The sequence below is a fragment of the Strix aluco genome, chromosome 3 (assembly GCF_031877795.1).
Source record: "Strix aluco isolate bStrAlu1 chromosome 3, bStrAlu1.hap1, whole genome shotgun sequence".
In the NCBI taxonomy this organism is placed as follows: domain Eukaryota; kingdom Metazoa; phylum Chordata; class Aves; order Strigiformes; family Strigidae; genus Strix; species Strix aluco.
The window spans coordinates 78,794,369-78,866,457 of NC_133933.1; the positions used below are offsets into that span (position 1 = coordinate 78,794,369).

The following is a 72,089-nucleotide window of genomic DNA, read 5'->3' on the forward strand; positions in this document are numbered from 1 at the left end:
ACTTTGAGCAGTTGTAAAAGTCTAGTCTTCTTCCTCCTGGAAAATTGTGGCTGTTTCCCTTCAGTTTGGAGCACAAAGATAAGATCGTCTCAACAGCTGGGATGAAATACTTCAAGATTTAATTACCTTCTCTGTCTCTGACCAAATGGCTACTTAAAAAACAGCTGCAATGAAGGCAGTCCTGTGATAGTACACTGCTTTGAGGAGTCTTCAGGTCAAGCAAGATTGTGTAAACTAATAAAGAGAAAACTGTTAACAAGCTGGGAGATCAGAAAATAGGAATATATGGTCCTTTTTCTACTTTTCTCTGAGCTCCTCGTTTGGAACCTGTAGTGGAGCTACAGTACTTTCAGAAAGACCTAGAGAGTTTGTTTAGGCAGAATTTAAGATGTCTAGTTTACTATTTGGGATTTACAAATATTTGTGTCCAGTTTTCCTGAACAGATCACAGCTATGAAGAGCAGTGTTCCTGACACACAGGATTCAGAAAGGTAACGTGTGGGGTGTCTCTGTGGACTGAAGTCCCAGTGTTTGTGCTATATGGAGAAAATATGTGTGGTTTTGTATGCAGAATTCTGGCTAAAAATGCAGGGGTGCCTACCCAACAGGGAGAATGTGCCTGGGTTATTCTAATTCTCCTTTCTGGATGTTGGCAGCCAGGGCAGATGGCGATGCTATTGGCATCTTTTGTTACTTTATGTGCTTGAAGGAAGGAACAGGAGGGAGCCAAATGATTGGGAGAACTGGGCCCTTCTCTCCATCCAACCTCGCCATGCAAGTCCTTGATAGTTCTGCAAAGAAGGAGGGAAGATAAATCTTCAGGGACGAAAGATGAGCTTGATCCCATGGGACTTTGGAGGAGGCCAAAGAGCAGTGGGGACTTTGTATGTGATGCATATGGTGAGGCAGGAAGAACGACCCTACAGGAATGTCTTTTCATTAGGAAAATAAAGATTATAGAGCTCTAGCATGGTCATTAAGAAGAGGTCAAGCTTAAAGCCTGTTGTGTTATTAATGTAACAGGTAGGCTAAACATTAAAAGGAGAGAGCCTTGGAAGGAAGGAGAGGACTCTGTGTGTCCCACAAACTGCACATGTACACTACTAACAAGATACTACTATGAACCAAAATGTTTCCAGTTGTTACACTTCAGCCCCCATTTCTAAAAGCCATTTTCCCTTACAAGGAAAACAGTCTGAGAGAGGATTTTTTGACTGCCTGATGAATTTTCTACAGTGTTTTGGAGAACAAAAAAAATAATCTGCAAGTCAATTATTTGTATGGAGAAAAACTTTTAGCATTGAAAACTCTCAGAGTCTTCTTCTGTTGAAAACCACTGGAGATTTTTTTTCCTGTAGGCTGAACTGGAAGGGACCCACTAATGTGACTTGGACAAAATGGGGCAGTTAAGGAAGAAAGGTAAAACGGATGTCTTTAGGCTCTCCCTTGTTTTGGGACACTAGAGCCAAGTTCTGAGTGATGTTGGCTGCTTTGAAGTGGCTGGCTGCAGCTCCCGTCCGCCTTCGCCACGCTGCCTGCGTGAGGGTGTGGTGTGGAAGGAGCAAGAGGAACCCTCCCTGACCCGAAGATGTGTCTGCTGAGGGCCAAGACAGCTTGACGCTGGGCAGTGACAGAAATCTTCTATAATGCACCCTAACATCTGGACCATGTCATCTTTTTCTGGTTCAGCTGATGCCTTTTATCATGTGAAAATACTAAAAACAGATCCAAAGCCACCATGCATAATTGAGGCTGTAGCTGTTGTTTCTTTTTTTTTATTATTTGAGAAAACCTTTATAGCTCCCTTTAGATTTTGCTGTTCATGAATTATAAGTCTGCTCTTCAACGTAGAGGAATGCAGCTTTCTGGCTCTGGGAGCTGTCACATCTGTAGGAAGGTAGACAGTTTGACTGCTCCAAGCTGTATAATTGCAAGAGCCAATGAAAGGATTCCTTTCTTTTTCCTTTCTAGGGCACACAATATGAAGAGACGGACAAGCTATTGTTATACTGTCCCTCAAAAATATATTTCCACACTGTCCTTTCTAGCTAGTCCCATTTCTGTTGAATGAACAGACCAAAGGTAGGAGCAGCGCAGACCTTGCCTTGTTCGCTTTCTTTCCCGCAGAGCACTTCACATGTTGCCTCCAGGAAATCCAGGTTCTTGTAGATGTTACATGGGTCTACAATCACTTTCTCCAGACCACTTGGAAGGACAGAAAAAGTGAGAATTGTGTGACCTTGGTCTCTAGCAATCACAGGGAGCAAGAAGAGGGGTGATAACAGTGGTATTTTGAGGGTAGAGCACCATAGCTTTGCTATGAGGAGGGATTATCCCACTGGAGCCTCCCAGCATGTCCCCTCTGTAGCTGGCAGGCGGCTGCAGTGGTGGGACTGCCCGTAGCTCTGCAGGCACTGGTGGGAGAGGCTGCAACTTCCTGAACGCTGGCAGTGTGCAACCCTGCCCAGAGGATGGTGAATCAGTAGCCGTAGGGAGCAAAGGAGCTCATGGGTATGGAGGTCAGAAGAAGGGTGTTAGAGGATCACTGCGGGATGTAAAGTTCTCTTCCTGGGCTTCTTGGTTTTGGCTGCTTTCATCTCTAGGGGCAGAGTGCCCTGTCTATGTTTTCATAGCCTGTAATAACAGATGCTTTTTAATGAGTTCGCGGACAGACAGCCTATTGTCTGGGTTTGTGCCTCAGAACTGCATGGTGGGAAGGGCTATTGGCACTTGCTTTTGTTTACTCTGTTTCTAAGGATGTGTGGTCCTTAGAAGGATGGGAGCCTTTCTGTCTTTCAGGTGTTTTTATGGGCCAGGCCAGAACATAGCCTGTTTGTGTTAATGCTTGTTTTTCTCAGAATAACCAACTCATGCCACCGCCGGAGAAGGACCTATACATACATTTAATCTTCACGAACTCTGAGGGTATCCAGATAGCCCCAATAAACAAGGGTGGCCTATCTGAAAATATTTTCTGGTTGTGAACGTTACAATGTAGGCTGAGCCTAGTTAGAAAGCCTGGATTGGTGTACATATTTTCTCTTCTTTTAGTGTCCCAGCGGGGCAGAGAGTCCCTGGAAGGCTATCAAGCATGGACTGGCTTTCAGAGCTTACTCCTTGCCAGCAGCCTCTCTGTGTGAGGCCAATAAAATTTGTTTGCACTTGACAACAATAGAGTATTTTTGCGCTTCACAGTGTGTTTCCTCAGGACTAACTGCTGTTTGGGAAGGCCCTTAGGTCTATCTTTCCCCTTTATCCCATGCAGGATGAAGACAGCACCCTTTCATGACCTGTGTCTAGAAGATGGTGACTGCTACGAACACTGGGATGGGCTTACAGACTGTCTGGAGAGGAATTGCTTCCAAGAACAGACCTAGGAGGGGTCAAAGGAGGAGTAAAAGCTGGGGAAGTGAAACTTGGCTCTGAAGTCAAATAACTCATGGGTGAAGGGTGTTCTTTGAAGAGGCATTGAGATGTGGTAGGAGTGTGGGGCAGCTAGATGTTCTCCCTGTGGAGCTAGAGTCAGATCATTTGATGTAATCCCCTCTTGTTTACCCTTTTTCTCACCCAGGCTCTGTCACCCACACCGAGGCTGATCACTTATGGGGGAGGAAGGGCATAGGGGAAGTTCCAAGAGAATGTGAAGGCCAACTCAAAAGTACAGTTACTTGTTCCACGCATCCTGCTAAATGATGCTTGGGAACCTGTTTTTTTGAGTGGTGGGGTGGGAAGATGACATGTGCCCCTGCAGCATGAGTCTTCTCTTCTACTCCCTTCCCTGCTAGAGATTTTAAATAGAAAGACAAGCAGAGGGCAAGTGCTTTTAGTTTAGCCAGTGTCTCTCTTTGAAACACACTGGTGTGGGACATAAGCATATGACGAACCTGCATCACAGCATGGGGATGGTCCATGGTGATCAGAGAGGCATTTGAACACACCATGCAGCCTTGCTGAGTCAGAAAGTAATGACCTGCAGGGTCAGAGAGGACTCCTGCAGGGCTGGAGCTCACTTTGGCACTGGGCCACGCAGAGACTTTTTTTCTAGAATTGTCAACCCCAGGTTGATCACCTCACATCTGGAGGGCAGTGTGGTCCCAGGAGCAGTGCGAACAGCCATGCCCAGCAGGCTGCGTGGCCTCATGCTCCAGGAGCTTTGCCCTGTTCTTAGTACAGCCAAGGGTGTTTTACCAGTCTAGTGTAACACTGAGAGGGGTCAGGCACTAAGCATTGCACAAGTTTCTCCTCTCCCTCTCTGTGGCCATCAGGGAAGCTTTTGGATCCTTCTTCTTTCTTCCTAGACTTATGAGACAACTGTGGATGCTAAAAGAATCAGGATAGATTGAAAAGGAGGTCATGGGGTCGTGCATAGGACTGATAGCATACAGCAAATGTAAAGGGCAGAGCCTTCCTAAAGGGTGCTGTAATGAGCTATGAGACAGATGTTTTGTCTGGGACAACACAAGTTCTATGCAGCTTGTGGCAGTCTAAGGTGCCCTATGAATTTGTGAGAAAAGCTCCTTCACCGAGATGTGACACCCTTGCTGGCATAGCAATCCACGGAGCAGCTATTCAGACCCCACAGTGAGGGAGAGACTAGCGTTATGCTCCCGAGATTGCTAACCTGATATTTTGCTGACCATAGCTCTTCTCTTGCTCACAGCGTCTTCAAAACCTCATACAGACGCCTTTTGTTGTGCTGTGCGCATTGGTTCTAAAACCCTTATAAAATAAAATACTCTTCCTGAGAAGGATAATTATTACAGGTCTTGCGATCCAAAAAAGTTTTCTAATAAACCAGATCTAAATTGCCTAAATTATGTTGTAATGCTAAGAAATTGACAGCATCTCTATTTCAAAAATGGTCAGAGAGGGTTATATTTAATACAGTTGTCTAAAATACTACATAGTATATTTTACTACCATGCAATAAAAAAAAAAAATAAATAATGTGAATAGCTATATCTTCGTCAAGTTTAGCAGCTGGATCTTTTTTTAAAATTTTAAGAGCTTGATTTGTCCAGTTCTTGTAAGGGACAATTAAACTTAATGATCTACACTTCAAAAAATGACCTGTCATTATGATATTTTTAATTTAATGGTTTCCCTACTTGAAATACGTCAGAAGTGCTTTGTTGTTCAAACTGATAGTGTTTGGTGGTTCTTGAAAAGTGAAATGGAAACATCTCAAGGAGACGGAGTCAGCTTTTCCCATATAAAGGGCTGACATACCATATTACGGTAAAGCTAGTCTTACAGATGCCTTTGCCTTTTGATTTGAATACATATAACTAATTGCAAAAGGTGCTTCATTGAGTTTTTAAACAAGAGAACATTAATTTTGGATTAGAAATAAGTATTTTAGTTAAAATGGAACTAAAAATTAGTTTCTGATGACACTTCCTAATTTTTACAATAGCATGACACAACATTTCCATTGTAGCTACTTCACTTCCATACTAGATAATTTCTATAGTTAAAGCTTTAATGACATTTTATGGATCATTTATAATCTGTTTTTTTTTAAGATTTAAAATTGCTGACAACATAGAAAACCTGAAGGGGTAAAGGAGAAAAAGCAGTAGAAACCATCTTGTGACTCGTGTTTTTCATTGCACAGACACATTTCTTTCAGGAAGTAGTTCATACACTTACCTAGTTTTGGAAAGGATTATTTGTTTGAAAGGGATACAGAACAGCTTTGGCTGCCTGTTACTGATAAATCAACTTTTCTGGACGTTGACTGACTCCTTCAGAGCTTTGAAATGTGTTTGCTTAGCTGAACAAGATAATAAAAAGCAACCAGTCTTGCCATTAATTATATCATTAGTTGTACTTAAGTCAGTATTTACCACACCACAGTGCTGTACATGAGAATTAGCTCTTGGTCCTGTCACATGCAGGGGCTCTGTACACTGGCACTTAGTCATTTAGAAGTCAGTTAGATGGTTCCCATGAAGCAAGCATGCAGAATTCGGTTTTTGACAGGGGACAAAACTGAAGTCTTGCTGTTTATTTCAGGCCATCATAGCAAAAGCTGAATAAAGCACAGAAAGATAAAATCAGTTAGCAGTTGAAGCCTGCACACAAAATATTTTTATGCTAGGGATTCAGTGCAATGCTCTCTGTATAAATATCATGATTCATTCCATTCTTTAATACAGTTAAACAATGAGTGTTCCTTAACAAGGGACATCCTTATACACACTATTTTATGCATCTTGGTAAGTACAGGCAGCATTCACTCTTGACAGCTATAGATCAAATTACAAGCAAGCCACAGAGAAGTATGTTTCTGCAGAGAGAACCCTTGGTCCCCCGCTGGGCTCCTGTGAAAGAGGTGGCTAAAAGCCAGCTAACTTTGCTCCCCAACTGCAAGGAGCCAGGCTCCATTACACTGCTGGCAGCACTCAGCATCCCCGAGGAGGTTTTTCTGAGCAGAGTCCAATCGCAGCCACCACCCAGGGCTGCACGGTCTGGTCTGCAGCTGGGGGAAGCTCGCACTGCAACTCGTGGCCAGGGCGGTGGCCAGCAGAAGACCTAGCCAGGGCAGCTGGAGCCTCATCTCTTCCAGCCACCAACGTTTCTCCTGCAGGACATGTCGGTGTGGGTGCCACCACATCTGTGACTGTCTGCTTGCCATTGTCCCCACAGGCTGGGGGAACAGTTCATGCAGGCACTAACTACAGCGTTGTCCTCACGGTTACACTACGTGAGCGGCACCGGCCTGCTTAGAGTGCAAGACTCCAGGCACTTGCTTCCCCGTTCGCCCCTGCCTGAAAGCATTTGGACTGATGAAAGAGCGCATCCCCATCTCATGTTCTTCCATAGAGAGGAGAGTTACACTGCAAAAACTTTGCTTTACACAGGTATAGCCGTTGCTCTCACTGTGGATTGTATAACACATTTAATAAAATCAGCAACCCAGCAATACTGTATACAGAGCAAATTTATAAATAAAACCTTTATTGTGTACAAATGACAAAGAGATTGTAGTATTATATAAGGCCATGACTTAAATGGGGGTGGTGGGGGGGATGCCTTTACCAATTTCTATTCTGACAGTTACCGTTTACAATTACCATTTCCATTGTTCACCAAAATGTTTGCAGCTATGCTTAATATCGGTTTTCAAAGTTGCAGCTGATGTTCATTTGTGCTCTTTGCCAATACTCATCTCCTGCAAGACATATGGGGTTTTTATATATATACTGTAAAAGTGGTATTTCTTTAAAGGCCTGATGGAACATCTCAAACGCTAGTAACGAGCTTGGCAAGGCTGCCCTTTAAAAGATTCATGAGTGACCTGGGAGGATTTTTGTGTTTTAGGGTTTTTTTTCTTAACAAAGTACCCAAGATGGCTGCAGCTCTATTAAAAAAAATCCATCCTAATGACTGTTTAGGTAGACTTCAGTGCCAACTTTCATTTTAGCTTCAACTTACCACCTCTCATTAATTTCTTACATCCTTCTGGGACTGAGGATTTCCATATTTGGTTTTACTCTTGGATTATGTCAGAAAAGTTTGAACAAAATTGTTTCAACTAAATGAATGTGAAAAAAAAATATCTTCCATATGTTGTTATCGAAATCTTCTGCATCTGTTTAAGTCAAAAATGGCAAGCCAGAAATCTTTATGTTGGCTTACGATATAGCCTCTTCAAGAAAACATTCTCGGGTTGAAGAAAATTGGTTAAGTAGTTTTAAATCAACTTGTCATTTTTCTGCATACTATGTAGACCTCTTTCATTTTTCCCCTCTCCCCTTTTCTTAATTTAGTTTTAAACCCTTGTTTAAAATGAGTTTGCCAGGGATTAATTTGCTAAGAATATCTTTAATGACATCTCAGTTATGGATACATTTGTCAAGAACCCCAGCTGTTAAGGCCAATCGATTTGAAAAAGCCAGAGTGGATGCCATTGCTTCAGTATATGAGGGATGAAAAGGTTTAGAGTGCAATGTCAGCTGCTTTTCCCAGTTCATACCAGTTTAAGTGTCAGACCTGATGACCTTACTTAAGTCAGTACAATGACATAATTTTGCATGTGCACAGTCAGACTGTTTCTTGCCCTTTGTATCTAAAACTGAGAAATAACATACACAAATCAAGCTAAATAGGAAAGTTGACAAATACCCACTTAAAAGTCAGAAAATCACAAAGGCCGAGGTTGCTACAACAGTGCTAAGACTTCACACCCTCTTTATATTCTTATAAAGATTACAACTGCTTTGACAAAAGCCCATGTTTAGAAAAAGAATAAGCCTTTAAACTCAAGTACTTAAATCCAGGAAAAAGTAAGACTTAAGGTAGCTCATTCTCTGGTCCACTAAGTATCTAATAGTTTAGAGCCCAATGGGATGGACTCAAGGAGGGAGATATTAAACCCTCCCTTCCCTATTCCTTCTCTCCTTCAAGAGTGAATACATTTGGGAGAGCAAGGGGGGAGGGGGAGGACTTAACTGTGAGATGGGTATTCAAATCTCTTCAGCCAGGCATGTAAACTTGCCAGCAGTTCCCAAGAGCACTCTAACTCTCAGCTATTGTAAAAATAAGTACATAAAAATATATGTAGAATGTCCCCACATCCTTCCTTTCCTCTCTTTGCTGTGTTTCCTGCTGGCTAAAAAGCCAGGTGGGAGCATGGCATTGGAAATGTCTTTCCTAGGTAGCTAACTTTCTCCAGACATTATAAAGGGAGCCTAGCCATCAAATCCATGTGTGAAGTCAAGGAGCTATGTTATTCCCCTTTATATGGGGAGAACTACAGTGCAGAACAATTAAAACCAAAATTTCTAAACGATCCACTACTTCTGCATTCCTTATTCTCATATAGAAAACCTTGAATACCAAAGGATGAACTGTTCCCATTTTGTTAGGCTAGACTGGTAAATATTCAGACAATCTGACACCCCCACCCCCCCACCCCCCCAAGTAATTCTAAAATGGACTAATCGTTTGCCCAAGGTTGTACAGCAAACCAGCGGCAGAGACAGTGGCAGAGCACATTTCCCTGGGACTCCAGTTCAGTGCTTTGAGCACAAAACAGTCCTTTCTCTTCTTCATTCCTACTTTGCTACCTGAATTATAGGGATGTAAGATGCAAGAGATGTCAACCTCATTCTGTTTCATTCTGTTCTGTTTTGAGGAACACAGCATTACTGTTTTATCTGCTGACCTACTGCATAAATTAACACATCTCAGATGGTTACAGGCATGTGAGGGATAGGTACTACTGAAACCTATGTGCTGGCTGAGGCAGGCACATTACAAAAAATCCTTCATGTTTAGGATGACATTACTAAAGTTTCCATGAAAACTGTGTTTGCTGAAAGAAGCCAAATTAAGTTTTCACGTGTAACTTTATTTTTGACAGCTTCTCAACCTTGGCTTTGTACTTTGTTTGCATTTCCTTGTTTTAAGAGGAAACTGGGCTCGTAACAGATATCTGAAAGTCACATTCCTGCATGTTGTTTTAGTGGAAAAATAAGAAATTTTGATACTTTAAAAAGGAAGGGGAAAAAAATGTTTGTTCTGAAGTGCTGAGACTGACAGCACTCTCAGATCAGGGAACCTCAGTGTCCACCTTGATCAGACTGTGGTCATTACGGCTCATGGAGCGATGGAAAACCACCACACTCCCTGTTGGCACTTGGGTGATTAATGAAATGACATGCACAGGAGCAGGTGGCTGAATTTCCCTTGAAATAAGACCAGTTCCACTCATAGGAGAGTGTTAAAATGTATACACTAGGAAAAAACATCAAATGGAGTAGTGTGTATACTGGGTAGATATCATATGTAATAAATGAAATTGTGATGGAGCACCTAACACAACATTCGCTGAAACCCACAACCTGTGCAAATGTGTTTAGTATAGTGAGGTAAGGAAGATTTTCACTGCTGCTGTTTGTAGACTTTCTCTATATGTAGGTATATGTGAATATATATATACATACACTATATTATATAGTGTGTATATATAAAAGAGGTCATAGAGTATGAAAAGGTGGATCTGTTTTTAGCAGCTGCAGATCAATCCAAAAGGGAGAACTCAGTGAGGAATGATGAGCATCTCTCTTTCTCTTTGTCTAAAAATGTTATTTTCTGATTAATCTCTGCTATTGTTCAGCATGTTATGGACGTGCTTGCCATTGTGTACAGTTGCACTCTGCAACACTATTTAGGTATACAACACATTTGCTGCAGGTCTATCATAGATTAGAATATATAGTTATACTTGTAGATATGTAAATTGCTACATTTAGAAGACGGTCCCTGTTCCTTTGGTCACCACAGACAATTCAAGTGGTTTAATTCCAGATGCTAAAGGACTGGGACACTCCTACTGAAAAACAATTTCCTCCTCATGAAACCAGAATGGCAATACTTCAGTGCTGTTTTGCTTGTAACTCTTTTTCTATACAGGCTATAGATTTTAATGGGGGTATATTTTTTGCTGTGAGTGTAAAATACCTAACTCAATAGAGTCCACCTCTTAGACCGAATAGTTAACATGTAATGGAATATTACATTATTATTATTTTATAAAATAAATGTTTAAAACAAATGATATATTTCCAAAATCTGCTTCTGTTTAGAGACCTTACTGATAACTGCATTAAGAATAATATGTGGCTTTGTGTATTTTTATTTAGTTGGATGTTTATACATATGTATCTCATGAGGTAAATTCTGGACAACTGTTATCGTACCCTCCCTTTCCTGTAAACCAGCTTAACTTCTACTGAAACACAAGACGAAGTTTTCCCTGGTCTCTCAAGACCTTTTGGAAATGACTACATTGAATTAAAATTCTAAAGCAAAGATATATAGACAGGGAAGGGATCTTGATCTATAGTTTTGATCACCACTGGCATTAAAGTAGGATAAAGACAGACTGTCCCTTTCAGATTATCTGTTCTAACCTCAAACCTCCACAGGAAAGAAGATTTTCCACAACTTTCCTGTTGTGTAATCTGTTAGACCATTGAATTATGCTTGTAGTTAGAAATCCTTTCCTAAAACTTAAGCAATATCCTCTTTCTTACAAACTATACTAGTTATTTTTGGTCCTGCCTTCAGCTGACACAGAAAACAACTGAATTAACTTTATTATAACCTTTCACGTGTTGAAAGACCAAACTCTTAGCCCTCCAAACTTCTCCTTACCTGGAGTAGACAAAACCAACTCTTTTCCTCATAAAGCCTGTGTGTTGCCTTCCTGTGCAATTTCCATATTGCCTAAGATTGTTCTTAAAGTGCATCTTTCTTAAAACGACCCTGTTGAGCCCTTGTCACTGCACTCAGAAGAGGACTAATGCTTCACTGATACTGCCTGCGAGTCACCTCAACCCCAGGCTCCTTTGCTGTTGCCTGGGTAGTCCCCATTTTCTGTTTCTGAACTGAATTTCTTCTCTTTCCTGAAGCATAGCCCTTTGCTGAACTTCGGCTTAATTTTTGGATCATGTCTCCACTTTATTACCATATGAAGTCCAATAGTATTCGGAATTCCCTTTTATGTGCATTTCCAGTCCTCCCAGTACAGCAGCAAACCATTGACTGTTATACCTTGAGGCTATTTTTCTCAGCTGACTTTTCTCAGCTCCTATTTTCCTAGTTCTTATTTCCCTGGCTTTGCTTATGTGAGAATGTTGCACAAGGTAGCATCAAAAATACATAGCAAAGTCAAGATCCATTTCAGCCCCTGACTTCCACTGAGCTACTAGGCTGGATACACTGTTAGAAAAAATTACATTGACTGGACATGTTTTATTCTTGTGAAGCTGATCTTGACTATTTCTTACTATTTAATTCCCCTATAAATCCATTTGCTCTAGTACATTTTCAGTTATCTTAGTTGGCTGCTTTGTCTCTAATTTTCCTAGTCCTTGCTTCATAGTGTGGTGGTTCCACATAACACCCATGTCTCTTTGTCTTTCTGCCAGTCCCTCTCTTTTCTTTTTTTTACTCCCCAGCCACTTCTCACTCACCTATCTTTTTTCCCAGTTCTTTTGTGAATCCATACCTAAAATAGTTATTGTATTGTCTTTCTCCAGTTCTCCAGACTATCCCATTTCTTTTTTGTTGTCAAAAGCTCTCACTAATGGCCCAGAAATTGTTTGGTTAATTTCCTAATCCTGTGTGGAATCCTTTGACTACTAGTTTTTTTAATTATTTTTTTAACTTATTCTTTCCCCCTCTTGCCATGTTGTAGATAGTTTTCCAAGTTTAACACTCTTGGTAGCAACAAGTGCTAGATGTCTCAGTGGTTACATTGGCTATAACAATTTTAGGGAAATTCCCTCCCATAGTTCTCCCATGCTGCTAGCAATACAGAGACTATAAATTTAGCCAAACCACAAGCATTTTTACCACTTCAGTTGATTTATGCAACATGATGGTGAAAATGTCATCAGGCAATCCCTGCACTACCATTCCTGTCTACATTAGAGGAAAAGTTGGAAAAGCTTTTAAACTTGTGATTTGCGGTTAAGTGCCTCTGATAAATTTGGCACAGTGTGTTAGAAATGATAGTGAATACAATCAATTTTACAAACCAGTGAGGCCACTTTCTTTCAATGCCATGTGAAAATCAATATGAAAAAATTCTAAAAACGTGCTTTTTCTTCAATTTAATGCACAGTATACACATGCATTTCAGCTCATCTGGCTGCTGATTCATGAGGACTCACAGCACTTCAGATGATGGGTCTGAACCAGTTTCCCTGTAGTTCCATTCTCTTGTTTTTCTACAGTAAGCCAGCTGGAATACATACATTTTCTTCGGATATCTGTAGTTTTAAAATACAATTTGGACTGAGCAAAGTTCTTATTAATACTCTTAGGAATCACAAATAATAACTGGAAAATTCAGGGTGCTAAGGCACTTTCTTAATAGAACAGAAAATCCATGAAGAATCTTCATTTCTGTACTTTAATATGCCAATATTTAATAAAGGTGAGGATATATTTTGATAAAGAATGAACAGTCCACAAAGAAAAATCATGTCTCCATGCAAATATTCTCCCTAAACTAAGCACTTTCCTTCCCTCCTTCCCGACAAGCCACACTACTCCCAGGGTGAGAATTGCTGTCAGTGCACAAAACAGACACCCAAAGGAGTGAAAAGTATTTTAGTTTCAGTACATGAAAATGGCCTCAAAGTGTCACTAGAGAGCTATCGATGATCTGTTTCTAGCTACATTTTAAGGTTTTGGGGCTTCGTGATCCTTTCACTCAAGAGCCACTTCTAACTTTATCCTTCTTACTGCTTAAAATGACCATTGCTATGTATGGCGATGAAAATGCCCTGGCCACTTGTACATGGATGGCAAGTCTTTTGACATCACAGTTTGACTTATGAAGACAAAAGAGCATGAAGTGAGAAAAGAAACTTGCAAATAACATAATCTTTTTTTTCTTTTGAAAAAAGGAAGTTGGCAATTTATTCCCTCCCCCTTCATAATCTTGACCAAGACAAATAGAAATGTGATTTTAACAATGGAAGGAAGTGAAACAGTCTAACCTTTCTGCATTTAGCCTGGAAGCCTTTTTCAGAGCAGAGTCTGTCTCTCATACATGTTTACACAGTGCCCGGCCCAAGCAAGGCTCATATTTAATCTGGGCCTTTTCAGCCCGTATCACAATATAAATATTTCCTAATAGTAGTTCTTATAGGAATGAACCTTTGTTTGCACTGCTGTTCAGAAGTGGTCCCTGGCCGTCCTCTTCCTTCAGGATTCCTTCCCAGCTGGCCACGTCACTGTCATCTGCTGTTTGATTGCCTTTAATGCAACAGATTAATGTGAAAGGAAGTCTGCAGCAAGATCATGGAACATTTTAAAATGTCCAGTTTCACTGGCAAATGGTGCATTTCTTATATGTATGTTGCTTCACTCAAGTGCTACTGGGAACATCTTGTGTTCAGCTCCCTTTTACAGTGTCGTTTGAACTTTTGTGGCTTTCCTGAAGAGTTATGCTATGCGTGTTCCTCATTTTATCTGTCACAAAAGATAGTGTGTTATTTCTTCTAAAATCCTCAGAAACAATTTAGCACTTCTGTCTTCTGCATCTCTACATGACAGAGCCGTGAAGAATGTTCCCAAGGATTGCTTCTTGCAGTTACACCTGGTATGCCTACCATGAAGCATTTAGGAAAAAAACTTCAGAAGTTCTATTTTGTTTCTACTTCTATGTATTCACAGATTATTAAACTAATGACTTTCATAACATGTATGCAATAAGAAGATACAAGTCAAAGCACTAAAACCAGATTAGATTAGATTAGATTAGATTAGATTAGATTAGATTTGCACTGGGATTTAAATACAGAATAGTTGGCTTTGAATCTCTCTTCTCTGTTTATTAAAGTGGATGGTCCTATTCTAACATCACTGGAAAGATATTTTCCCCTTCTTTCTCCCCTTTGGCCCAATTCATAATAACATCAGAAGCTTCATGATCTTGAAATGACAACTTTCCATGTAGGCAACACAAAGACAAAAAATTCACCAGATAACACAGCATTCAGTGGATATCAATGATCACCAAAAATTATCATTTTTACATTGAAAATAGCAAACTTTTCTGATGATTTATCCACATGAGCTTTTAAATACATTTCTGCCTCATCACTTCAATGTAGAGTCTTGTCAAGTATTAGACAGACTCCACGTGGCGGTGGTAGGGAAAAAGCTGGGCCTGACGAACCTCCAGAGTGTAAACTCTCACATATATAATAATGAGGATAAGTTTCCAGCAGCATTTCGTTTCTGTCATTTGTGACAGCAACATCTGAAAGTGCCCCTGTCCCTTTTGACAGTGCAGTCCCGTGTGTCTTCAGTCTCTTAATTCATGCAAACACAGTCACTTTCTTGTCCTTTTATTGCACAGACTCCATTTCGGGTGGATTGCAGGTGGATGCTGGGTGGAAGAATCACATGTGTTTCTCTCATCCTTAGCAACATTTGTGGTGCAATTTTAGAAGTGCATCGTATTGCTTAACTTCCCTTTCATGGATCTTAGTGACAGAAGAATGAGGCCAAAATGAGTCCTTCACAAAATTTGTTATCTAATTTAGTGTATATATATGACATTGTTTCTCCATGTGAGCATTAACCCATAAAGTTAGGTGTTAAAACAGCAGAATAAAATATTAAAACAGAATTCAAATATACCTCTATAAAAACATCTACGGAAATGGATTCTGAGAAATTTTGGAATTATTCTCTCTCCTGTTTTAAGTTTTCTTTGTGGATATTTACTAGAAACCAAATACATATGTAGCATATATAAAAATAGAACGGGGGGGGGGGGGGGGGAAACATGTTCCTTCATGTATTCTGAGCATCAGTCCATGATTTCTGCCATTTTGTTTATTACTGAGATGGAAAATATTTCCTGCCCAGTCTCCTCAGAGGTGCTGTGTCTGGTAAACTTGCTTTAACAGGCTCCTGAACCGTGATGTAGGGCTTGTGATGGTCTAATGATTCATTCCTGAAAAGTGTTACCTTCATCAATTTTGGACTTGGTTTCCTCAGTGGTTTTTCAAAGGGGCGTGGCTTTGCACTCTGGTGGAAACAGTGTCTCTCATAATCAAATTACATTTTTTAAAGACAGAAGGGGGATACTTTACACCTATGACAGCCTTGCTCCAGAGAGCTAGAAAAAAAGCTGTTTCTTCTTTTAGTTCCTAAAGTTTGGTGTGGTTTTTTTTTTCTTCTCTCTGTCCTTTTGTAAAGGCATATGCAGGTCTTCACTTACTGGTCCAGAACTGTTCTTTTCCAGCGAGAAGCCTATTAGCAACAGCTCCACAATGGGTTTTTGTTTCCTTTGAACAGCAGGTCACCCTTGTAAGCATGGCTTTTGTGTTATCAAATTAATTTAAAATATTCAGGTGGGTCTACATGCCAAGTTTCAGAGACGTAACTACTCCAGCATAGGCTAGCAAGTCACTTCTTGCAGCTGTTAGAGCTACTCAGCAAGTACGACCTCCCTAACCAATAGATTCATAAGTATTTTATTTTCTCTCTCGCTTTTAGAAACGAAGCTGTGAACTTCAGAAGACAGAGTCTAGTTTGGACTGAACCTAAAAATAAATCTCTAGTCACAGTGGTCTCCATAAGAGCAATTATCAAATACTTTATTGCCAATGGTATCAGCTGTAGTGCTTGAAAGCACCTCAGAAGGTAGTGTTGCTTGGCTCAAAACAATTCCTCTCCAGTGCTCTTCTAGCGCAGGTTATCACCTACATGGCCACAGGAATTAACCTAAGAATCCTAAGTCCTGGCACATTTACCTGTTATCACCTACTTGGTGATAACAACGCATACACCACCAGCAACATTTCCCTGTTTCCCGTACTTGTTCTGAAATCAGAATTGTATTAGGAACCAAAAAAAAATGAACACCCCCCCCCTTTTAATTGAATAATGGCTTTGCCACATTATCTAAATTCATCATAGCTTTGAGATCTAATATTCCACGTACCTTGTTTGGGTCTTTCTAACTGCAAGTATTAACGTCCTGTTTCACCTAGTATCGTGGTAGTCCTGTTCTGGACAAACATGTCTTCCTATAAGAAAGACTGAGGGCAAAGATGTACAAATAATATTTGTAACCCTCCTGAAGACTTCAAAACATTCTGAAAGCATTAACTGAAATGTTATGTCACCTCTATCAGATAACATTATCCATATCCTAAAATAGGGGCATTCTGAAGCCAAGTCTCTTGCTTTTGTATAGAAAGTGTACTCAGTAATACAGTCCAAATATACATATTCCTAACTCTGCACTTTATTCACCGGGCAACACTTTGGTCACTCATCTGTTTAGCCATAATCATTTTGATCCCATTGCCAGCATTCCTCTGATCCTCCCAGTAGGCAATGTTCCCACTTCAGAGCAATCTCACCAGTCCTCCCAGTAAATACATCACAAAACACGCTGCTACAGCTTCCTTTTCTAAATCCTCTAACAAGCAACAGGCCTTAAAAGCTCACCACCACACTGGCTCTCCCCAGGGTAAGCTAATACAGAGACTTTCAGTAACCTTGTACCTCACCATAGCACCACCTCTTACGTTCCTTTATTAAAGTGACACGAGGCTGCCTGGCCTGCATGCCTCTGCGCTGATGGACTCAGTTGCAATCCCAATAGTTTCCATTCATTGTCAATTAGCTGAGGTACCCAGAATTGTAGAGGACAAATTAACCCCACTGTCTACAGTATGTTATAAACACAATATACTATTTTCAGTTGCTTCAGGAAGAAAAGTACCTGCTTTATTCTATCCCAGTGACCTAAGTGTGGTAGAAAAATTTGCCATAACCCAGAAACAGGATACTTTCAACTAAGCTACATCATTATGGAAAACACATTTTACCTCAGTCTCTTAAAACCTAACAAACGAACACTGAAGTGAGTCCAGTATCACCAATGGTGACCTTTTACTACTCTTTTACTATACAGATAGTATAAAGACTGAACTCACAGGACTGATTTTGCAGGAAACCATTAACTGGTATTACAGGTTCAGACTAGAATGTGTATTATTCCAGATTTTTTTTTAAAAAAAGCAATATAAAAGGACTCACAACTTAGGAAAACTCAGTCAAAGCAGATGAAAACCGTTGACTTTATCTAATCATCTGCAAGTGAAGTTCAAGAGTTAGCTGTTTCAAACAGTATTAGACAACGAAAAAATTCTTAAAACACAATGTCCTCCCTCATAATAAATGAGTAAAATACTTGTATATACAATGTTTGCATCAAATAAAACCAACAGGAGTTTTTAGATTATGTCATAAGTTTATACATGAACACTTGATTTGTATATAGTGGTTGCGTATGCAAGCAGGAAGGTGAACGCACTCCAGCAGAAGCCAAAGTCTGGGCTCCATTTCCCTCACCCAGCTTGCCTTTCCCTTTTCTTTCCTTGCTCCCTTGCCTGAAGGCAAAGTCTCTACAATTTCACATTAATAACTATCAGGACCAGATACAGAACTTGGGTACTTGAGGTCAGACATTGTGATTTGGAGAGTCTGAAATTAAGTTTAGATTTTACCAAAACAGGCATGAAATTTGAAAGGACTTTTGTACAACCAAGTTTTGACCTTGAACAAGGAAGACTGTTGCCTCAGTCTAAGTAAATAAACATAAAAGAAGTAGAATTCTACAGCCCCCAGTCAAGCAAAATTAGATTCCAGTGTAAGTTTTATCTAAAAATATGACACTGTTTCAGCACAACAGAAGTTACCTTGATCGTAGCAACAGTAACAATCTGCTTAAAAAGAACCACAGCAACCCACAAGGCAGGAAAATCAGCTTCAAATCACACATTTTAAAGTCACATGCATTCTAATTCTGAGATAATTTGTTGCAATTACAATACTTATCATGATTAGCACTTTCACTGAGGCAACCGATGCAATATAAAAAAGGTATAAAGGTTTCTCATTGACAAGATTAGCCATCTCTCCAGTCACTAACACCCAGACCCTTCATTTTCTTTGTACACAAATAAGCATTTTCTACAAACGCACAGGAGTGATCACTCAGTCCCTCGGGGACCGAGGGAGGAGGGATGCTCTTGCACAATTCTTTGGCAGGAGAAAGCAGCTCAAAACTCCTCCATTTCCGTTAGTTCAAGCCCCTTCTGATTCCCGTCTTCTTAAACTGCATAGTGAAAAACTGGTATCATTGACTCTCACCTGACTGCTGGGACCAGAAGAGTAGAACATGCAACTGGTCCTCAGATGTATTTTTGAAACATCACTAATGTTAAGACTTGGAAAGAGATTTCAAGTCAAACCAAACCATGGAATGACAAAGCCCCAGGCCCGACTGCTGGGACAGGAGCGATTCTGCACCCCCAGGAACTGGAAGCACGTCAGAAAACACCACCAGCTGAGCGAGGAAAGAACATGAACGTTTGAGGAGAGTAGGTTGGGAAAAATCTGAAAAAGAACTTTACTAGCAATTATTTTCTTCATATGTACACATACAGTTTGACAAAGGAAAAAAAAAAGAAGAAATTCAGACTTCTCTTTAAGAATTCTTGGATTTAAATATATATATATTTATTAAAAAGAGACATTGACTCTATGGCCAAGACATCATGCGTCTCAGAACAGGTTTTTACAGCCATGTTATAAAAACCCCTTAGCAAAGCAGTTATGCACTAGACTTCAAACACATGTACTCCAAGAATGACACTGGTGTGGAGGATCTTGTTTTACATCCATTTATTTTTGTCCCTCAGCAATTATAGCATAGTTTCAATACATTTCTAAAGCTATAGAGAAATACCAGGGCAACTAGAGTACATACAAGCCAAAGTTAAAATGGTAGACAGCTGAATTAAAAAAAAAGGAAAAAAACAAAAAAAAGTACGCATTCAGCAGGAAATCTACTATACTTCATTCAGTTTAGGCTTTGTTCTTTAGGGAACAAGGTGCTAACGTGCCATTTTCTCATAAAATGAATCATAATTGCTTCCAAAGAGTTTCTGCTGAAAATTTAGGTGGAAGCAAATAAGTGTAACACTAAACTTTCTCCTATAAACTTAGAAGCAACACTTTCTTGAATCAATTTCCACCCTACAAATACCACTGCTGCTTTTCTTGCATGAACCCACTGTTTTATTAAGGCATAATATGCCCTGAGCAATATGCTGGAAATTAGCCAAAAAGCCTAACAATTAAAGGCAAGCACCAAGTGATTATTTTTATAGACAAATTTTGAAATCTGTTTTGTAACTCACCTGTACTTGGGAGTAGCACTTGAGGAAAAAAAGAAAATATTGCTTTTAATTACTTTGAGCAGAATGGCAGTGTTAATTCCCCCTTTCTCCCTCCAGGCTAAAGTTTTCAAGCTAATCGTCTAGGTACCTAAGTAGGACCAGCATACCAAGACGTTAAGACGTTCAAGAGTTGAATTTTTAAGCGACTGGGCATAAAAATTTCAGTGCCCCACCCTAAGCAATTCGAATTAAATCTTATTTTCCTCAAGAGGCAAGACTCTCATACACTGGATACCTCTGGTCTTAAAAGCAAGATGGAGCCTGGACAGGAGAATTGTACACTGTACATGCTCAGACTGCCTTCTAGTTTTCTTTTTAAAACCAGAAAAGCCTATAAATCACCTGCTGCACTGCCCAATTTCTCTAAAAGATGCACAGTATTACAGAGTCCAGGATCTAGGAAGGTAGTTTTCAAAGCTAGTGCTAACAGCACACATAACTTTATAGAAATTTAGGCAATACTGGCTAGTCCCTTTAAGCTACCAGAGTATCCATAAAAGAAAGACAACCAAATTATACATTTTATTCACATTTATTTTTCGCTTTTAGTGTGCTCACAGAAAATTAGAACACCTTAAGCAGGAGTTTAATAGCAATTTTTGTAAGCAAAGTTACATTCCATCTCTAAGTCAAATTGGTCAAAGCTTCTCCAGTATTTACAAAAACATGATAGACAAGATGCTACACAAAAAAAACCATTGCATCTGAAGAGTTTTCCTTTATTTTCAAAGACAACTGGAAAAGAAAGCATTGTCTGCTGTAATCAAAAACATACCACAGTATAAACAGTAACCATTCCACTTATCACAGCTTGGTTGAGTTTAAAATTTGTGTTTAAAAGGTCCAAGATGACTGCAGTTTTACAAAAATGGGCAGGGTGGAAAGAGTTGCAAACTTCATGTGCTTCTGGATATCAAGATTTGTTTTTTTATACAATAGTCACAGTTAAAAACACCCTGCTGGTAATACATAATTACACTTTATTAAGGTCATAAACCAGCAATAAACAATAAAGCCTATACAACTTGTATTTCTACTTAATCACTGACTGATACAGCTAACATGAGATAAGTGAAAAGTTCCTATGGTTTAAATGAATTCCTAAGACTATGATCTCTTTATCTGGGTATTGATTTTTATTTTTATTTTTTTTTCCTTTTTCCTTTCCTTCTTAATCAAGACTTGTAGTGTTGTAAACCTTATAGAACATCTGCCTCACAAAATACATCGTAATAACTTTCTTTTAAAAAAAAGACTAACCCCTTACATCATTTCTGGCGGGGCGCACTCCCGGCAAGGGCTGCACGCCCCAGGTTCCCCACTGCGGCCCCTGTCACTTCATTTGATATCCCTTATTGACCCACCCATCTCCTTCATATATGGGCATGTCCATAGACCGATCGGGAAGAGTTTTATAATATGAAGAGAGTTGCAAAAAAAAAAAAAAAAAAAAAAAAAAAGTTGTTAAAAAAATAAAACAAAAACAAAACAAAAAAACCCGAACCAACCAAAACAAAACATTAATACTGATGAAAAAAAAAACCAAAAAAACCCCAAAATATAGAGGGTGGGAGAGGAGGGCGGAGGAGGGCCCCCCTCCGCCCGTTGGAATGGCGGCAACACACAACGATTTGAGATGGGAGCTGCGGGGGGAGAGAAAAAAAAGAAACGAGACATCTTTTAAATCAATCCCTGGTTGTAGACAAGTTCTCCGAGACCAGTACCTGGCACCACTCCAACAAACAAACAGGGGGGAAGAAAAGTCCGTCGGCGAGGGGCGGCGGCGGCGCTTACTCCGCCGACTCGGCGGCGGGTCCCTCCGGACTGCTCTCGGAGGGGGGCTCCTGCCGCGCCGGCGCCGGCTCCTCCGCGGGGGCCGACTCCTGATCGCCGCTGCCCGCCTCGCTCGTGGCGGCGCCGGCGCCCGCCGCCTCCTCCGCCGCCGCCTTCGCCTTCCCCTCCGCCTGCTGCTGCTGCGGCGGCGGCTGCTGCTCCTCGGCCGCCGCCGCCGGGGCCTCTTCTCCCGCCGCCTTCTCGGGGGCGGCCTCGTCCGATTTGGCCTCCTGCGAGTCCCCCGCCTCCTCCTTCGCCGCCTCGGCGCTGCCGGCGGCGGCCGCACAGGCCTCCTCGGCGGCGGCCTTGCCCTCCTCGCTGCCCGCCGCCTCGGGGGCCGCCGCCTCCTCCTTCCCGCCCTCCGCCGCGGCGGCGGCGGCGCCGCCCTCGCTCTCGGCCCCCTCGCCGGCCTCCTTCTTGTTCTTCTTGAAGGAGAAGCCGCTGAGCTTAAAGGACTTCTTGAAGGAAAAGCGCTTCTTTTTTTTTTTCGGGGTCTCGCTGCTGGACGAGGGGGTCGCGCCCTCCTCAGTCTTGGGGGAGGACTCGCCCTCCGCCGGGGAGGCCGGCTCGGTGCTCTCCGCCTCGGCCGCGTCCTTCTCGGAGGCGGGCTCCGACGAGGCCGCCTCCTCCTTGCCCGTCTCCTCGGCGGGCGCGCTGCCGTTGGCCTGCACCTCCTCCTTGCCCGCCTCCGCCGCCGCGGGGGAGGCGTCGCCGTTCACCTTCACGTGGCCGTTCTCCTGCAAGACAGCGACGGGCATTACCGGCGGTGCCGAGAGCGATGGCGGTGATGGTGGAAGGGGGGGACCACGGGCCGCCGCCGCCGCTGCTGCCGCCGCCGCCCTCCCCACCCCGCGGCCTTTCCTCGCCCGCTTCTCTGCTGCCGCGGTTTAAACCCTCGGGCCCTTCGCGGGCCGGACCGGGCCGCGGCGGGCGCCCCCAGCGGCGGGCGGGACGGGCGGCAGCCGCCAGAGGGCGCCGTGGCTCCACGCAGCGGCGGCGGCGGCGCCGCGCACCCCCCGCCCCCGGCGCGCCCCGTCCAGCCGCGGCGGCGGCGCGGGGCGGGGAAGGGAAGGGAAGGCTAACAAAGATCGCCCGGCCCCCGGCCCCCGCCCGCCCGCTGCTGCCCCGCTCCGCCCGGGCGGTGCGGCGAGGCGCCCCCCGCCCCCCCCCCCCCCCCCCGCGCCGCATTTGGATCTCTCAGGCTGGCTGCCCCCGGGGGCGGCGGGGGGTGCCCGCCCGCAACGGCGGGGCAGCGGGGGCACGGCCAGCCCGGCCGCCGGCTCACGCGTGGGGTGGGGGGTGTCACAGAAAGCCGTACCCCGCGGCTGCCGCCCCCCCCGGCGGAGGTGCCGGGGAGGGGGCGGGCGGCGCAGCCCCTGCCCCGCGCTCCCGCCCGAGGGGGCTGCCCGCCGCCGCCGCGCTCCCGCCGAGCCCCCAGCCCGGCGGATCCGGCCCCCGCTGCTCGGCGGCCGTCCTGCTGCCGCGGGGGGCGGTCCGCGCTAGTCACCGGGCGTCTTCGGGAGAAGGAGGTTAAGCGGACAGAAAAGCCGAGCGGTGTAAGATCCTTCCGTTTACGAGCCACTGGGACACTTCACCATAATACACGAGGGGTTAGCAAAAAATTTTTTAAAAAAAAGGAGAAAAAGATGTGCCCCCCCACCACCACCACCACCACCGCAGGAAAGATAAAGGAACGAACCATTCAAAGCCGAGCCCGTTTAAAAAAAATAAAAGAAATGATTCCTTTGCCTCGAGTTGCAAAGATAAAAGGATCGACCGTATTCTCCATTGAATGTGCCACTGGGGCATCAAAGGAAGAAGAATTAAACAGGATGCGAAAGAGAGTCCGTCGAAGTTGGCTTAAAAAAAGGAGTAGGTTTAATTTTTTTTTTAATTTTTTTTTTTTTTTTACCTGTCCATTCGCCTTGGATGGAGATGCAGCCACTGCTTCCCCAGGTTTCTCGGCGGAGGCTTCGCCCTTTGCAGCGGTCTTGGAGAACTGGGCACCCATGCTGTCTTATTCAACAAAGAAACTCAACAGATCCAAAAGGAGGGGAAACAAAGAGCGTTGGGTTGGTATAAATACTGGGCGACCAGCAGCAGCAGCAACACACACACACACCAGAGGGGAAAAAAAAAAAGAGAAGAGAGAACAGAACCGATTATAATGCACTCCTTTTAAAAAATTTAAAGTTGAAGAGATCAAAAAGCAGCAGCACAGGAGGGAGGGGAAAAAAAGGGAGGAAAAAGTCGAGCAAAAAAAAAAAAAAAAGGAGCCCAAGTTTAGTAAAAAGAAGTAATAAAAAATCCCAGATTTGTAGCCGTACTGTAGACAAGGAGAAAATGGAGAAATCTCCCTGGTTGCTAATAAGATGCGGAGTCCAACGCCCAAGTGCACAGATGAATGGGCTTCCCGAGCGGTGACGGCAGCCCTCCGCCCGGCGCCGGCCAATCGCCGCCGCGCCACACAAAGGGGGGCGGGGCCTGGCCGCCCGGCGAACAATGGAGCCGCGATGGCAGCGGTTTGAAATCAGCCCCCGGCCGATAATGAATGTGCCGCTCCGGCGCGGCGCGGGCGGGCGCGCGGAGCCCCGCGCCGGGGAGCGAACAAAACACCCCGATAAAGCGGGGCGGGCGGGCAGGAACAATGGTGCCAGGGGCGCGCGGTGAGGGTGAGTGTGAGCGTGAGTGTGAGCGAGTGTGAGTCCGTCCCAGCCCCGCCGCCCGCCCCCACCCGCTGCCGCCGTGAGAGAGCAACAGATAGTGTGTGTGCGAGCCCGGGGCGGGGGGAGAGGGAAGGAGGGGATTTGCTGCTTCGCTTTTTTTTTTTTTTTTTTTTTTCCCCCTTTGCTTTTTTTCTTTTCTTCCCTGGGTTTAATTGGTCGCGATTGTTAAATCGCCCCCAATTTGGAAGGTATTTGAACCACGTAGATCGGGTTTCGCCAAACGAGATCACGAGTCGAAATTAGTAGGTCTGTAGGCCAGATGTTGCAAACGCTAAAGCAGCGGCGGCAGGAGCCGCTGCCGAAGCAGAAACGGACCCCTCCCCCATAGCGATATTGGCTTGGAATAAAATATTTTGCGATTACCCTACGGCTCTAATTAAATTCTGCTGTCTGATTATTCCTGATTTGTGTTTTTAAAGTATTTTCTGAGGCGGTGACCCATTTCGAGATTACATTTCCACGCTCTCAAGTTGTGGGCGAAGCGACATTATCAGGGAAACATTTGCGCTTTCCCAAACCCCAGCCCCGAGTGTGTATTTACGTTGAATTTAAACCCTCGAATAAGATGTAACCCGAAACTAATGCATGTGAATTAACGGTGATCTCCAGCGCTTAGCAGCGATGGGGTGGGTGAAATATCACGGATCTGATTGATTTCCTTTCCCGGGGGAGGGGGCGGCGTGTGCGGGGAGCCGGCCCGCTCCCTCCGCGGCGCGATGCGGGAAAGGCTGGCCCAGAACCCCCCCACCCCCTCCCCGACACCCACCCCCGCTTCCCCCCCTTTTCGGGAGCAGAAACGAGCGTCAGAACGGTCGTTTCCCAAACTCGGGTAATCTCCTCCAAACGCCTCTTGTTTATAAACAAGGATGTTCAAATCATTCCGGTAATAAAGGGCTGCGGAGCGGGGAGGCTCGGCCCAGCCGCCCACCCTCCTCTCCCCGCGGATTGCCCGGGGCTGGCGGGGCCGGTGGGCTTTGTGCGCCCGCTGCCGCCTTTCGGTAACCCCGGCCACGGCAGCCGGTTATTTTCAACCGGTCAAGGGAAGATTTCGTGGACTTGGGGGCAAAAGGGGCATTTGGTTGGGTGGCTTTTTTTTGGGGGGGGGGGGGGGGTGGATTTCACGCACAGCTCCCCCGCCGCCGAGAGCCGCCGCTGCCCGCCGCTCCCTTTGTCTCGGCCGCCGCCGCCCGCCCCGCCGAGCCCGGCGCAGCGGCCTCCCGCTCCCCCGCGGGGCTGCCCCCATCACACCCCCCCCCCCCCGCGGCCGCGCCCCCCGCGCTGGCAACACCCGCACCCCCCGTGGGCCGGCGCGGGGGGGCGGCCGCTGGCCCCGCCAGGGCGGGGGTGCGGGGGGTGCCGCCGCCGCGCCCCGGGGCTCCCTCGGCGAGGCCGCGCCGCCGGGCGGTCTCCCTGGCGACGGGCGGGGGGGGCGGCGGGGGCTCCTCGGCGGGGCCGGGAGCGGGGCGGGGGCGGCCCTGCCCGCCCCGGCGTCACCTGCGGCCGCCGGCCCCGCCGCTGCGGGGCTGGGTTGGGCTCGGCGGGGCCGGGTGGGGTCGGGGGCGCCGAGGTGGCGGGAGCCGCTCTCCGGGGGTCCCTCGCCTGCCCCTGCCCCCGCACCCCCCCCTCGCCATCGGGCGGGGCGGGGAGCGGTGTACGGCAGAGGGCACCGGCGGCAGAAGGGGATGGCGAGAGCTGCAGAGGGCTCGTCCTGCGGCGTGACTGCAACGCGACCGTGGGGCCCGGACGGTCGGACAGCTTCCTCCTCCGTGATCCTCCTCCGCTTCCCGAGGGGACTCCACTCGTAGCGTTTTCTCTGCTCCTTTTAATCTGGATGCTGGTTTGGGGTTGTTTGGGTTTGGTTTTTGCACTGGTTGATATAACAGACCACCTGAGGGGACCTCCTGGAAGACCGTGACAGCGCCTCGCCATCAGTATCAAAAGTCATCTGTCCACCTTGCACGGGCCTACGCAATTTCACCTGCATGGGCATACGCAGTTTTACTTTCCACCGTAGCGACGTCTGAATTTCAGAGTAGTGTCACTGAAAAATTTCACAGAGCGACTGTGGGAGTTTTGACGGTGTATGCTTTGCATGATGCTCTTGATATGTTTTTCAACCATTTCAATGTTTTGCAACTTCAAGAGAAAAAAAAGAAAAAAGCCTTCACTGATGTTATTCTAGATGCTTATTTCCACAAGTTCTTCTGTAGAGTCTCTGGACAAGCAGGAAATCTGGGATATATGTATAATCCCTCTGTCAGTCCCAGTGCACTACAACCTGGACAGCTATCTCTGCTTTCTAACCCAAACCCTTGAACATGAGGTGAAAATACAGGATTTAACCCCCTGACTGACCTCTTGAGCCCACCAGTTACCAGGCTGCTCCTTGTCACACCACACCTTTAAGCGCCAAGCAAGCAGATATGCTGGAGGGAAGATTCCTCATTCTTAAACTTGCACTTTACTCAAGTTCCTGATCTTTTCATCTTCTTCCAAGGGGGAAAAAAGAAAGAAAAGAGAATAAAAACCAAAACCCAAAACAATCCCTCATTGGTGTATTGCAGCAGGACTAATCAGATATGAATGTGAAAATACCAATTTTCTACAGGGCCTTCCACACAAAAAGTTGTTGCAGCATTTCTTTGGCAGGAACAAGGATGTATCAGTGTAAAGGTGCTTGTGTATAGGCTGTTGGAGGTTTAGTGTCTGAAAAAAGTGGTACCATTGTTAAGTGTATTTGTGTTAGGGCTTTTACCACAATAGCTGTGTCAGCAAAAAATCATATCCCATATGTGGTGTGGGTGATGATATTTCTAAGAACATGACAGCCATGACCTAGAGACAGCTCTGAGGGGCCCAAAAATGAAGAAAGAGGGCTGGGGAGCTGTTCTCAGAGGGGCGGCAGAATTCGCCTCTCCTAGCTCCACCCAAGGTTAAGAGTCCCGCCACAGCCGATTCATGTTGCACCCCCCAGATGAAGTTGTCTTTTTGCAGTACTTCCAAAACGTGACTCCTCTCAGCACATTTTGCTTGAAATTATTTTCATCCTCTACCTTTTGGGAAGGGAGATGACAGGTGTGGACTGATGAAACGGTTTGTACAGTGCTGCCCAGCAAATCAGTGTCGCAGCTGACTCAGAGTTACTGATGCTCAGCTGTGACTTCATGATCATTAATACTGAATTTGTGCCTCTCAGCTATAACTTTGATCGGGCATAAACACAAATTTTTCTATCAAGCTAGCCAGGTATTAAGCATGGTATGTAGTGCTTACGTCAACTTTATGCTGACCTTCTGGCTAGAAAAAAGGCTTCTAGCTTTTGGCCCAAGAGCAGTTGAAGTGAAGTTGCCCCTGCAAAGTGTTTGGAGCAACAGCTGAATGCGGTGCCACGCTCTGGGTTATGTGGCTACGGAAATCCTGACCTCACATCAGGTCGTCTGAAACTGCAATTTGCCACCCTAGGAAAGCATGGCTTCCAGCTCCTGTAATCACTGCCCCACCTCCCATCTTACTAATAGCCAGCTTTTCATTTTTTTTTCCCCAATATTGTATAAAGCATTTCTTTCATCCATTCCTGAAAGACAGGTAAATGAAATGTTACTTTCATTTGACAGTTCAGGAAGAGGAGAAAGCGGCTAAATAACAGCTCCCTGCCGGTATGGCAGCTGCTCTCTGGAGTCCCAGGAAAACCCATCGGTGACACTCACCTTCAGCTAAGGTAAAAGCACAATCATGAACATGTTTTAACTCCCGTTAAATTTTGAAACTTTTAGAAACGTGTCCTAACTTGCCATATGTAGACAGGACACAAATGTATTTTAACACGTTTGCTGGCAAATGCACTAAAATGCAACACACCCTGTCAACACTGAGAATTTGAAAACATGTTAATTAAAAGTTTTCACTGACACTTTTTTTAATACACCTTTATCCTCGTCCAGACAAGCCTTTAAAGAAAGTGAATCTAAGAGTGGTTTTGGGAGCTGGAATCCAGTGTTTACAGAAATCCTGAAACAGCGTGTGCTTTCTGGTGTTCCCATTGTGCCTCTCCCCTGGGCTATCCAAGATCTGAGGAGACCCTGGGAAGCCTCCTTGTGTCCTGGGGTGCACAGAGACCTTTCCTCTGTGCGGGGAGGGCATCAACAGAACAATAAAAATGATAAAGTTCACACCAAGAGATAATGTTCCCTATATGCCAATCTACCCTAAAGCCTTTTCTTCTCTTGTCCTGGTCATTATGGAGAAACAGTGTAACATATTCATAGGAAAGAAAACATCTTGCTTTCCCAGTAACTGTCAGACTGGGACAATGAGGGGATTTCATTCTTGTTTTAATCTGTATATACTTTCTGATAACGGGAAAACAGGACAATGTGATTAAATAGTGTTTAAAGTTTCAAGTTTTAAAACTAAATTCAGATTTCTGGAATAGTTGCATCTTTTCCTGTCTCTGAGAAATGAGTATTTCATGATGTCCTAATCAGTGCTGAGATTCCTTACTAACACATCACTTCAGTTTCTTCAAGCTTTACTCCAGTTTGGTGCAATGCTATCGAAAGCTTTTAACCTTTGTCACTCACAACCATTACAAGCCCTTTACCAATATTTGCCAAGCTTTTATTAACTGAATACATTCAACAATGTTTGTTAAATAGGATCCAGACTGTTTGAATGTCCGGTGTGTTGGGAAACTGAAAACTTAACAGAGCTTATATATTTTTAAAGTATCATACATTTTTTCTTTCTCATATCTAATAAAAAAATATCTGTCAATGCACTAGATAACCAGTCTCCAGTAATGAGACTGGTTACCTCTGGGAAAAAAAAAAAAAAGAAAAAAGACCCACAAACTGAAATCAAGAATAAGAAAATGCAGCAACAAACCCAACCCAAAACAAACAAAAATTCCTTAGATCATACAAAAGCAAAAACACTCCAGTAAAGCTCAAGCCCCTCCCTTAAGAGGGAAGAAAAAACAACACAGCAAGAAAAAACAACAGGGAAGGTGTGAACATGCCACTAAATGACTGGTCCCTGCTATATGCCATTCTGCTTTAAAGAACCCCATCTCAGCAGCAAAGAAAGGGCACTGGGGCTCAGTAGGTGGACAAAAAAATGGAGTAGGGAGTTGTAAACATTTTACATCTGTCAGTCCTAAAGATAAATACTGCTCCAACTGTAAGTTCCCCAACAGCTTTACCCAGGGTAAGTCAATGCTGTGGCAGTCCTTTGCTTCCTTCGTTCCTGTGCTCCAGCCCTACAGCTCCACTCCCTCCATTGTGCGTGCCCTGGCTTCCCTCTGACCTCCTGATAAGCCATTTTAGGGAGTTAAACCAGCAGAAAACTATTCTCCCTCTCTTTCTTTTTTTCTCCCCTGCCCTTTTTGAGGGGGGAAGGGTAGTTTCTTGCTGGTTTAGCTTCTGTAACTCTTGGTGTGGCCAGACAAGTCGCAGCGATGACAAGCAGGTGATAACCTGATTTGGCATGAAGTTAAGCTGCAGTTCCAATGACATTTGCTTCAACAGCACCACTGCCTCATGCAATCCCCCTTCTCTGCAACTTCTGCTCGTTTCCATTTTTATTGCTCCTCCTTCAATTCTGCTGGGAGGACTGATTTAAGTAAAACCGATAACCAGGTATTCGTTAGAATGGCATTGACAGGTGACGCCTCATCAAGTTTTTTGAAAGGCCATGTGAGCTTTAAAGAGGAGTGCTTTCTGTCATGTGGCTACAGTGTTGATGAACAAGCCAGCCTGGCTTTTATGAATTCCAGCTAGATTAGGGGGGTGGGAGAAGGGGGGAGGGGGGATGAGTGGCTTAAATAAGAGTGGAAGCATATACAATTATGCTGAAAAGTGTCACAAGGTGTGAAATGAAGCTGATGGCCCCCGCTAAACAGAAAACCATCTAAAATAGGAAATAGGAAGCATTTGTGCTTGCCTAAGAGAACTGTATTCCTGATATTTAGTTGTTGTGAATTGAAACTGATTTAGGGCTAAATCAAGCAAGAGGAGGGCTTGAGGTTGTGAGTGTAACAACCTCCACATCAAGTGCCTGGGCTGTCCGGAGGGCTTGGGCTTCATGGAGAAAGCCAAGTGCCAAAGTCTGTAATTTGCCCAGCTGGCAGGTAGAGGCTGGTACCTTGAGTCTGGTTTTATGATTCTCACTGCCTGAACAAATACATTGTAGCCACAAGGTGCAAACGGCTAAGCCAGTATAAGTTGTTGTTATTATTATTATTATTATTATTACTATTATTACTATACTCAGCTCAGGAAGACTGTTTGCTTCAGGTAGCTGGAATAAACACAATGTAGTGCATCCCACTCAACTTGGCAGAAATGTTCATGACCTGTACTGTTGGGTGTCCTAGTAGGTCACAGATTTGATATCAGTGGTCATATAATCCCCAGCTACACAGAAATACATCTGAAATAGGAAATACGAAGCATTTGCACCTGTCTCAGAGACTTGAATTCCTTAGTTCTTAGTCGTAGAGAAGTATATCCCTTCACTTGGGAGCTGTCGCTCTGACCTCTTTCCTGACATGAGGTGCTTTAGCCCCTTTGAAAGCTTAAGAGGCAGACTCCTTTCATCCAGCAGCTGAATGGGGGGGCTCAGGAAACACGGGTTTAATTCCTACCTAAGAAAATTTGAATCCCATCATTTACCTCCCCCTGCTTTTCCCATCAATTTCTAGGGTGAGGGAGTGTAAGCACAAATGTTTCCATTTGCTCTTGCTGAAACTGCTCAGCAAAGGAATTAAGAGTAACTCTCTGGTATGGAGAATTACGTAGTAATTGCTCCAAAAAATGAGCATGATTCTGCAGTCTAATTGTTTAACATACTTGCCTGGGAGTGGGAGACAGCTTGCCTCAGGTCCTTGCTCCACTGAAAGTGCCACTGTTTTCTCGTTTCTAGCTCTTGGAGCAAGCAAGGGCTGGCACCCAGAGTCCAGTGCTAGCAGTCTGACCCAGTGACTACAATACACAGTCATGATCCCTTTTTATCTCATTCTTCATTCCTCAAATAATCATTGCAAAGTGGAACAAACTGAACAGAGAGAGCTGCTATGCCCCAGCACCGTCATGCTTCCAGATAGGCAGGTCAGCTGCACAGCTTAGGCTGGGGGTAGGAGGGGACTCCATGCCATGGCCCCTTCCCTACCACGCGACAGGACCTCCTTCACATGCAAGGTAGGTTAATGTCCAAGTGAGCATAAATTGCTCTGGGTATTACACGCGCAGAGACCTCCTCTGTATCTCTCCAGGGAAGGCCCTTGGGCAGCTGCTTCTGAAGCGCTTTGGAGACAGGATGACTGAGGTGGGACGTAGTCTACTGGTTGGGCACCTCTGGTGACACCTCTAGCCTCTTTCCTGGCATTTTGAAAAGCAGTGACAGATCACACCTTCCAGCTAGAGTTCCTGGGTCCGGTCTGATGAATTCAGCTACTAGGTGATGGTTTTAAATTCTCAGTTTGGGTTTGGACGACCAAAATCCACAAATCTACAAATGTCTTCTTGTAGATTTAGCTGCAGTTTGTAACCCCTCAACAGAGAGACAGGTTCATTGATGCTTCATATTAGATACATCAGACTTTCAATTTTTTTTCTTTTCATTGGCAGTGAAAGAATTAATCAGACTATTCAGAATATCATTCCAGTATTATATACCCGCCACAGTTTTATTTTGGTTTATATTATTTCTAAACATTTTCATATTAGAAAGCATTTATTCTATGTGTATTTTGTCTTTTAGCACCTTGCTTTTCATAGTAACCTGATGCAAAAGGATTAAGCTCATACCCAGTTCTACAAACACATAGAAGAGTCCACATTACTTATATAGCAAATCCAGTTGTCATTACGAGAATGGATATGTAGGATGAGAGCCACCAATTTAAGTTTAATAGGTAACAGAAATTACTGTCTGCACATTGAGGAGGTTGATCCATCCTCTCAGTGTAAGAAATGGGTAATGAAGGTCCTTTTTTTAACAGTGGCTTTAGAAGTTTGCTGCATAAATATTCCTGCAGTCACATACTGATTTTTGAATATGTAGTGGCTGGGACAACTGAGAAGTCATTTTTGTAGTCAACACTGCAAGAAACCACAGCTATGAGGCTCAAAGGCTGCAGGCCAGTAAATGAAGGGTTGTTGAAACAAATGGATTAACAATTACAAATTCAGCTGTTTGATTTAGAATAGCACATATGCATAATGCAGGAGACAGGAGAGGTTACTGGTGAAATAACTAGTTTAACATGGGGGACATTCATGTCCATATTTCTGCCCTGTGGCAGACTGCCTATGTGATTGGGGTAGGTCTCTGCAGATGTACCTGTCCTGCAGACCAGGGTGCTGCGTTGGGGCACTAGCTGTAGTACATCTTGTGGTGGCTACTGGAAGCAGACGTGGAGGGAGATAAGCACAGATGAACTGACTCCACATCTTGGTGAAGAAAATTTTTCTGCCTTGAACTCTCTGTCTGTGTCGACAAACACACCTTGTACCTGAGCTGCTACCAACTCACTGTCAAGCAAAGGTAGCAGGAGGGCTGTATGGATGAACAAGAAGCTCCTGACTAATCTAACATAAAAAGGAAGCACGCAAGAGGCAGAAGCAGGGACAATATAGACACAATGTACAGGGATGGGGTTAGGAAAGTCAAAGCCCACCTGGAGTTGAATCTAGTGAAGGATGAGAAGGGCTTCTACATGTACAGCAGCAGCAAAAGGAAGACTAGGGAAAATGTGGGCCTGCTGCTGAATGGGGCAGGGACCCTGGTGACAACAGTTACAGAATAGGCCAAGCTATTGAATGTCTTCTTCGCCTCAGCCTTTGCTGATAAGACCAGTCTTCAGGAACATCAGGCCTCTGAGACCAAAGGGAAAATCTGGAGCAAGGAAGACTCACCCTTGGTGGAGGAGGACCCCATTGAAAGGAACATTTAAACAAACTCAATGTATACAAGTTGTATACAAGTCCACGGCATCTGATGGGATGTACCTGCAAGAATTGAGGGAGCTGCCTAAAGTCACTGCAAGGATACTGTTGGTTATCTGTGAAAGGTTGTGGTGATCAGGGCAGAATCCTGAGGACTGTAAGGAAGCAAATATCACTCCTATCACCAAGAAGGGCAACAAGAAGAATCTGGTGAGTTATAGGCTGGCCAGCATCCCTTCACTTGCTAAAGAGAGGCTGTGGAGTCTCCATCCTTGGAGATCTTCAAAAGTCACCTGGACAGTGTCCTGGGCAGTAACCGGCTCTAGGCAATGTTGCTTGAGTGGGGGGGTTGGACCAAACGATCCCCAGAGGTGCCTTCCCACCACAGCCATGATGTGATTCTGTGTGATTGGGTGTGTGATATTGTTTTTAATACTACCTCAGCTATGCCTATACCCACTTCAGTTTCAAGACATTGCATTTCTGTGACCTTGTGCCTCAGTTAAATGGTTTATGGAACATGGATATTAATATACCCTCTTGTGTGCCTTGGAAGAATAAATACACCAAAGGTTGTGAGGTGTTTTCAATGAACAGGGCATACAAATGCCTTCTGTACACATTTATAGGAAAGAGAAACTTTATGATCTTTTTTCCCCTGTACAGTACAAATTACATTAAAGTGTGAGAAAACAATATCTGTAATAATGTTCTTGAAACTAGGTCCTAGGAAGCTGAGAAAATCATAGGTTTAATGTGAACCCCTGCCTTTACAAGTTCCCATGCCTTCTGTGATACTATGTTGGAGTCTATATAGAGCAGATGAAGTTGTGTCATAGTAATTTTTGTTTATTCCTTTTAAATTATACTTTCTCACACTTTAGTAAGGCCTCCCATTTCCCCCCATGCAGCTATAAAAGGCTGGCTTCAGTATGTTTAGGCTCAAGCCATGCACGTGGTCTTTTATTGACAAAAGCAGATGGCAATTTCCCCTACAATCCGTTTCCTTTTCTCTGGCTGGCATGTGAAACACGGAGAGCATACTAGAGGACATGCTGTCATACCACACCAGCCTCAGAGTGCTCCCCTTGCAGGGGAGAGCCCAGGACCTGCTTGCCCATGAAGGATCTGAATTACTGGAAACTATTTCACATTTGCCTTAGAGCTATTTTGACAATCTTCAGCTGTATCCTTTATTTCTTCCTTCTTAGCATGTAGATGTCCTTTTTATAGCAGCTATTCTTACAGCAGTTATAGTTCTCTTTTCTTAAAGCTTCTCATTCCCACTTCCTCATTTTATTTAAGTCAGTCCCTTTTCATCTTCTGGGCATACCACGCTACACAAAACGCATACATTCAAGCGGTGAAATCTTGTGTCTTCCTCAGATTATCTCATGATGCTGGCCTCTATTATCCAGTTTTTAATCTTCAAAGTGGCAATTATGTCCTTTTTGCCATACTGCCTCTCATGTTTATGAGGAGCTTCACAAAATGTATTATTATCTTCCTTTTATGCTTCCTTAAAATCCTCCTTTGCTATTACACCTACCAGTGCAAAGCAATGACTGGTTACTCCATTTCTATTTTTCTTCCTTGGTTTTATTGGTAGTTATTTGGAGTCTGAAATCTCTGTGAGATCAGGCCTATCTTTGTGGGCTGACATTGTCTTATCAGTTAGCACAAGGACAGAAAAAGTGCAAATTTAAGCCTCTGAGGTGCTTTAATCTTGGCAGTCCCTGAGCAGAGTTCCCCTTTCTGCATCTTACTCAGCATTGCTAGGGTGGATGTGCAGCTCACTCGGTGTGTGGGCATAGAGCGTGTAAAGAGCTTTGGAGCAACAACTGGTTTGACAGAGCACATGCAAGGAACAATTTATCTTTCATTCTTAGACCCCCATACATCATGGGCACTTTCATTTATTTTTTTTACCTCTGTCAGTGTTTTTAGATTGCTTTTCATATGGCTATGTTCAGCACTATTTCTTTCAGAACCATTTCCATTTAAATTTTTCATTCATGTACACAGAAAAATTTCTGAAATGGACTCATAAAGCATCTGACTCATTTAAATGCTTATAAGCTAATATTGCATTCACATTACTAAAAAATACTGACATGGTTTTCTTTAAATATGAATTTTATGAAACATTTATAATCACAGGAACTTTTTATATTCTTAAACATTGTGAAGTTTGTACATACAATAGCATTTGAGATGCAGTCTTGGGTGGTCTGGAAGACTGTGAGCAGCGAGCATGAAGCACCTCCACACCACTAAGGGCAGGAAAAATTCAAGCCAAAGATGATGGGAAAGCCACAGTTAGTGCTGGATGTGTATCTGGATTTTTCAGTCCCCAAAGAAAACAGGTAACATCATGCTTTTGGAGATCCTCTTTCAGGCTCTGCACATTTGCAGCAAAGTGAAGTACAGTTCTTCTATAGGCTGCAACTTGTGTGGTGGTGACAAACAGAAACTCACATTCAGGCAGATTCAGAATGGAGCTGTGCCTCTCTCAGGAAGGCAAATTGAGAGTATTCAGTCTACAAAGTTCATTCTTTATGGAAAACACAATTTGAGTCTTCAATGATATTGATACTAAAGGGTCTCAAGGTATAAAAACATATTATAGTGTTATCAACTTTTTGAGCAAGGGGTCAGTGAGTTTCTTGAAAGAGTCAGATAAGGATGGTTTCTTTCTTCTTTATGAGCTCATCACTCCCCAGATAAAGCAGAGACCAGTCCTTGAAAGGCTTTCATATCTCACCTCTCATACCTCACACCTAATTTATGACCTCTTTATAGAGGGCAGGGCACAGGGTGACTCCTTCCCTCCTACCCTGAGGGTTCAGGACCCCAGTTCCAGCACAAAACCTTCTTCTACTCCCTGCCCTCACCTTCTTGGGACCTACAGGTCCACAAGTGACAACAAGTGACCCTACACACGCAGAAACTCTACCCTGCCTTGGCACTTGGTTGAGGAGAAAGAGGAGCATGGCTGATGGGGCTGAAGAAGGAGCCAAGATCTGAGGTGGGTTTGGCTGGACCTGTCCAGTGGAGCAATGGGGCAGGGCACTTGTGTTCCAGACATTCCACTCTGCAGTGGTGTCAGCAAGCTGTAATGTCATTGTCCTTTGGTACTATCATCAGCAAGCACAGTTACCCTGCTCCTCACCATCCCAGGAAAGGAAGCTTTCTCTGTTCTGTACCGTCAGGTTGCACTTTGAAGCAGATAATTGTATCTCAAAAGGGCATTGTGTAAGATTAGAAAAAGCCAGTCTGTTTGAAAGGTTTCAGAGGGGAGGTTTTGGCATCACAGCACCTGAGACTGGGAAATGATTGTATTATCTAGTTGTTTCTCCTCAGAGATACAAATTGAATCTAGCTGCCCAGCCAACAAAGAAAAGAGGGAGGGTGAAAAGAGGAGGAAGGCTGACCACACCTTTCTCCAAGCTGTGGGTTCCCTTTATCTTTTTCTGCCAAGACAAGGCAGGAAACACAATTTATGTTTGCTCTGGTGTTGATATAGACTGATGATACAAGGCCATGGTCTGCAGCTCATTGCTGGGATCAGAGAAGTGCTTGGGACAGGACATTTCATTCATTCTGTAGGAAATGCACGTCTCGGGGGTGGGTTAGGTCCCCTCCTGAGGTGTTCCTAGCAGTACTGTTCAGAAACCCTGGCCAGGGGGACTCCACCTCACTGCCACAGTGTGTGGCCCTGTGTCCATGGGTGGGAGAGCAGGGGTTGTGAAGTAAATTATTAGCGAAGCACAAGGTCCCCAAGCCTCAGACCAAAATGTGGGCTTCTCACAAGCTGCATCTCTGGATGTATCATAATGTATCATAATACGGCGAATTGCTTCCCTTCTGATGCCTCAAAACGAGGTCTGGGGCAAATAACCTTGCTTCTTTCTCTTCCTCAAACCTTCATGGGTGGTCCCACAGAGCTATCACCAAGTTTGACAAGGGAATGAAGAAAATGTGGTGGTTTTATTTTTATATCTATATTTATTTTCTTTTTGGTTTGAGTTACTTGGAAATCTCTTTATATAAAAATGCTTTGCAATGTCATTTGTTTCCTTGGGCAGAATTTGTCTCCAGCTCTGCAGAAATGCTGTGCAAATGTAACACTCTCACAGTTGTACTTGAGCGGTTATCAGAGTCTTCAGAAAACATAACAAAATATAAACCAATAGAAGCATTCAGAGCCGATATTTCTTAATTTTATTTTTAGCAACTGGTGATAGATTGTGGGTTCAATTAAATGCAGTGGAAGTCTTCCAAACACCATGTTTTTCCCCTTAAATTTTGTACTTCAAAACCCAAATCTGTGTATACCTACAAGTACATCTACACAGAAATATATGTTATGCATTGACTCATTAACCCTTTCATCATACGCAAACCTTTACAAGTATCACAAACTTGCTGCAGTTAAACAGAGATAAGAGCAACTCAATTTCTGGTTTTAATTCTGCTTTACTTGGCATGTGTGTTTACATATGTCAGCTGTAAATGAGATTTCTGAAAGGCGTCCTTGGTCAAATCAGTACATATTTTAAGTTACTGTTACACTTCATTAATGAAGTCATGGTTTGGTATTTACTAGATCTTAACCACTGAAGCAGCAGATGTATAGGATTAGGAGAAAATGTGAAAGGTAAAGTGTTGCGCTACTCAAATCACAGCTATATTTGGGCATTTCTGAAACAGAAAATCAAGCCAGCTCTGGTTTCCAAAGAAGTTATTGAAAACCTCATTGATGGCTGCACTTGCTGGTTGCACTGTGCTTTTATTAGCTCTATTAATGATGCTAGGTAGATATATTGTTGTTCTCTTTCAGGCAGCTTTCATGGGGTTAGTACCCAAAGTGCTTTATTTTATGACTAATTTTAGTGATAATGGATACTTTGTTATACAAAGATAATTGAAAACAAAGAATGGAAATTCTAGAAATTTGCTTTTCTGAGAACTGTTTTGTAACCAGGTCCAACAGCCCTGTGGAAGATCCACCATTCTCCTGTGTTAGTCTCCTTACCTTGTTGCAAATATTAATAATAAAATAATAATCATGTTTATTAGAGTAACAGGGCCAACAAAGTGAGACTTTTCAGGGTTGTAGTCAAATGCTGAGTAGTAGATAGCTCCCCCCAAGCCCAAGTTTTACAGTTAGACAAGGCAAACACAGGAATGGGGAAGACAACATGGCAGTACAAGCAGAAACAGCCACAAAAGTATTCCCCTTTTCAGGGGGTGGAAAAGAGACAGCTTGTCAGGAAGGAGAACACCCCAGGGGAATGGAAGAGCATTGGACTGTGGGCTGAGAGGAGGCAGAGTGAGGATGAGGTGCTCTGTGAAGCTGGGGAGATCAGCCAGGGCCACAGCAAGTCTCTGACTGGCACAAAGCAAAAAAAGACTTCAGGAAAACTTCTGAAGGTGCAAATGTCCAGCACTTCCCAGTTTGATTCCTGGTATTCCTGTTAGCTGACAGCTGCACTCCTCTTTCTTTTCAGTCCTTCCCCAAAGCCATATGGAAGTAGAATTAAGGTGGATGGAAAGCACCACCTTTCTCCTCATAACCTCAAAGCCAGGGGATCTCCTCGGAACAGCTCTGGGCCTGGCATTGCTGCCACCATCTGTTGACTGCTCCTCTTCTGTATTACGGCCTTGGTGGTGTTCAACGACCTCAGACAAGATGCAGACAAGGTTCACTGTCTGCAGATATAACCAGAGGCAGCTGGGAGAGCTTACTGTATTGTACTGGTGGATGGGACAAAGAAAACATCCTTGTTCTCTTTTTGTGCATGGGAAACAAATGGGTTAAATGATTTCCCTGAGGTCACAAAAACTGTCAGCAGAAAGGAAAGAACAAAGCTTACTTTTCCTGAGCCCAGCTCTACACTTCAAATCTAAAGTCCCTGCAGCTCTGGTACAGGCAAAAGGGAAGGTAAGGAAAGAGGAAAAAGGATTAGTGAAGACAGGACAGGACATACCGGCTCACAACTGCTCATACAAAGCGCTTTAATCAAAGCTAAGCTTTTACACAGCAGCACTGCAAATGGTGTGGAATTCAATGAAAATATTGGAAGAATAGTCTGTACTCTATGAGCATATTTTATGTCCTGGGTTTAGGGACTATATCACTGTATCTACGCGCCTCATGATCATCAGCAGATTTTATCCTTGAAAAATCATAGTGAGTTATCCCCATCTTGGGAAAGCAGAATTTAGACAGACAACTGGTGAAATATATTATCTTGGGGTCCCTAGAAAGTCTGAGGCTGGGTTCAGCTGTAGAGCAAAAGCTTTATAAGTTTCAGTCTATATTCCTAAATCCCTTAAATCACCTTTTCTAAATCGGATTTTTATGAATCTGAAGTCTATTGCAGTCTGTGTTTATATTGCTCTCTGAAAGAGAGACCTGTGTCTCCTACTCTCTTGCTGGGTCTTGGTTGGGGAGTTTGTTGGGAGCCTTTTCAATAAAATTATGAGGAAAGGTGTGAGTCTGCTGTAGGGGTAGGGAGACTGAGGACAGTGAAATTGAAGGAACAATTTGATTTGCTCACCAACCTCAGGACTATTTGGCCATATGAGTAGCCTTGGGGAGCTGTTTGTGTGAGGAGCTGAAGGAATGCACATTTGGTGCTGAAGGAATGAGTATTGGGAAGGGGAGACTGCAAGAAGCAGCTTTTTAAACTCTTCAGTCTGGGCAATGGATCTGATGGGAAGTGGACATGATTGCTCCTGATGACACCCCTGTCACCCCTTTCTTCCAAGCAATGCCCTGGACATCATCATGACATAGTCTCTCTGTGGCTCTAGCAACTGTCCTTGGAAGTCCAAGGATCAAGGGACTGATGTAAAAGTTGGGATCCTGGAATCTCTTCCACAGTCCTCTCACAGCTCATTTGGAAGAATTTCAAGCCTCTCCCATAGATTTACCTTGCCATTCATCCCAAGAAAACATTTTAGGATGCATTCTCTGTATTGGAATGTACTGATTGTTATATTTGCTTGAGATCTTGTTTATTATTGCCTTTTCCTCTCATACTGAGTCATAGAAGAGCTATTCAGTTTGCCTCCCGCCCGACTCCCCCCCTCCCTGTCTCAAGAACAAAGCAAATCACTGCATACGGGTCCTGCTGCTTATGAATGCAGTTTTCCTGAGGCCTCAATCAGCATAACATTTCAAGGCTTAGATCTGCATTTCCCAAGTCAGGGCTCAGAACCCCAGATGGAGCCTAGGTGGTTACCAATGTATCCATTAATGTGAAAGAAATTCACATCCCTTCTATATTTATTCTTATACCTAGTTTACAACCAATAGATCTGTAATAGAAACTGGAGCTGATACTCATTTGGGCACTGCAGGATTAGATGCCAGCAGAAATCTGTGATGATCTGGAAAAAGGATAGGATATTGTATGGACATTAAGTGGGTCAGTTTTTTGTATTTCTTTACTAACACTTTGAGTACTGTCTGTAAGTCTGAACTTCAATCGTCAATTGCTTGGTGACCATGTAGACAAATATACATTGTGTTTATTGCCACATTGGAAAGAGCAGCCCATCATGCTAAACACTGCAAATTCTATCTGCCTTATCACTGCAGGATCATGTTGTGTCCTGTTAGCCAGTATCACAACAGAGGCTTTGTTTGTGTAATGCTAGACTTGAGTGTTCAACATAATGAATACTCTCTTACATCTAGTTTACACAAGGATTGTTGCCATTTTTCACAATGAGGTTTTTTTAAACATATGCCTGTATATAAACAGTCAACATAACCTAGAAGAACTTCAAACTCCCATCTGGATGGTGTATTTTATTTTCATATCCATTAATTTTTTCTAAGATACAGTATCAAAAAAGTGTCCTCTTGTTGGTTTTTTTTTTTCTATAATTGCAGAAGAATGTTTGTACACTAGATAATCTAATTTTCTTCTGCTTAGTGCTTAAATCTTCTAGATGTTATACATTTTTAGTTTTTTTTTTTCACCTGGTTTATTAGTCTCTAAAGAGCCTACCAAATTGTGATTCACATTTCTCTGATTCTCTGTTCCATAAAGCACTATCCACCATGTTATACTATTTTGAATTTTTTTTCCTCATACCATTGTTCTGTGTGATCCCTGGAAAGAGAATAAACATGGTAGGTTCTCAGATATTTGGTTCCATCATCAGAGGAGAAAGGCTTTGGTATTAGATTCTTTTCAGGGTCACAGAATCATGCATAGAAATGAGAGCATCTAATCACAACTATCTTGTCCTCTCAGAACAGTGGCTACCTTCAAATAGGTGTCTATTCACAACCTTTTTTGCCATTATAACTGGTGTAGTACACTCAAGTGTAATCAGTATTGTTACCACAGAAAGGAATACATAATAATACATTTATGTCTCTACACTCAAGAATAAAAATGTATAGAGGGAAAGGAATAAAGAGGTCACACAAATGCTTGAATATACGAGCTGCAAAGCAAATGAGCTGGGGAGAGTCAGTGTCTACAGTCAGAGTTTTGAGTCTCTAGTTGTGACAGCATGTACAGAAGCTGCTTTACAGATTAAGGAATTGTTTTCAATTAGGGCGTTGTTTCCAGCACTGCCTATCTAACCCTGCTAACCCTGGGGTTAGAAAAGACAGTGGTAGAATGGCAAGCCTGTATAAGCCTTGTCTGAACTCTATCTTCTACCTCTTTGTGCCCAGTGGAGCTGCAATACAGCTATGAAAAGTCCCGAGGAAGACAAGACTAATAGATCCAAGACAAACAAGAAATACAAAGCACCAGTCCTTAGGGATATATGATGTATAATCCCACAGCATAGCTGTCATTAGCGGCTACTACACTTGAATAGGGATGATTGCAGACTTTGGCAAGCATTATTTTTCATTTGGAAATGAAAGTTTGAAACCAAAATTTTTCCCATGAATATATTGGTTTTGACTTCAGATGGAGAAACTTTTCAGTTCAGGGTGAAATTTATGGTCAGAATGAAAGTGAGAGAAAGAAGAAGGATGGAAATTAATACTGTTTGGGATGATTCTGTCGTACCAACCAAGACAGATATTTTTGTCAGAGGAGAACCTCACCCTCTGTAGCCTGCAGCTTCATAACTTAGATACTTATCTCAGCACTGGAAGATTAGATTTCAACATGCCAAGCTATTGTGGGGAGCCTTCTTTCTTTCAGCCTTTCCTTTTGTATATATACCACTCTATAATTAATTTTGTATTTATAAGTAGAAAAAGCCAAAGAATTGAAATCTAAAAAAGTTTAACAGATCAGTCTGAATAGCAACAATAATTCAATACTCAGTTTTTACTGAAAATATTCACAAATTGCCTATTAGCTATCATTAGTGCTCTGTGAATGGTCAGCATTTGTCAAACTCAATTCAATGTGCATCAACATCCTTCTAAACCCATCCTTTCCAGTATAGGATGTTCCTCAATATGCTGTTCTTCATCTGCTTTCTTAACATTTTCTCATGAGTTTTTACTGTTGCTGTCACTAGTTCATGTCTTTTGCTGGTACCCACGTTAGGAAGCAGGTACTATCAAGCAGGTCTGCTGAGAGAAGATGAAGTGGCCAGAGGACTGCAGTCGGGTAGGAAGAGACTTGAAGAACTTCATAAATAACTCTCTGCTTTTTTGTCAGGTCTTCACTGCTAGCCCAGGGATCAAGTGGGATTTTAATAAGTGATTGTACTGGCAGAAATAAAACCAGTTCCACACAGCCCAGCTCATCATCATCATATCTTTTAGATGATGCATCCTAAAAGATGACAATCAACTACCATGTGGGATTTATTCTCCTTTCTTCTTGCTTAAGAGGCAAGCATACTTTGGAGTGCAATAGACACGCCCAAGATCTAATGAGTAAAATGAATAATTTCTGGGTGGTGAATTTTTATTATGCTAGAAAACCACTTACCTGGACCAAAAAAAGTTTGACTAAAACTTCTAAGCATAAAGTAGGAACAGCAACATCATGCAAAGTCAGGTGAAAATGCTGATAACTGACTATAGTCTTCCCTTATTTGTTCTCTTGCTAAAGCTGAATTAGCAGCCACCATGGAGTCCTTTTCTTGATAAAAAGAAAGACTCTGGCAAAGATGAGACTTCAGATACACTGAAGAGACTGGGAGGGGATGCTGAAATATGGCTGTGGGTGGAGATGTCTGAGGGGATGTGTGACTGTGCAGACAGTCTTTACATGTTAAAAAAAATTGTAGTCAAAGAGATGAATATTACCACAAACTTAAAAAAAAAAAAAGTGCAATACTCTCAAGCCCCTGGCAGCCGAAGAGACAGGATATGTTTATTAATGTATGGGTCTATTTATTTAAAAAAGAGTAAAATGTTGTCCTCTGAGGATGACAGCTTAGACATAAACTACAACAGGAGTTGTGATGTGATTAAAGAAGAGTGCATACCTCTGATGATAATAAAGAACTGATTCCCTTAAATATTGTGCAAGCTTTAAAATCAGTGTCTGCTCTGGACAGCATCCTAGGAAGCTATCCAGATATGGTAAATGAGGGAGAAGTGGCTGAAATGTTTGGGGACCTTTATTCTTATTATAAATTGTATTTGAAAAAGTTACCCTGAAAGGGTTTGCACAAAAGATAGTGGCAGAAAAATTTTGTAGTTAAAAAAAAAAAGAGAAAGTATTTACATTATTGAGAAAGGGTCACAGACATGTCTGCTTGAAGTGATATGGTATGGACCTACAGCCAAGGGAGTTGCTATTCAGGTGTTACTGTCCACAGCACTCTAATAAGACTTACTTGCAGTACCTGCTCCAGGGAGTATACCTGGTAACATTATTTTACAGTTCATCTAAGGGGTTAAAAAGATATCTAAACGTCAGAAGAGGGAGCTCAGATGCAGTTGAAATGACAGTGGTGAAGATTAATATTCAACCTCTGCCCTTGAGAAGTCTCTAAGTCTTGGCAGTTTCTCACTAGAAGTCTATAAAATGCTTAGGCATGATTGCTACACTTCGGGAAGAGCCAAATTCCTGAACTCTCTGAAGGGAACAAGAATAAAGGAATTATGTTCATCATATATACTTCACTCCCATGAGAAGGTTACCGAATTGTTTGTATATTTTATATCAATTCATATCACTTCCTACAGTTGGCAATAAAACCCTCACCAAAACTTTGGCAAGCAACTAAGAAAATGTTCTGCCAGACACCATTAATACAGATCAATCTGGTTTCCTTTGTGTGAACCAGAATATTACTTTCCTGAGGCAAATTGCAAACATTTTTTTCCTCAAAAATTCCTCCAAATCCTATTGCATGTCAACAAATCTAGGATAATTCATAGATTCATGGAAGTTAAGGCCAGAAGGGATGGTTAGATCATCTACTCTGACCTCCTGTACATTTCAGACCAGTACATTTCACCCAGTTACCCTTGTACTGTCCTCATTAACTGGTACTTGGCAAAAGCACTTCCTCAGAAATTTATTCAGTCTCGATTTGGACACATCAAGAAAAGAAAATCCACTGCTCCCTTGGCAGTTTCCCCCCACCCCATTAATTAATTACTTTCACAGTGATTAAAAAAAAAAAAAAAAAAAAAAAAAGGGCTTTTCTTTCCATATTGCATTCGTTCAGCTTCAGTTTTCAGCCACTGATTCTTGGTACACTTCTCTCCACTAGATTAAAGATCTTGGTATTATCTACTCATGAAGAAACTTACTCACTGTACCTCTCAATCTTTGATAAACTAAATAGGTTGGATTTCTGAAGTTTCTAACTGAAAAACAGCAGCCTTCAAACAAGTTTTGTGGTTATTTTCAGTATCTTCTCCAATTTTAACAGTATATGAACTTTAAATAACCTATGGTTCTCATCAATACTGAACACAGAGGTAAAGCCCATTTCCCTAGTCTTACTCACAGGTCTTTTGTTAAAAGGTAGGATAGCTTTATTCAGAGTACTTTCTGACATCATCACAGTGCAAATCAATAGCCATGAGGTAGGCTGGATAGGGGAAACTGGAAATATGACACAATTCTTCTTCGGGTAGGACCGCTGAGCACCAGAAGACACTGTCAAAGAGAAGATGGCTTTCTACTTCGTGATGTCTCCCAGTCGAGCCTGGACGTCTTTCTGGAAGACTTGCATTGGCTTTGGCATCACTCATGTGACTCTACAGTGAGGCAGTTTAGAAGCCTAAATTTATAGAAAGCTGACCTATGTGTCAGAGCACACAGGCTACTCTCTGCTTCAGTCCCTAAAGCGTGGGCTTACTGTAGGGTCAGATGTGTGCCAGAGCCAGTGCACATGATGGAGCAGGACTACATCTCCAAGCTGGGCAGCAGAGAAGTGATATGTGCATGACCACTGCTCAACCACAGCAATTGGATGAGCTCAACTCAGCTGTGAAAATGTAGTTTCCGTGACTGTGACCACTTATTCCAACTTCAGAGTGTTTATGGAATTTCAGTCCAAATTGTAAGTCATATTTGCATTTTGTTTTTGAAATTTCAACCTCCAGTGATCTAAACAGAACATATGCCAAGGGAATATCTTGGAACTCCTAACAGAGCAAGACCCCTAGCACTTGAAGCACCATTCTGGTTAAACTTAATGGAAATACTGATTTGAGTCCAACTTTTCACAAAGTTCAGACACATCCAGAGCTGAAGTTTACCTTCATGATCATCTCACCTGCAAGGAATATAAAAAAGCAAGGAAGTTGTTCCATGCAACATTCTCTCAGGAAATGTGCTCACAAATATAAGAAATTCCTCTCCAGTCCTAACTGCTTATTCCTATTCTCAATCTATGCTTTATTGATGTTACTGTTCTGTTTATAAGGCTTTGCAATAACCCACATTAGTGAAATGATCCCATTTATACAGAAGCAAACAAGCAACTGCTTTGTTGAAGGACAGGGGAAAGTGGGACTCTCTTAATGAAACAATTTGATTAACAAAGGAACAGAACAACCATAGCAACAAAACCAACCTCTGTGAATGCTTAAAAAAATACCTAACTCAGATTATTTCATAGGACAGTCTGTCAGTGTGGCTGTGGAACATGCCACAGATGAGGGGGCAGTAAAAGGTTGTTCAGGGATAGAAGTGAGTTTGGGAGGAAAGTGAGAACTGAAGGACAGTGGGAAACATTTTTGCTACTTGAGAAATAGTAATGTGGAATGACACCCATTGTAAAGGATCAGAGATAGGTTAGAAATTTAGTAATCAGTAATGTTCATAAACCCTTTTTCTTTTCAAGGTAAACTTATTGTACAAGTGAAACTTTATATGTTAGAAAATTATACCTTAATTAGACTAAAGTTAAAGGCAGGCAGTAGAATCAGTTTTAGTAATAAACTGCCATTTTCTTCTACAAAGTACCTAGCAAGTTTCCTTGCAGAAGGTTAAACTACACAGTAGTGAATGTTCTGACCAACAGTTTCCCCAGCATGGTAACTGGGAGTAGCAAAGATACAAGTTCTTTGTGGGGGGCAAGTATAAGATGCATATACAGCCCCATTTGCCTTACTTGTTCAAGGGCAGGGCCTTGCCTTTCTTGCTATCTACTTCCTTGCTACTCCTGACAAATTTCCTTACAACTGACATAAGAAGTTGTAAGTACCTGACATTACCTTGCTTGCTTTAATATATATATAAAAATACATAGAAACTTATATACACATATGCATATACATATTTTATTTGTTTTTGTCATGGAGCCTGAACGTAGAAACATTATTGGTTTTTTCCTCATTGAACATGGTTCTTGAAGAAATTCTTCGCTGCCTATTTTGCTTTCTTTGTGGTCTGCTTCTGTAAGAGAGGATATGTCTGTCTTCAGATGATCAATTATAGGACAATCTTCCTCAGCATGTGGATCACTCCTCTATGGTAATAACCATTATGCTTTATTCCTCCTTTTCTGGGGAATCCTCTAGATACATGTCAGGCTTCCTGGAGTTCCCCAGCATGGAGGAGCACCCTGGTTCCCGTTGCTCCTTGCCATGGTCACTCAGGGTTTCCTCCAGGTTGGTGCATGACCTCAGGGAGACAAAAGGGAGTGCTGAGACACTGATGTTTCCAAATGGACCAGCAAGATCATATTACCAAAGGGAGTAGATATGAAGTAGGGTTAAAAACTTGCTTCTAAGGTTTTGAAAGTCTCATCTTAGTTACTTGTACTTCCCAGCTCCAGAAAGTTATTTAGAGTGAAATTTTGTGGCTGGACTTAGTGTTAAGTGATCCTTTTGTGGCATTAGTTATCAAGTGAGAAAAATAGGCTAGTTTTGAGTACAGCTTTTCTCATCCTGTGGTAGATATTTAAGACAAGTTACATGGATTACATCCCAGACATACCTAATTCATAGCTCTGAATCCCTCATGTACCTTCCCCGTGCATCTGACTTGGCCCATGGTAAAACTTACGAAAAGCTTTGTGCTGCTTTGTGCTATCCTCCATGAGCTAGGAGCTGTTGGGCTGCTGTGCACAGCAGCCAAGTCCCCTGATCAGAATCGAACCACTCTGCTTAACCCCACTTTGTACATCATAGCACCAACAAAGAAGATGACACTTGGCTTGTATTTTCTTCCCACAGGTAGCCGCAGAAGCTGAGATCAGTGTGTCTACACCTAAATCGCTCATCAGCACTGCCCATTTCCACCTCTGAAACAGACCCTCTGATCTGAGTGACATCTACAGACTGAGTCACACAACCAGGAGGCTGCTGTGCATGACGCAGGCAGAGGGCAAAGGCTGCCATTCTGGGCTGCAGCTTTAATGGTTTTTTTGAGCCGTGCAGTCTCTTTTCCTCTTCATGATATCATGTGCTGGGCACAGCTGGGAGGGAGAGCACAGCTCAGTTTGGTCCAGATGCTGAGGGGAGGAAGGGAGCCCGTAGTGAGGAAATAACTTGACAGGCATGTGCTCCTCTGCTCCATCTGCCTGGTCTTTACCCTGCCCTCCAGCACTGTGGGAACTTCTGGAGACATCTTTTCTGGCTCCAAGGGGTAGGACAGTGTGGTGGGAGTTCTAATCCCTGTTTTCTTTCCAGAGGTAATCCATTCACCTGAAAACTGTTTCAATGAAGATTAATACACCAGATGAAGAGGATTTAAAAAAAATAAAAATTAACCTTTATATTCCTCTGCTCTTTGTCTCCTCTATCTGATATCTGCAGTATCTTGTTAAATTTAACAGCAAATTCATGTAAAAGTGGAAAATATCTTTATTTGTAGCAAGCATTTTGACCCAGATTGATATAACTACCACTGCTGTAAATCTGGGTAAAATTTGTTATCTTAATCAAATTGTACAAACCTCAAGACCAAAATTTTTTCTGCTACTCTAGAATCTGCTTTCTAAACACCTGGGAACTTTACTGGAGTCCATCAAAGGGATTGAATAAACTTTCGAACACTAAAGTCCCTTTAAAAAGTTCTGACTTCTTTTTTTGCAATCTAATGGATATAGTTACTTCTGCCTAAGGTCAGGTGGGTAGAATATATGTCCTGAATTGCAGATGCAAGTCTTGAAAGCCACAGCTTTACTCCACAGCTCCTCTCCTTCTCTTCCCTCCCCTTCTTTTTGGGGCAGAGTCAGAGAAGAAGAGGAAGAGGTGTTGTTCTTTTCATCAGTTTTTTTTAATGCAGCTTGATTCAGTGCATGTAGAATGTAGAACTTATATAGCAAGAATGATCCATTTTGCAGCACTAGAATAATTCCATGGCACTGTATTTCTGAAGAGTAGCAAAGCTCATGGCTATTACTGTTAAATACATTTGAATGGGAATCATAGGCTAAATAAACAGCTCAGTACATAATTCTAGATGAAAATAACATACTAATGTGTGAGTGATTTACACCAACATCAGCTGTCTCTGCAAAAAGTTAGTGTTTGTTCTCATGCTTTCATTTTCCTGGGTGGAAGATTAACTACACATATTTTCTGATTTCTTTCTTGAAGTGGTTTCATATTAGCATAATACTTTTGTTCCCACAATTTCACTTTCACACAGATTAGTAAACTGAAATACAGTGTTTTTAAAATATAGTTCTTATTTATCAAATGTATTATTCAGACTTCTCATATTCACAGCACACAAGTGTAACTGTTGCAAGCAGATTCTTCCCTTTGCTGTAAGCAATATTCTTTTTTGTTTTCCTTTAGATAACTGTGTAAGGCTGTTGCAGTGACTGCATTTCAGTGCTTAAGTACTAACACTTCTCTTACGGGCTGGATACTGTGTGTACGAACACTGCTAGTGAACCTAAGAAGATTATTGCTATGACCCTGCACAGAATTTGGCCCTACATATAGACTGATTTTTGTATGTGCTATTAGGACAGTTGTTATCAAAACTGTGTGGATGACTGAAGGCCGAGTTACACAAAAATGTTACTGTGGGGTAATAAGATAGCAATGGATTCAGGTGGCTCTGTGTCTTGCCTGTAGCAAAGTTAATTACTCAACAGTGAAAAAGCATGTTCAGAGTTTTGCTCATGGGTTTCTATACTGCAAAGGGTTTTAGAGATACTGTGGGTTCGGTGAGATACTTATGCATTTTATCCACCCACTGTTTAACACTTTTTGAAGTAGAAATGATCTGATGCCGCATGCCTCATGTAAGTGCACTAATCACTTGCACAGAAGGTCTCACTCTTTTTCCTGCCTTCTCTCCATCCTGATTTATCTGCTTTTTTTTTTTTTTTTTCAGAGGGCTACGGTTTAAACAGGAGTTAGAAACATTCCACCTCTCCGCTCAGCTCCTGAATATCTGCAGCCCAATGTGTAGGGAACTTCTCCTATAAAAAGAGACATAAGTTTCTTCTCCACTCCTCCTTCCCGTGGGCTAAGATAGACAGTAAGCCCCCTTTACAGCGCATCATATTTAAAAAGGAGAGAGTGCAGGGTTGTTAATTCCAGCCTTCCATGGGCCCTGGATGATGCTCAGAGCTAAGGATCTATAAAATCCTCAGAAGGGTAGGATTTGAGACAAATCTATCCCTTGTGAGTTCCCGTTGACTAGATTTGGCAGTTTCTTGCTCTGCTAACCAGTGAACCTGGATCTTCTTGACTTTCTCCTAAACTAACTTTACTTGTCCTGTATTCAGAGCCTAATTGTCTTAGAAACTGACATGGAGGTATTGCTCTGGTGAGGGTCAATGTATCTCACCCCTTGGGGGAACCAGCCCTCAAAACTGATGTGAGATGATCTAATTGAGAGCACATGCTGCTATCCTTTACTTGAGTGTAAACAGGAAAATGAAAGCTGATTGTGTAACTTTCCAAGAAATGGTAGAAAAACTTATTTCAGGGAAAAAAAGTAATTTTACTGTTAACATTCTAATGCTTAGGATCTTTTGCATCCTAAATGCAGGGAGGCGGTGCAGGGACCTTCCTGTGACCTTGTGTCCTACTTCCTCCCAAAACTTCTCATGGGGCTTTTTTTGCTGGCCAAAGGTTTCTGTGAAGCTAACTGTTGCAGAAGAAGTCTGATTATGACTGTTTTAGAGATGTTATTAACATCAGCATAATTTGATAGATCCTGATGCCAAGTCAGAGAGTTGGAATTATTAAATGTATAGAGGAGTACAAGGTTTTGGCAGGATAAAAACTATAATACAATTTGAGGTGAGTTTGTAGGGTAAACAGGATTAGCAGAAGAGTTATTATTAGGCTGGAAAATGGAATTAAATTCTAAGGTTTGGTTAAGGAGAGTTTTCCAGATGTTTAGTGTTAATAGAAATAATGATGTGGGAAAATAGTAAAGACTTTAAACTGGAAATGTCAGGACCTTCAGTACTCATTTCAGTGCTGCTATAGACATTAATAAATAACAGATTTACCTAAATTCTGTTTTCTGAGAGCACAACAGACATTTAAGCCTCTTAAATACTTTTCTTTTAATGAGCACTCAGGTGTTCCAAGTGTTAAAGGAGCATGTTGCCTTAGCCATGCTACTGAATATGAACCAGGAAGTCTCAGGATGTCAACAGGCCTGCCTCCACTTTCACAAATATTTAAAAAACAGTCATCACTTGCTGCCCACAAATGGCACAAGAACATTTTTATCTGATATCACACACTGATTTTCAGAAATCTGTCCCAAAGTATCAGGAGTTTTAATCATTGCGGTTCACTTAAAGAAGCTCCAGGAGTCAGTTAAGCCCATATTTTCTGTTCCAAAATAAGGGAAATGAAAAGCTGCTTAGTTGAGATGACTGAGGGAGGCTCTGGGGAGTCTTTCTGGGGTCTGTCTGTAGAAATAACAGCTTGTCTGGAGAAGCAAGAGACAGCAAGGAGCGAGAGACAGGTAAGCTGAGGGGGACTGGTGCAAATATGAGCACTTTGGGTAAGGCTCTGGCTAAAAGCGTGGGGATACAGTGCCATCATGTTCTGATCTGGCAGATTTTCCATGCTGAAGGAAATGAAGCATTATGAATTTTTTCTAAACAAGGTTGCACCAAAGAATACCCCAGTTCATCAACAGTTTGTCTTCCCAGCTGGAAACACCTACAAATAGTCCTTTGGATCAAAGGAGTAGTGGTAGTATCAAAGCATTTGGAAATGGTGACCTGAATCTAGATAGAGCATTTTTTTTTTTACAGGTCTGTTTTGGATCTAAGCTGCTGCAACTGATTGGTCACCAAGCTTGTTATTATCAAGTGGCACTTTTTTTTTTGTGGCTGTTTTGGGACTTTCCTAAATAACAGTTATCAGAATGGCAAAACTCACCAGGACATTTAACACCTGCTCATTAGCCAAGGTCCAGGTGATCTTTTGAAGGCCACAGTTCTACCTCTGGCTGAGATCTGTAGCATTTTGCCCAGTCCTGCTGAAATGCAAGTCATGCTTCTTATTCTTCCTCCCACCCTCATCCTTTTTCTTTCTGCCTTTCTTAGTCCCTGCCTTATAATGCTATATATTTTTGATAAGCTACTTTTCAGCACAGTTAGGCCAACTCACAGAAAGGACAAGTGGGCACCAAAGCCAGCACAATGAAAGGGACAGGAGTCTGTGCCTGACTATAAGGTCGGGACATACCATACCTCTTTCAGCTGTTGATGAGTGATGATGTCTGCTTACCCTATATAATGCAACTGTATTTGAAAATAAAAATACACTCAAGTTAGGTGTTAAGGGAGGAGTAATCTTTATCTAGCGCTGCTCAAGCTGTACCCATGGTAGACAGGAAGGTTTACTTTGGGTTTGCTTTATGTCTTCTACTCTTGTTACATCTGTATTTTCACATGCAAATACGAATGAGATCAGAAAGAGTTCTCACACCTCACTCGTGAGCTTGGCAGCTGGTTAACAGCGGTCTTGTACAATGTGAGCAGACAGAGGTGCACGCAAGGCTGCATCAGGTCTGCTGGGGAGGCGTGATGTTGCCAGCATCTGTGTTCCAGCAAGGGCAGGACAACAGCTGCTCGAGGAATACATTTTTGTGACATTGAATTTTATTCACAGGGAGTTTGTCTTCTAGATTTCTACTCTTTGAGCACAGACACTATCTGAGGAGACAGTTAGGTCCTGTCTGTACTGTGTAAGCAACTATATGTAGCATCTTTTATTTATTTATTTATTTTATTTCAGGTAGGGTGTAGCTGCTTTGGGTTAACACCCCACCTAACTCCATCTTTCTGGATGGAATAATCAATATTCTAAACAGCCTGCTAAAGCTCTGCTTTAAGCTACTAAAACAAGTTTAACAACTATTTTGTAACGGGCAGGATTTACGAGAAGATTTTAACTAACAGCAATTGTTTCTTTTACCAGTATATCTGTTGTTATAATACAGATGGAGACAATCCACAGAAAAGGCTAGATGCTCAGTGGTCCTAAGTTGGCACAGATTCAGTGGAATTAACAGAATTACATTGATCACAGGTAAGGGTTTAGCTTATTTTTATTTTTTTTAGCCTCTGAAATATATCATGGAGAAGCTCCACCAAAGGTCCACCTAGCAAGTGTGGTCTTCTGCAGTTGCAAGTAATCACAAGTTACACCATATGATTCTTTCCAGAAACCATTCAAATTACATTTAAAAATTGTTAGAATTTTTACATCTGATACCCTTTTTGGGTATTTGGTAGCTACTATTTAAGCAGCTCAGACTGCTTGGGGTTAGAACCTAACTTTCTGTTCAAATTTGTTGTTGGACACTGTTATATCCATTTGCTTTTTTGACAACACTGGTTTTAAATTACATGATAATTTATCTTTTCCCTTGGCTATATTTACAGAGATCAGCCATCATCACTGTCAGCCTTCCTTCATTGGACTAAACCAAACCTTTCTGGGCCCATCTCAGAAGATAGGCTTCCTAGTCTTCTGACTGTCCTGGAAGTCTTCTCCATGTAACCAGTTCTCACTATCATGTTCTTCCCTTGAGCAAATCTGACCTGAGTTGTGCGTAACATGTCAGTAGACCACTGACATGAGCATTTTTGTCTTGTTCATAGCTGGGCCACTGGCAGCTCCTGGGGAGCCTTATTTAGTGAGTATTCCCAGGTTTTCCCCCTCTTTTAACATTTTCAGAATTTATTCTTCTAATTTAAAGCATGTTTCTGTTACCTGCTCTTAAATCCATGGCCTTGTATTTAGTTAGTGCCTTTTATATGTGTCCTGTTTTATTACTGTAGTTCTCAAAATCATCCAGTTATTTCTGCTTGATCTCTTCACCCTCTTCTGTTTTGAGGTTGTCCTTAGTCCCTAACTTTGTGCGTTACTAGCAAATTTCATCATCATCCTTCTATTTGCCATGTTAAGTGAAAATATTAAGCAAGATCAGCCTCAATCTTAAATAGTCAGAAGAGTCATTTGGAGTCAGATGTACAGAAGTATTTAGATGTCTAAGATGAAGAGAAGTACTGTTGGGATGAAAAAAGCAGCAAAGTTCTGATGTATGGTCATAAAGCACTTCCTGTCTTGCCTGAAGATGACTAATAATTGTGGTGAGTGGAAATAATATGTACGAACATAGTAGAACATATCTGCCTGGATTCCTGTCTGCATCTTTAGATATGTATTTCAAAATCTTGAAGGCAAGCATGTTTCCATCAATTAAATGCTAGACAGCGCAATACCTGGGGCAGATACTGTAACTAAAGACCAGACAACACAACTAAGTGAGAAAATATATTTATTTAAATTTCTGTGAAAAAGTTTTGTAGAGAAGAAAGGAATTTGGCCATGGCAAGGAGAGCTGCTCCCAGAATACTAGAAAAACACAGTAGATACTCATTGCTAAAGAAATGTGATTCTTATTACTAAAAAGATGTTTTTGGTTTGAGTGTGGTGGGTAAGACATGCTTTACTGAACATTGACTGCACCAAGTAGGTGGAAGAAGTAAAAACTGTTTAGAAAGGCAAAATGTGCTATAGTTCATTTCTTGAAGGAAGAAATTTTTCCCACAGATGTAAAGGTTACTTGAAGCTACTATTTTCTACTCCGTGTAATTCTTTGAAGTTAGCATACAGAACATGTGGATAGCAAAACAGGCCACGCTGAAAGAATATTATTAAAATTTGAAAGTTAGGTCGTGCTACCACTGTGACTGCTTTGTTACTGGAGCCAGTTCCCTTATGCACAAACATTATTGCAGCATAAATAATGGCTTAAATGCTCTATTTTTTTCCAAAGTGCTTCTTCGGCACCCTTGGAGCAGGATGAGCAGTGCTCACGGCACAGGCAGGCAGCCCATGGCTTGTTTTTGGCTAGCTGTTCTGTGTGTGGCTGTATGCTTTGTAACCCTCCTTTAAAGGCAGAATTACTAATTTCCATCTGGGCTTCCCTCACTGTGAGTCTGTTTTTTCAGCACAGGCTTGTGGACTTGGACAGTTTATTTTTGCTAAAGCACAAAAAAATTAAACTAAAAAAAGTATCCATTGACTTTTGGTGTCCAAATGGAGTTCCTCAGGAACTGATTTTTGACAGTACCTTACAAAACTTTCTATGTTCGAAGTGCAGCTCCCACTAACTTAAATCACAAGGCATGGCATTTTTCTAAATCTGATCCCTGATACTTGTTTTGGACAGGCTGAGACTTCTAGCTGTCACTAGGGGCAAAGCCCTTCCCTCAGAACAGCCTAGGGTGGTGGGAGGACCACAGAAAACTTTGGTTCAGTTTTTGCTGCCTTTCCCTACAGTACACATGCTTTCATCAACACCAGCTTTGTGGAAGGGCGGAGAGGAAATTTTTACTGCCTTTCTCTTCAGAGGTCTCTGTTTTGTCCTGGTGTACATATAATGGGGCATTTTGGGGATCTAAAAAAAATATCTTAGAACAGCAGAAAAGTCCCCTGGCCAGGCCTACTCCTGATTTACACCTTCAGGACTAGCATCAAGGGGATACCCAATGTATATGTTAAAGTTTGCTTCTAACTGCAATGGGCTGCTTCATTAGAATTGTCCCCATTTTTCCTTCCTCTCTCCCCCCATTCCTCCCTATGAAAGCATGTTCCTTGCTTATGGATAGAAAGGAAAATTTTCTTCTTTAAATATTCTTATGAAACTCTTTCAGGTTCTATGTTTGAGGTATGTCATATTTGGAAACTTTTCAGGGTTTTCCGTACTTCTGTACAATGTATATTTTTTTTACTGCTAAGCTATCCTATATGAGTTAAAATTCTTACATTTTACAGTATTTTAAAGGAGATAATTTTGTCATTAATCCAAAAACTATGCAGCAGGCTATTTTTCATACCACATCACAATTCTCCTCCTACTCTTTCTTAAAGGCAATCAAAAATCCCAGATGTTTTCCCTGCAACATCTGGCTCCCTGGCACAAGCTTCTGAAGCAGTGTTTGCAGCCCTAAAGTCATGTCTTGGTTTTGTCATTTAGTTTACTGATGGGTTGTTGTAGTCACTGGTGGCACAGGGACTCATTTGCTTTGACAGATCTTTCAGTCTAAAAGAAGGAGATGGCCTTGCAGGCCTGCTGGGATTCTGCTCAGAAATTTTTGGTACTCAGGAATGTGACGAGCTCAGCCACCTTGGCTTCCTGTCTTGCAGAAATACGTGCAGCAGTATTAATGCACGTGGACCCAAAAGCGTTCCTTGCTCAGCCTCAAAAATGAGGCTACTCATGTCTAAGTAATTAGCTGTATTTCTGCAGAACATACTGTCAGGCATTCAGAGTCACTGTGCCAGACTCTGTCCTGAGGGAAAGAGACAAAATGTAATGGGAGGGAGCTAGAAAGGGTCATGTTACCATGCTTTTCTATTTTTTTAATATGTCTCTTTTTGGGACCTTTACACATAAAATCTTGCTTATCTCACATACCCACCCCCCCCCAGGTACTTTGATCACCAAGCCATGCATTTTGACCTGTCTCTCATGGGGTGTACACAATGTGGCAGGTCTCATAGAATACCTGCTTTCCTTATATTGATTGAGTGATAAGCTAATTCTCATCTAGACTTTAAGTGCCATATGTACTGGGGGCCTTGACAACTAAGGTAGCATCCCAGGTAACTGTCCTACCTATTAACTTTCACCTGTTTCAGGAGAGGAGATATTTTTATTTCCTTCTTATCCTTCCCACCCCTCTAAAGATCTAGAAAAGTCCTGTGTTCATCCCAACAGGGAGGGATACAAACTTTACATTGATTTTCCTGGATTGGGAAAAAATCTTTCTCCCTACTCGAATGGTAAGGCTGCTGTTATCAAATGCATATGCTACTGCCAGCAATATGTCTCAGCCAGGGGCACATGCTGCTCACTTCATCAAAGAAGCAGAGGGAAATGGCTCCATGGCGCATGCTCTGCAGTTGTCTGCTGAAACCTCTGAGACTGGCTCTGAATTTCCTGCTTTGAAACATTTTGCTGCCCCAGCAGAACGGTTCATGAAACTGGCATGAGGCAACCACACCTCTCTGCTGGGCTCCAGCATGCTTTCCCATATGGGCAGGATGTGGCTCTCTATGTCCCATCTCCTCCTAGTTATTTGTGTAATTAAATCTTCCACACCGACGTAACATTCTTGCATGCCTTTATGTAAGACATGTGATTTACAGTCTGGAAATACCATCAACTCTGTAATTTGCAATGTGTACACTCTCCTCATGTCATTGCTGTTACTACCTGTGCAATATCTCAGAGTAGTCAGAGAGGGTTTATTCTGCTGCTTTTTACCTGCATGTGTGACTGGTGCTGGGTTACATCTTTTCCATAGTACTTAACTGAGGATTTTAGCTCACACATTGTGGTGGGTTGTAAATGGCATGGCCAAAGCAGGGACCTCATCTGCCCAGCTTGTAAGTTGGAGGTTGCTTCCCATAGCAGAGTTCTCTGAATGACTCATGAAGCAGGTCTTGAAATTAGCTTACATTCATAAATTGGCTAAAAACACTACAGCAGCTCCAGGTCTGCTCCAAGAGCTGCCCAGCTATCCCTGTGAGGGCAGCACCCCTCCAAGAAAGGATGAGACAGATGACAGAGCATCATGTGTCTTTCAACCGCCTGACTTTAATCCCCTACAACATGTGAGTGAGAACCCTTAAGATGTTTTACAGGGTCACTTAGTTTTATGGCAAAAAGCACAAGACAATTGCTTAACGTACTAAATAAACTGTCACTAGTAGGACTTTTGGTATCTTGACTTCACAATATATGTGAAATGGGAAAGGATCAGCATGAGAAAAGGATACTAGAGACCATCATAAGTGAGCAAGGAATGAAAGAAAGAGAAAAAAGAAGACAGCAGATGTAAAACAGAGTGAGGCAGTAGCATGAGGTCTTCTGCAACTAGATATGAACTTGTTCTGTGTTCCTCATCCTCTAGCCAGATAGGGCACTACTAAAGGTTGTTGCTTTTTAACCCAGCCAAAACCTTGGTATATATCATTTGGAGAAGAGGTAGACGCATTTTTTCAGCTCTGAACAAGCATAAGCAGAAGTCATCCTCTGACAATCATAGAGATCTGGACAGGCTGGAGCGATGGGCTAAGGCCAACTGGATGAGGTTCAATAAGGCCAAATGCCGGGTGCTGCAGTTTGGCCACAACAACCCCCAGCAGCGCTACAGGCTTGGGGAGGAGTGGCTGGAGAGCTGCCAGTCAGAGAGGGACCTGGGGGTGTTGATTGACAGCCGGCTGAACATGAGCCAGCAGTGTGCCCAGGTGGCCAAGAAGGCCAATGGCATCCTGGCCTGTATCAGAAATGGCGTGGCCAGCAGGGACAGGGAAGTGATCTTGCCCCTGTACTCGGCACTGGTGAGGCTGCACCTCGATGACTGTGTTCAGTTTTGGGCCCCTCACTACAAAAAGGACATTGAATTACTCGAGCGTGTCCAGAGAAGGGCAACGAAGCTGGTGAAGGGTCTGGAGCACATGTCGTACGAGGAGCGGCTGAGGGAACTGGGGTTGTTTAGTCTGGAGAAGAGGAGGCTGAGGGGAGACCTCATCGCCCTCTACAACTACCTGAAGGGAGGTTGCAGAGAGCTGGGGATGAGTCTCTTTAATCAAGTAATAAGTGATAGAACAAGAGGTAATGGCCTCAAGTTGTGCCAGGGAAGGTTTAGACTGGATATTAGAAAGTATTTCTTTAATGGGTTGTTAGGTGTTGGAATGGGCTGCTCAGAGCAGTGGTGGAGTCCCCATCCCTGGAGGTGTTTAAGAATAGAGTCGACTTAGCGCTGAGGGATATGGTGTAGTTGGGAACTGTTAATAGTGGGTTGACGGTTGGACTGGATGATCTTCAAGGTCTTTTCCAACCTAGACAATTCTGTGATTCTGTGATTCTGTGACAACAGAAGTGAACTCAGTAATTTGTCATGAGTGATGGTTTAACGTCCTAGTCTGCATTAAGGCCAGAAGTCTAAGGCCAAATCTCTACTGCCTTGGAATTTTTTTTTGTGCTGGACACAATGGTGGGGGACAGAGACTGGGATCCAGGCTGGGCTATTCAAAAAGGCACAGTAAAACATGCAGGGTACAAGTTTGTTTGCTAACAGCGGTTTCTAACAGCTCCGTCAAAGGATGCGTGTGAAAGAATGGGAAGAGTAGGAAGACCAAGGAGACGAAGAGTCTGTGCAAGTCAAGAAATGCTTCAATGTTGATCTGAGCAAAGGCTGTGAGAAATGGTTTGTACTATTTTACAGAAGTTAGAGCTTTAGTAGTTTATGGCAGTACTTGTGCACTGTAGTATCTGTGCCATTATGAGATGTGTGAAATGGACTGGTTGTTTTGCTTCAGCACATAAATTCAATACTGAATACAGTTTTTTGTTTTGTCCAGTACAGATAAGGAGCCTGCCACTGATACATCCTGGGGATGAGTCAGGGTGGTGGTGTGACAAATTGTTTATCCACGTGTAAAAAAGTTCACTTCTGAATCACAGTTACCAATATTGGGAGGCCTGCTCCATCTTTCACTCTCAGTACTGCATCAATTATTAGAATCTCTTACATTAGTAGATTTAATTAGCATGTTGCTAAATATGGTACTATGGCAACATGCCTACTCCAGGATTCCCTATGCTGCTAGGTCTGGTGCAGCTGAACTAATAGAAAAGGCTAATGGGAAAGTCTAATGACCATTTTTAAAGCTTAAATACCAGTCATTTAATCTGACACTCCACAGGCTGCCAGTTGTTTCCTTGGGATGTTCATGGAGCAGTTAAATGCAAAATAAAATTTGCAGTCAGTGGAGCTGCTTTACAAATGTTCTGTAACACTGGAACTCTTCAAAACTCCCTGAATATAGTATTCAACAAATGATATCTGACTGGCTTTCCCCCTCCCCCTTAAAAAATTTAATGTGCACATGCACTGCCACGATGCATAGGAAAAATCCTATGGAGCAGTCCAGCATACACAATCTGTCAGACCAAGAAGAAATAAAGGTCTGTTGTTAATTCAGACAAATGGTCAGCAGCTGCAAAATAGTTTCCACAAGAAACAGAGCAAAACCCTCTCAGTTATGGATAGAATTTTTTATGATTTTCTGTTGCCTTTTCCATGGCCAAAATATACTGCATATATTCCTACATAACTTTTATTCATATTCTCTGCTAATTCAGTGCTGTAAGCCATAGCAACGAAAAACCTTCTTTAAAGTAAGAAAAGCCCAGTGATTTTTATACCGCTTTTCAATATTTTAAACAAATTAATTGTCCTAGTCATATCATTACAGAGAGTAAAAATGCCCCAGCAGTGCAACTGAACATTACAATTCTGCATGTTCCTTGTAAGACTGCAGCCATGGTGATGAGCATGGGCACACTTGCCAGTCAAGGGTACGTGGGTAGATGGTCACTGGATTACATTCCAGAATACCTGTCATTCTCATTGTAACAGTGCTTTTCATAGCTAAGTCACTTTTTATGTGCATCACAAGGATAGCCCACATCTTTAATCTTTGCTACTTCGGAGAACAGGGAGGGTTTTAACAGTCCCAATTCAAAGTATGCCAAAAAAAGCAAAGCATGGTGCTGTCCGGAGCCTTTGCTGCTGCTGGGAGGAACTCACGACTTCTGATGCAGGTTTCTATACCTGAGGAATTGTTAACAGGGACTACAGCAGTATCACAGAAACTTTAGTTTCTGCTTGTGGCTTTACAGACACTGGCAGCAGTGATCACCAGGAAGATGGGCTGGGTCAGACACTCCTTTCTTAACCTATAAATGTCAGCGTTTGGGTCTGTGTTATTCAGTTCTGCATTTGCAAGTGATATGGAAGCCTCTCAAATATCACTTAACTCTTATCCCTTAATGACTGTTTCTAGAGATTTTGTCAGGACAGTATCAGTGTTCCCCAGCACAAATCCCAGAGTGATATCTGGACCTATGTTATTTAAATTACACATAGCAAGCTGAGTTTTATTCTGCAAAGTACACTGAACCAAATCCATTTTGGGTGTATCTTCTCTTAAATCACAATTTTAGTCAATAAGCAAGGAGGAGCTTGAAGGTCTATTGAGTTATCGGAGATTAAAATATTCATATTGTCCTTTGTAGTCTGATAAAGAACACATCATCTGCAACACCTTTATAATTTTTAAAACCCAAGCAGCAAGAAAATAGTCTCTATTGTCCACCTGAGACGCATTCAGTAGAGCTCAGATGTGGATTTGGATGCTGAATAGACACACATTTCCTCCAAGTTTAGAGAGTGTGGGATCATTCCCTTTCCCACTGCTGACTACAGTGCCTGGCAAATTTAAGAGTATCTACATAAACTACAGGATGCAACTGGTTCCTTATCTGTGTCAAAACCTTACAGGAAAGTTCTCTGAGCTGAATGCATTGATTCAGCCCCAGTCTGTGAGAACTGTATGGAGAGATGCAGTCAAGAGGATTTAAAAAGAGCTTAACATTTAATAGAGACTGAAGCAAGTAAGCTGCAAAACCAGAACTGAATCTCCAGCACCCTAACACTGTTTTTATGAGTTATTATCACCTATTTTAAAGAAGAGCCCCATATCTATACAAATGAAATTACATCATATAAGCTACATAAGTACCACAGACCTAGTAGCGCATTTATGGACATGTGGTTTATTCATGGGCATCTGATTTAAATATTTGAGACTAGTCCCCCATGTGGGTAAGGATGTGGAGTCCTCTGGACTGAGTAGGATTTATGTTGACATAAATTCAACTGTGGGTGACACCACTAAACAGATGTGCACCGTCCTTCTGAAGCAGTAGTGGTTATGTGCAAACTCTCTGATAGGTGATTCCACAAGAAGGGTGAACTTCAATACACGCAATTCTTGTTTAAGAGTCTTAAAAGGTCTTAAGGTGTGACTTGTTTCAATGTCCTTCCCAGCAAAGGGTCAGAATCCTCTGAAAAGTTCAAACTACAGTATGTTGGGCTGCAATTCAGTTACACAAAATAAAAAATAAAAAAAATCCCAAACCAGTTGTTAGACCTTCATGTCAAGAAATCCTCAAGCTCCCCTGGCCTTTCTACACATTTTAGTCTTGTTTGCTACAAATGTTTCTGCAGGATAAAGGTCTTTGATTTTGCACCACTTCCACTGTATGAAGTCACTGACATTTGGGCAAAGGGAGAAAAAAGAAGTATAGAAGAGAATGCTGATGAAATAACACATATTCAAGTGCAAAATAAACTTCTGCTTAAAGCACTCATCCTGACTCCAAATTAGACACAGTGAATGCCTTGGGTGGCTCAGAAGGTTATGTCAAGAACATTATTCCATTTCTTTCATGCAGTTATGTGTGTTGTTCTCATTCTTAAAATATTAAAAAGTTCTGTTGCCTACATTTTAAAGGGAAAGAATACACTACCATTCTGATGGAGAAATTTTACGAAATGCTTTTGCATATAGATAAGTGTAATGGGACAGATCCAGAATGGGACTTCAGCGAAGTGATGATGGTTAAGCTCAAAAGTTGGGTGCCTGGCTCTAAAGATGGGGTTTGTGTTGGTGAATTCCCTGTGCTTTGAATGCAGGAGAGTTTGTGAAGAGGATTTGCAACAGCCAGGACACTGAGTGGAGGAAATGCTGGAGACAGCTGTCCCTCTGAAGGTCTGTCCCTCAGAAGTTTAACTCCGTGCTAATACAGGTATCTCTGTGAAAATGGATTCCCTGCCTGAAACCACTTCCCACACTCGGGTATCTAAGAAAACTGGCATACTGAGCCTTTTCAAGGTGGCAGTGAAGGTGTGTGAAAGTAATGGGAAACCTTTTATCTTTCTGGGAGCTGTGATGAGCAATCACCTTGCATGATAAATTGCTCTTTCCTGTGAAGTATTGCTTGGAGACATACAAATGCCAACTCCTAGATCTTGCAAGCAAATATTCTCTCCAGTTGGCAAAGTGGGCTGAGTTGACTTCAGTTTCTTGTGAGACTTTCCTTCCTCTCTCTGTACATGCTGTGTGTTTAAACCACAGAATTTCCCAGCCATTTCTCAGTTGAGCACAAAAGAAGTGAGCTTTCTTATTTCCCTATTAAAAAAAAAATAGAAATGGTCATTTTTGTTTCTCTACTGAGGAAACTATAATAATTTTTCTTATTTTTTTACACAAAAAAAATTAGAAATGAAGTGAGCTTGACTTCTTTCATGGGAAACTGCAGCTTTCAGGCAATTTCATGGCATCATTTGTTCCTTTTGTTGACATGGTGTGTGGCTGTAGAAGAGAGTGCAGGATTTTGTGCCTCCTCTCCCAGCAGTAACATAAGAACATTTCTTTTCTAAACTACTGCTTCACTAAAGTATTTCCTAATCTTGTAAGAGGGGGGAGAGATATTTTTCTGAGGTAATGACTTTACCCAGAAATGACAGTGCACCCAATGCTGGCATATGTCTGCTGTGTCCAGTGTGCTGTGTTTTTTCCTCCTGTCAAAGAATGAAGGCATCTATTCGAAGCCTGGAGTCAAATAAACAGTGATCCTGCAACAGGTCACATTGTGACTTCTGTAAATCAGGCTGAAGCAATGGGACCTCACGCAGTGGAAGTGCATCCAGGGCAGGACTTGAACAGGGCTGGCATGTGGCAGGGCTGAACTGAGATTTCCCACAGAACAGTTAGAAATAAAACAGGGGAATTCAGGATGAAATTCTAAAATGAAATCCAGGTAGGAAGCTCAAAACAGGTCAATAATATATCCCCTTTTTAAGTGAAATTTCTGTAAAAGTTTGGAAATGTTTTATTCTCAAACACTTTTTATTTCTGAGCCTGTTAAATATTTTAAAACATTAAAATATTTTAGGGACTTGTTAAATTCCAACTTGTATAAGCAATCAGATTATGTAATTGAATCAGCTGTAGTTATAAAATCTCATTGAAGACATAGTTGTAATTCTTCTACAATGATACATTTTGAGCTGATAAACATAGATATTTGTGTGATGTTTTACCATTCTAAGGAGTTTGCTATTGCTTACCTTATTCCATTGCAACTCTTTAATAAGCTGGTTATTCAAAACACACTGTGGGAATTTAGATGTACCTTTTTTCCCCAAAAAAATCTTCAATCTCTGAGCTACAGGTTAAAATGAGTAATTGCCCTACCATACCGATAACTTCTGGATTTAGTAAATAAAGTTTGCTTTAGTTTTCAGTATGAATGAGCAATAGTTCCAATTAATATTTGGAGATAATTATATCAGACATCTTTCAGAACCCACCCCAGCAAAAAACCCTCTAAGACCAGCATGAACTTAATTAAGCCTAAATAATACTCTTAATTAAATATATATTGTGAGTTTAAAATAGTTTTATATCATTTGTTATAGTGTGATTGCTGCTTCAGTACTGAATATGAGAACTGATTCCAGCTAGCACCTACAGAAGAATTATGTCTGGACTTACATAAATTGTGCTTTAAATATGGACAGGTGGTGAGCCACAGCAGTTTAAGCCCATCTCTAAGCATACCACCATTCGATAGAGGGTTTTGCATAGTCAAATACATCTGTGTTTTACAGGACTCTGGCAAATGAACTTGTCTGGTCTCCCTATGGCAGTTTCGGACATTTTTGCCTCAAGATGTTCGCTTGGCCTCTGTGCTGGATGCTCTTTCTCCACCAGGGAACCAGCAGCGGGGAACCCCAGACACACCAGTACCAAACTCACAGTTTAGATAAAATTGCCTTCATTATCTATCAAATGTAGGACAAACTTTAATTGAAATGGCTGAGACATGGCCATATAGTCCATTACTGTTGTCTGGAAGAAGTGGTCTTGGACACTGGAGCAAAGTAAACTTCTGGGCAGATGATAACAGCTTGAAATCTATAGGTTTCCAGAGTTTGCCCCCTTACTTACCTGAAGTTGCTTAATATCTATGTATCAATTTTTATTTTCTGTTAGTTATTACTCCCTTATTTCCCAACAGGTACATAGACTCGAGTCTTCTCTTACATGAAGTTGCACTGATGTGATTCTTGTGGAGGTTTGAACTCAGTGGGCAGCCAGACACCACGTGGCCGGTCGTTCACCTCCCCCTCCCAGCTCTGGTGAAACAGGGGAGGGACAAAAAGAAGAGAATTCATAGGTTGAACAAAAAGAAAGAATTGACTAAATATAACAAGAAAACAACAGCAACAATAGTGAGTCCACAAAGAAAACGAGTAAAATGCAGCAGTGGTTTACCGAGCGCGGTGACCACCCCCCCCCCCCCCAACAACAAGACCCGACGAGCAGACGGCGCGCATGCAAGCCCCAAGCAAAGAGCCCACCCACCTAAATCCCTGGGCGTGACATCACATGGTATGAAATACTCCAATGAAAATTAACTCTATCCTGGTCGAAGCCAGGACAATTCTACTGAGTTCATATTATTCTGGACTTACGGAAGTAAAAGCAAAAAGCTTAGAACCTGTATGGCGTCACTTCCATTTTATCTTAGTAGTTTTAATGGGAGATCTTTTATTAAGTAAGACAAAGTTCTCGTTATAACAACTTAAATAGCAGCATCCTACATCAGTGGCCTTTTCTGTCTGAAACTATACTTTCTATGACAGTGTCACAACATATTGCCATATTAGTGTATTCCCTGTGATTGCATAAAGAAGTTGAAAACTCCTGTTTGTCCTTGCTAATTTGTGCTCTACATTGTTTCAAAAAAAAAAAAAAAAGTGCTAATTGTTAATACTCTGAAGGAAAACATATTTTTATTTGTAAGACCCCTTACAAAGTTAGAAGTCAGCCTTAGAAAGCAGATCTTTTGAATTTCCTTATAAAAAGAAAACAAAGTTCTTTTTTGCTCCTCATGGATATCAAAGGAATTTTGTATGTGATTGAGAGCATCTGGCTTTAATTGTGTTAAATAGCCTTAAGCATCTGACTTTAACTATAGAAGCTGAGAAATTCCACTACGGGTACTACTTCTTCATATACCTTTCAGATGCAGAAGGAATCAGGATGCTGTCTGTATTTCAACAACCAGCCTTAAAAAGAGAGATGCATGACAGAAGCAGGATATTACAGTAAGTTTTGATTTTGGAACAAACATGCTCTGTGTGGATCAGAGCAGGAAATTGATACGGAAACTGGAGTCTTTTCTTAAAACAAATCGATTTGGCCTGATTTGCATTTTTAGTCTCAGACATTATAAGTGTATTATGTATATATTCACACTTACTTATTAACAGCATGATCAGCATATGCTATATTGTGCATGATTCAGTTACTTTTCAGTTCACAGATATTACAACCCTACCACAGTGCTTTAGACAATAGCATTTCTTTATAGTTAGAGTATACATGCGGGTGTTCCTGAAATTATGTATGTTTAGGGAATTATATTTTAGAGCTAGGATGGAGGACTGAGAGGAAAAAAAAAAAAAAAAAAGAGCATAAAATAAAATTTAATGACAGGCTGCCCTTTAAGACAAAGTCTTTCCTTTCATTGCAGTGTTCATTCATTTTTGTGGAGTGTGAGTAAACAGAAAGGAAATAGCTTTTGGCCTGATGAGCACTGGGAGGATGTTTCTGTACAAGAATACTTTGTATGCTGTACATCCAGACAGTTTTCACTGCACTGGTTGGAAGAGATTGCCAGTCATTAATGTTATTAGTGAAAAATGCTGAAGCTGAAGAAGATAATTCCTCACCTAAATGTTATAGCTCAAGCAGTTAAGAAGTCCAGTGAAACTGTGGTATAGTTTTAAAGAGGGCATGAAAAATGAGTTTGTAAGCAGAAGCAGTCAGTATATACAAATGTCTTTAGCAGTCTAGAATTATACCTGCTGCAAATGTGATTCTACAAATTATGGAGTGCAGTGGCCCTGATCCAGCAACGATATGATTTCATATCACCCACGCCCCACTGATGCAATGACTTACAGTCCTGATGTACACAGGAAAAGCTGAACAGCACCACAGACTTTCTTACAGAGAGCTGCAGAACACTGGGCTGTGTTAATGCCAGCTTCCTAGCCCCCTGCTTAATCCAGCCTTGCCTTACAATTCTAGAAAAAAGCCTGTGTTTGTTTACACACAGACCAGAGCACCCCAAGTAAGGCAGGATGGATTGAAATGGCAAAAAATTAGAGCTATCTGTAAGTTATGAAAGATCTTATTCACTGCAAAATAGTTTTAAAAAAGCAATAAGACATGACAGTCTTTTTTTTCTGTTATTTAGTTTCATATGGACAGTCCTTTGTGTTTACAGTCAGTGAGTTGTGTAAGTTCAGACAACTCTAAGCTGAGCTGTTTGTCCTTGTGGTATTTCAGATTTCACACCTCATGCTGTAAAACTTTCCAGGACCAGCTCTTTGCTTTGAAGTCCACAGTCTATGGTAGTAAACATTAATGAGTCATAAATATATTTGGCCCAAAAAATGTTTTACAGATTATATTTGCCTTAGTCTGTGGTGGTGCCATTTATTATTCTGCAATTTCAAGAATTTGTAGGATGGCAGATAGCTCAAAATCATGCTGTTTTGATGAAGCAATCAGACTTTATGGAAAACTTTTGTCTTAAAGGCTTAAAATAAACAAATATATATTGAAATAAATTATTGTAGCTGTGTGTTTTCTTGCTCCAAATAGTTAAAATGTTTTTGCTGCTGCTTAACCATGAATCAATTCCTATTCAAATTAAATTGTCATGACAGTGAACAAACTCTGAAGAATATGACAGTTAAAAGTGTGATGTTTAAGAGCTAATATTTTAATGAAGATAATGCTCACCAGTTTATGTTAACAAAGAACTAGGCCAATGAAAGCAGTGTGTAATTATTTGCCCTGTATGTCAGCTGTCAGTGTATAGATACTGTACATTCAACTAATTACAGTGAGCTGAACATAAATGTGCAATACCTCTGATAGATATTTGCAGCTGTATAGCTGCATTTATGTGTCTATATGAATCTGTTTTGATAGACTTTGTGAGCACAGGTCAAAATCACAGCCATACTGATTTCAGTATGTCTGTCATGAGAGTCACTCGCATAAGGTTGGCGGATTCCCAACACAGTGATGAAAGGTTTCAGTGTAGGCAAGGACTCTACATTGAGCTCAGAATTAAAGGTCATCATGGGGCTTGAGTATTTTCTTTCTTGCTTTTTTCTCATAGTCTGTAACAGCAGCGACATCTTCCTCGGCTCACTCTACCCGTGCATTCCTGTTCCTTCTGTTTTTCATGTCATCCCACATTTCCTCCCGAGCCCCTGGGTAATGTTAAACACTCTGTTTCCTGTCTTAATTGGTGTGGCCTCCTCACACTTATTTAAGGTTTCACTCCTGTGATTAGAGTCTTTGCAGGCTGACTCTAGAGAGTTTTGTAGACTTGCTGGGAAATAGATTGGCCCTCTGCATGGGTCCACTTGCAGAACTATGTATTAAGTGGAAAGTCTTAATAGAAAGAAACTGCTTAATTATGATGATGGTGAGTAATACCAGAAAACTGAAAAAATGCACACATGTATATATAAAAGTATGCATATTGATGTCACTATATGAAAGAGCAGTTCTTCCCACAAAACAATAGCAAGCACAAGAGATTTATATTTTAATTACAAAGTAAAATATTCCAAAATTGTCTAATTGATGGATGGGAAGCTTTAGCAAAGTGCTGAACATAAGGGAACCTGACATTATATGTTTGGTATGCTGCCATGACATTTGCTGAATTTTATTTTTATGCTGAATTTAAACCATCAGTGCTGCTAAATTTGATTCTTAGAGGAATAATGCACAATAATGGAAAAATAAAATAGAAAAGAATGTACCCCTTGTGAATGTGGTCAGATACTACATTTTATACTTCTGAAAATGATAAAAAAAAGATTTATTTTGTTTTACTTTGAAATTCCTCTACATACAGAGTGGAATGTTCTTTAAGAATTAGTGAGTTACTTTAAAGAACAATCCTTTAGCTTGCCTTCATTTTAGATCTGGGCTTTTCAGTATATTCACTTTCTTTCTTTCATCTTTTCTCTTTGTGGAAGCAGAAAATAAATACCACTGATTGATGTGAACATTTATATTAATCCTCAAGATGCTGATGTTCAGCAGGCTTGATCTTTCCATTTTGTTAAGTTGCAGTAGTGGTAAAGTATTACCGTCATTCAGTATTTGTCTTTGCAGATGCATCTTAAGTAAGATAGTTACTTTTTTTGGCTTTACCTGTATTAGCAAGATAACTTGTATTGGCCTTTGGCTTTATCTCAGGTATGTCTCAAGTCTCTTGCAAGGTGGAAATAATTTGGGCTCTAGAGTATGCCATACTCCTAAAGAACCTGTATGGTCGTAGGAAAAGTCCTCACAAGAATGAGCACTGGGCAAGTAAAATAGGAATTCTGCATGGATTGCCTGGCAGTTTCCCTGGATGGTAACCTAGTCAAAAGGGCCAAATGTGTTTACCATGGATTGACTAAGGTCCAGTCCAGTTCACAAAGTCCATTTGGGGGTCCTGGGACATGACTCAGACTGGGTGAGTGTAATGCCTTTTTTGTATAAACATAGATTCATAGAATCATAGAATACTTTGGGTTGGAAGAGATCTTTAAAGGTCATCTAGTCCAACTCCCCAGGCAATGAGCAGGGTCATCTTCAACTAGATCAGGTGATTAATTATCATCATCACATCTCTTACATCCTTGAGTATGAAGGACTGTGTGCAAGCCCCTGCGGTTTTTAGAGTTAGCAAATACAGCCAGAGGCTGGATAAGAAATCCATGAGTAAGTCTGAAAGGATGATTCTATGTCCCAGCTTTATCTTGGTATTTTCTGGACCTTACCTCACTCTCTCTTCCCAGAGTATTCAGTATTTGTGGAACCTCAAGGTATGGGTGTAGCTTAAAGACATACATTGAACAGTGTAGTGGAACAGTGGCTGAGCTATACAGTGACTACTGATGACTTTTAACTGATTTGAAAAGAAGACATGGTGAAGTATTCTTGTAAAAGAGGTAAATAAATCAGTGACTCTTGCTGATCAGTTAAGCCCATCAGACCACTGATCCCTAGAACCTGATCAGAGTTTAGGGAATTAGTATTACTAATTGGACAGGGTTATGATCACAGTATTCATGCGCTTTCTCTAGGGAAAGTGATTTATCGTAAAGACCAAAAGGGACATTTCATGTTTGTGTCATGTCCGCATTAGGGAAAAAAAAGATAATGTAATATTTTTGAACTCATACATGTTCACAGTCTTAGTGCAAATAAAACAGATTGGTTTGAATAGAGGCAGACCTGGTGAAATAAAAAACAATGGAAAAATCATGGTCAGTTACGATTTTTTAAAACTTCAGCTTGTGCCTTGCTGAAAATTGAAATTTTTACACACATTAGGTAGAAATTTACCTACTTTGTGTGAAAAGAGTCCAGGTTGTGAATCAGGCAAGATGACCTATGGCTTAAGGCTTTGAACTGTTGTAGATTCAGTGGGCCTCAGAAGACAATTAGGAGGATATCTTTCCTTTGGGGAAGTTTCTTCCCAAAGGACTTTAAGGGTTTGGCAAAATTTTGATGTAGTTAACTACATTAAAATTGCAGACCATGAGCAGGAAGGTATGTCTGCTGTCCGTGCCTTCACTCCAGAATGCCCTTTGCCAATGAAGTCCTATGTTTTTCTTATGAGGTCAAATGTTTCCCAAAGAATCAGTATGTGCTGTTGTCCTGGTTTACTTTTGAAGAAAAAAAAATTAAAAGCGTAAATGCTGATGCTATTACACATCAGTCCAGCAACACTCAGGGGACCTCTGCTCACTTCTTCTTGAAAGGTGAGGTGGCTGCAGGGGGAAGGGTGCAACTCCCTTCCAATACATGGTCTCCTCTCTGCAATACCTGGGGGTACACTGAGGCAGTTTGTTCTCCCCATACCTCTTTCTGAACACAGGAATCTGAGCTCTTTGCTCACTCTTTATTTAAAGAAGATATTATCTAGGCTCACTTGGGAAGACCAGATTTTACCCTTCCCTTCCTTTCATGCATTCATTCCTTTCCTCCTTCTCTGCTTATCAATAATTAACAGAGAACAAAAGTTTTGCATCTTTGAGAGGGGCAGGATTCCACCCAATCTCCTCTGTTTGCACAGAGCCTGGTATAATGCTGCACCAGAAATCACTGTACTCAATTCTAGAAACCCAGTAAAAGATGGAGACTTTCTCCATGGGAATAGAGTTCTCAAGATACGACTGAATCCCCAAACCAGTACATCCTTAATCCAAGTGAACCGTGGCTAAACTAGCTAACATGGATTAAACTGTCAATGAAATGGTCTTTAATTCAGATTAGCGACTCAAATTCTGCTACATTCAGCTGCTCATTCGACTGCTTTGCATTATTTCAGCAGCACAAAGCAGCAAGTGAATATGTCCCAGCACACTTGTGAAATCATGGATTTGTTTAATAATTGCTCAGCCAGCTTGATTTGCCCCTTTTACACGTCACCTCAGTGAGACAGCAGTAAGCTGGAAAGGTTTGCAGTATGGCATCTCTAAGAAGATTTTTGCCTAAGGGAGCATCATGTGTTGCAGAAGTCATGAGAAAAAACAAGCCTTTGAATGTTTTCTTCAATTTGATTGTAGTTTCAATAGTGCATACTGCAAAACATGCAAACCTAATATTTTTCCAATTTTCTATGGGACTTGCTTTCTCATTCCTTCTCACTGTTTTACCTCACAGTTTAAGTCTATCAATTCCCTCTTTCAGGTTGTGAAAAAATCTCTCTAGAATAAGCACCCCATGGAGCCAATTATTTGCATGATTTGAAATGAGGAATTTGTCAAACGTAACCCTTTTTTCCCATCCTTTAACAGACAAGCTCCCACAAATATGTTTGCTACTTAAAATTGCCTGTCAATGTAAAGAAAAGTCTTGTTAACAGGAACTACTGGAAAGAGCCTTGTAA

The 72,089-nt window shown here is 42.0% G+C and overlaps 1 protein-coding gene across 1 annotated transcript; it reads right to left on the minus strand.

The window, feature by feature from the left end:
* Positions 1 to 20,312: 20,312 nt before the first annotated feature.
* MARCKS (myristoylated alanine rich protein kinase C substrate) lies at positions 20,313 to 24,118 on the minus strand. The gene is made up of 2 exons (XM_074819294.1): positions 23,545 to 24,118; positions 20,313 to 22,369 (listed from the first exon to the last, which is right to left on the minus strand). Exons 1-2 carry the CDS (start codon positions 23,641 to 23,643, stop codon positions 21,590 to 21,592), a joined length of 879 nt encoding a protein of 292 aa, XP_074675395.1. The 5' UTR covers positions 23,644 to 24,118; the 3' UTR covers positions 20,313 to 21,589.
* Between the last annotated feature and the right edge of the window lie 47,971 nt (positions 24,119 to 72,089).

Bases quoted from the DNA above. Each gene is read 5' to 3' on its own strand.
- MARCKS (XM_074819294.1), bottom strand. From the start codon at position 23,643: ATGGGTGCCCAGTTCTCCAAGACCGCTGCAAAGGGCGAAGCCTCCGCC. The intron at 22,370-23,544 runs GTAAAAAAAAAA...GCTGTCTTGCAG, and splicing joins CATCCAAGGCGAATGGACAG to GAGAACGGCCACGTGAAGGT.